Source organism: Rana temporaria, chromosome 8, assembly GCF_905171775.1.
Source record: "Rana temporaria chromosome 8, aRanTem1.1, whole genome shotgun sequence".
Taxonomy (NCBI): domain Eukaryota; kingdom Metazoa; phylum Chordata; class Amphibia; order Anura; family Ranidae; genus Rana; species Rana temporaria.
The window spans coordinates 13,368,330-13,440,418 of record NC_053496.1 but is presented as its reverse complement, the minus strand read 5'-3'; the positions used below and the strand labels follow the sequence as shown (position 1 = coordinate 13,440,418).

Sequence of the window (72,089 nt, the reverse complement as noted above, 5' to 3'; positions counted from 1 at the left end):
CTAGTCTCTAAATACCAACCTATTCATTCTCTTCGTTCTTCTCAAGACCTCCTACTCCCTAGCTCTCTCATCACCTCCTCCCATGCTCGCCTCCAGGACTTCTTCAGAGCCTCTCCAATCCTATGGAATGCCTTACCCCAATCTGTCTGTTTAGACGATCCCTGAAAACACTTTTCTTCACAGAAGCCTATCCTACACACACACACACACACACACACACACACACACACACCTAACAACTGTATTTTCATTTTCTCCATTACCTCATCCCCCACAGTTATTACCTTTTGTTCCACTTGACCCTCCCTTCTAGATTGTAGGCTCTAACGAGAAGGGCCCTCTGAGCCTTCTGTATTGATTTGTATTGTAACTGTACTCTCTGCCCCCATGTTGTAAAGCGCTGCGTAAACTGTTGGCGCTATATCAATCCTGAATAATAATAATTAAGAAGATGCTGCTACTCACTATCTTTTCAGGGATCTCCCAGTTCCCATGCATTGTTAAATTCTATGCACCATGCAGAGGGCGATAAACAAATGTATGTAGGGCTATTCCAAACCTATTCCAAACCTAGACTTCCCCACACCCTACTATATCTGTCGAAATTGTCTGGGGGTTCCACACTTAATATTTCAAGCCATCCAAGCCCATATGACTTTTGAAAACATGGGTTTGATTTACTAAAGGCAAATAAACTGTGCCCAAAGTGTAGCTGCCCTCTGCAAGTGCAGTTGCTCCAGAGCTTAGTAAATGAGGTGAATCTTATTTGAAAATATTATACTATCACATGTAAGGAAGATTTAAAAAAAAATAGCATTTTGCTTGCACATGATTGGATGATGGAAGTCAGCAGAGCTTCTGCTCATTTACTAAACTGGAGCAACTGCACTTGCAGAGGCAAACTATTTGGCCCAGATTCTCAAAGGGCTTACGAGGGCGCAACGCCATGTACGCCATCGTAAGTCCTAATCTGGGCCGTCGTATCTATGCGACTGATTCTTAGAATCAGTTACGCATAGATATCCATTAGATCCGACAGGCGTAAGGCTCTTACGCCGTCGGATCTTAAATGCATTTTTTTTTTCGCCGCTAGGTGTCGCCTCCGTCGTTTTCCCCGTTGAGTATGCAAATTAGCTAAATACGCAAATTCCCGAATGTACAAGCGGTCGACGCAGTAAAGTTACGACGTTTACGTTAGGTTTGCGTGGTGTAAAGTTGCCCCTGCTATATGAGGGGCAACCAATGTTAAGTATGGCCGTCGTTCCTGCGTCAAAATTTAAAGATTTACGTCGTTTGCGTAAGTCGTCCGTGAATGGGGCTGGACGCCATTTACATTCACGTCGAAACCAATGACGTCCTTGCGACGTGATTTGGAGCAATGCACCCTGGGATATTTTCCGGATGGCGCATGCGCTTAATTTAAATGCTCCACGCCTCCTACCCGGCTAATTTGAATTAGGCGGGCTTGCGCTGGGTGATTTACGCTACGCCGCCACAACTTTACAGGCAAGTGCTTTGTGAATAAAGCACTTGCCTGTAAAACTTGCGGCGGCGTAACATAAATGAGATACGTAACGCCCGCCGAGTTTTGCACCAATCTACGAGAATCTGGGCCTTTGTCTTTAGTTAATCAACCGCTAAGTGTCTGCAAGATCCTCCTTCATGTCCTTCATCTATTCCTCCCTTCTCATATCATGACCCTTCACACTTTACAAAAAAACAACTATAGGGGAGCGCTGTTCCAATGGACTGATATGCAGTCAGTGATGATAGAGTTCATATAACTCAAGTAGACTTTCTTTGCAAAGAAACAGTCAGGCCTCATACACACGACCGAGAAAAAGTGCAAATTGTCTCTTACCAAACTTTTACTTAACACGCAGTAACATGAGATTAGCAAAAGCAGCCCCCAGGGTTGTGCCAGTGGAATCGAACTTCCCCTGCCATTGTATGTGTTGTACGTCACCGCGTTTGAGAACAAGGAGATTTTGTCTTGACCGTGTCTACGCAAAGCAAGCTTATCGTGTTCCTCGACAAGCCTAACAAGGAACTCGTCGAAGAAAACGATGTGTCTTTTCCGATGAGTTCCTCGGTCGTGTGTACGAGGCCATAGTGTATATGGCTGCCAAAAAGTATATAAAAAAAACAAAGCAGAATAAAACAGATCAGACAAATGCAGAAAAACTCACGGCAGCCACAGGTACCTCCAGATACCTCCAGATACTGGGTTTGTCTGCCTCATTTCCTAGACAGCACTGGAGGTGGGACAGCCATCCATCCCTTTTGGCTCCTTAGTGTCTACTCTGAGTTTTTCTGCACTTGTCTGATCTACTGCGGGGAGAAGCTGCGTCTCCCCACAGGGATGGTGTCCCAAGGGAAGGGGCGAGCACGCTGACTAACCCCCAGCCAGAATGGCTCAGATGATGGGGGCAAGCTTACTGAGGAGAAACAGGAAGTGAGAAATTTAGACAAAGAACAAAAAAAACATTTAGAAGGGAAATCGAAGGAAAAGGTCAGTGAACCAACAATGCACTAGCTTAAGGGAACCTATTTAAAAAAATAAAAACAAATCTTGACAATCCCTTTAATTTTGTATTATTCCTGTTACAAGGTTTCTCCGGTCATCCAATTTTGCTCCTGGCCTTTTTATGATTTTTTTCACACTTTACAGACTTTGCAATTACTGTAGATATAAGGGGATATGGAGATGTTTCCCTACTTATCCAAGCAGCTTCCTCATTTCTAATTAGTGGACCTGGGGATACAAGTGGCCTGTCCACATGGAACCCTCCCCCCCTCCGGTGTCACATTTGACACCTTTCAGGGGGAGGGGGGTGCAGATACCTGTCTAAAGACAGGTATTTGCACCCACTTCCGGCCACACGCTACAGGCAAAAGACAGGTTTTTCTGACTTCCCGTCTGTCGCCCGTTGTGTGCTGGGAACACTCGGCTCCCAGCACACAGCGTGTGAGCCAATCGGCGGGCGCAGCGCGACTCGCGCATGCGCCGTAGGGAACCGGGCAGTGAAGCCGCAGCGCTTCACTTCCTGGTTTCCTCAGCGTGGATGGCGGGGGGAGCAGCAGAGAGACGAGCGAACGCTCATCCTCTGCTGCGATCGGCGCTGGACTCCAGGACAGGTAAGTGTCCTAATATTAAAAGTCAGCAGCTGCAGTATTTGTAGCTGCTGGCTTTTAATATTTTTTTCCCATGGCACATCCGCTTTAAAGTGGAAGTAAACCCTCCTATCGTTTTCAGCCATGGAAGTGGCCATCTTGACCTCTGTTTAATCTGTAACTGCCATAATGCTGTACATGTGACCTGTTATGAAACCAGCCATTGGATGGTTTGACAGTTTGGTTGAGAGCACAAGCAAATGTGACAGCTAGCATTTCCGGCATGCCGGGAATGTTAACTGTTTTTTGTAACTATCAAATTGAAGGGTTTACTTCCACTGTAAGTAAAAGTTTGGTGAGAGACGATTTGCACTTTTCAGTCTGTTACAGCTTGAAAAATGTGTTATCTCCATTACAAATGCTACTTTTACTCGCGTCTCATACTTTATTCTGAGCATGCGCGGGTTTCTTAGTATACACATGCTCGAGTTTCTCATCGGAAACCCGCCCCGACCAGGAACTCGACGAGCCAATTTGAGACTCCCGTCGAGGAAATAGAGAACATGCTCTCTTTTTGGCTCGTCGAGTTTCTCGACAGTTTCCTCGACGAAAATGTACACACGACAGGTTTCCTCTGCAAAAAAATATCTCCCAGCAAGTTTTTGTGGTCGTGTGTACGAGGCCTAAGAAAAGGGAACTGAAAATTAATGAAAATGTTCTGTTGTCCCTAATACAAGTCTAATGGGGCATAAGGCCTATCTTGGCTACACAATATATTATGGCAACCAACTGGTCCCACTTAAATGTAGAACAAGTTCCTGAACGTTAATTTTGTTCTTTTATAATTTTTAGGTAATGTTGGAACATATTTTGTTTTTGTTTGCAGAGGAAACCGGTCGTGTGTACATTTTTCAGCGAGGAAACTGTAGAGGAACTCGTCGAGACAAAAAGAGAGTATGTTCTCTTTTTCCTCTACGGGAATGGAGAAAATTGGCTCGACGAGTTCCTCGACAAGCCTAACAAGAACTCGACGAGGAAAACAATGTGTTTCGCCCGCTGAGTTCCTCGGTCGTGTGTACGAGGCCTTAGACGCATGTGCGGTAGCTTCCTAGGGATAGGTAGGGTGCAGCAAGATGGCGGCGACGGCATCGAATGTGACGAGCGCATGCTCGTGGTACGCAATGACATCACCGCGTTCTTGCCATTCAAAAGAACCGTTCGTTTGAATAGAGTGTCTTCTCGAGGAATCTGTTGGCATCATGAAAGGCAATAGCACTATCATCACCCACACTTACTGTCACCCTAAATCCAGGTCATCTTACCCAGCATGTACCTAAAGGCAGGCTGGATTAGACTTGCTTCTTGATCTGAATATTTTCTTTTTTTTTATTATTACTTTATTGTTTAATTCTCAAAAGCATTCATTATTTCCAATGATTTTTTATTTTGCATCCTAATCCCATTGAGGTGCCATCTATGTTCTCCCTTAGGCCACATATGCTCTTTATATAAATCATTACCATGTAACCAGATATGTGTGATCTGCTTAGTATGTGGCATGCTGTCAGGTAATGTTTGCTGTCCAGAGGTTTTCAGGGAAGGTTCCTAGATATTATCCTTAAGAAAAACAGCTGCAGTATATACAAGGGAAATTAAATTTAGACATACAAAAAAGTTGTTTAGTTTACTGAAACAAAGCGGGCAGAAACAGGACAATGGGCATATATAAAAACACAGGGGCAGATCCACCAAAGAATTACACCGGCGTATCTATTGATACGCCGCGTAATTTTAAACTTCCCGCGTCGTATCTTTGTTTTGTATCCACAAAACAAGATATGACTGCATCTGGAATCGATCCGACAGGCGTACATCTTAGTACGCCGTCGAATCTTAGGTGCATTTTTCGGCGGCCGCTAGGTGGTGTTTCCGTTGAATTCCGCGTCGAGTATGCAAATTGGCTAGATACGGCAATCCACGAACGTACGTCCGGCCGGTGCATTTTTTTACTTCGTTTGCGTTCGGCTTTTTCCGGCGTATAGTTACCCCTGCTATTATGAGGTGTACTCAATGTTAAGTATGGCCGTCGTTCCCACGTCGAATTTTAAATTTTTTACATCGTTTGCGTAAGTCGTTCGCGAATAGGGATTTGCGTAGAATGACGTCACCGTCGTAAGCATTGGCTTGTTCCGGTTTAATTTTGAGCATGCGCACTGGGATACCCCCACGGACGGCGCATGCGCCGTTAAAAAAAAAGTCATTTACGTCGGGTCACGATGTATTTACATCAAACACGCCCCCATGACATCGATTTGAATTGCGCGCCATTACGCCGCCAAAGATACACTACGCCGCCGTAAGTTACTTATGGCGCGAATTCTTTGAGGATTCGAAAAAAAAGTAAGTTTCGGCGGCATAGTGTATCTTAGATACGCTACGCCCGACGCAAATATGCGCCGATGTACGTGGATCTGCCCCACAGTTTATTTCTGCTGTTCAATAATTGAGCAAAATTGAGTAAAATTAAATGTATTTTAAATATTGCTAGTATAGGTATCGGAAATCATTGTTAAATTTCCTGCACATCTGGACTAAAATTGTCATCCTTGAGCTTGGAGCTTGCTTCCAGGAAGGAAGAGCAGAGGGAAGTTCTAATCAGTAACATTGGGGGAGGGAAGGTGATTATGTTAGCAGAACTCCAGCAATCATTTTATCTTATATTCACCTGTCAGATGGGTAACATGATCATGATTTTGGAGTGAGGGGGTGTTGCATTTCTGATGAGAAGGATACTTGATGCTGTTGGGTCATATTTTCGGAACATAAAATTAATATTCCTAGATTATGGATTTTCTGAAATTCTGCTTTAACATTCCTTTCTAATGCCTTGTACACACGATCGGAATATTCGATGGAAGAAGTCAGACGGACTTTTTCCATCGGATATTCCGATCCTGTGTAGCCCCATCAGAGTTATTTCATTGGATATTCCGATGAATTCCGTCGGAGTTTAGATATAGAACATGTTATATTTTACTCCGATGGAATTCCATTGGAATTCCGTTGTGATTTGGCCGGGCAAAGGCCCGATCGTGTGTACAAGACATAATAGGTGTCTGGCCTTCTCATTTCCTATTTTTATCTTCTTTGAATAAGTGACAAAAAGTATACAGTATAAATTAATTAATAAAAAAAAAAATGAAGCCATGGTACATTTTGTTTTTCTTTAGCACATCTATGCAATCTGCTTTATACAAACACAATGGGGTATATTAAAGTGTAAGTAAACCTACTTACAGGGGTGGATTGACAACCCATGGGGCCCCCGGGCAATAGAAGATTATGGGGTCCCTGGGCTTACAGATGGCCACCACGCCAGGAGGCAGTGCAGCGGCAGGGCAGCTAAAATCTCAGGATTTTCACATCAAAAGCATGTCGGTTTAAGACGTAGCAGGGACAGATGCAAAAAAAACAGATTTTTACATACTGTCCCTGGTTTTATTGAGCCTGGCAACCCTGATGAGGCCCCCTAGGGGCATGGGGCCCTCGGGCAGTGCCCGAAAGTCCCAATGGTCAGTCCGCCCCTGCCTCCCTATCGTTTTCAGCAAAGGAAGCTGCCATCTTTGCCTCGGTTTAATCTACAACTGCCATAATGCTGCACTTGTGATCAGTTATGACACCAGCCATTGGATGGTTTGACAGTTTGGTTGAGAGCACAACCAATGGGAGTGTTACATTTCCGGCACGTGCCGGATATGAAACTGTTTCATGGATGGGTTTGCTTCCACTTTAACTAAAACTGGGGAGAAACAAATCTGACGTAGCTCTGCAAAGAAACCATATCGGCTTTTTTTTTTTTTTTTTTGTCAAAGCTTTATTGCTTTGACAAAGTTGAAGTTAGAAGCTGATTGGCTACCTTGCACAGCTGCACCAGATTTTGCATTCCCCAGTTTTAGTAAATCTACCCCTGCCCTCTAAACTGTATGTTTTGTTCATGTTGCTTATACAAACACAATGTGATCACTTACATTTGCCCCCCAAACTGTTCCTTTTGTCTATGTGAACCTCAGTGCATTTTGTACATATAAAGAGGATTTAGGGACAGATTCTCGTAGATCGGCGTATCTTTGTTCCGGCGTAGCGTATCCTATTTACGCTACGCCTCCGCAACTTAGACAGGCAAGTGCTGTATTCTCAAAGCACTTGCTCCGTAAGTTGCGGCGGCGTAGCGTAAATAGGCCGGTATAAGCCCGCCTAATTCAAATGTGGAACAAGGGGGCGTGTTTTATGTAAATAACTTGTGACCCAACGTGATTGACGTTTTTCACGAACGGCGCAATCGCCGTCCGTGGAATATCCCAGTGTGCATTGCTCCTAATACGACGCAAGGACGTATTGGTTTCGACGTGAACGTAAATGACGTCCAGCCCCATTCACGGACGACTTACGCAAACAACGTAAAATTTTCAAAATTCGACGCGGGAACGACGTCCATAATTAACATTGGTACGCCGCATGTACGCCTCATATAGCAGGGGTAACTTTACGCCGGGAAAAAGCCTAACATAAACGGCGTATCTGTACTGCATCGGCCGGGCGTACGTTTGTGAATTTGCGTATCTAGCTGATTTATATATTTTTAGGCATAAATCAGCGTACACGCCCCTAGCGGCCAGCGTAAATACGCAGTTAAGATCTGACGGCGTAACAGACTTACGCCGGTCGGATCTAATAGAAATCTATGCGTAACTGATTCTAAGAATCAGGCACATAGATACGACCGCCCAGACTCAGAGATACGACGGTGTATCTGGAGATACGCCGTCGTATCTCCTTTGAGAATCTGGGCCATAATGTTTAAAAGTTCAAGGCATGGGGGGGGGGGGCATGTTGGGCAAGAGAAGAAATTGGCAAGGGTCTGTTTTCAAATGCATGTACATCTCCTGATATTTAAAATTTCTAACACAGATTTGAAAGACTGTTAATGATATTTGAACCTATTCCAGATTGTCCCCAGTTTTCAAATTTAGATTACAATTTTATTTAACATATTCATAGCATTGTTGTATCACAGAACAGGATTATAGTAAAATCTTTTTAAATGAGTCTGCCTTTTCTCACCATCAACAGCCTCCAAATTGTTTTGTTAACATTTGTTCTACTTTGATAATATAATCCCTATAGTTTAATTGGCTTCCTATGTTTGTAATAGTTTCTCAATAGTTTTAGTAAAATAAAAAAAAAAATTATTTTTAAAATATTGCTGGAAGACAAAAATAAGACAATAATAAAAATAACCTATAAAAAAATGTGTTACTAAAAACCACGTAGATTAAAATTTGCTTCTAAAGAAATGGTCATAATTACATATATATGTATTCTAACTGAAACTGTTTAAATAATTATTAATATTTACTGTTCTTTGGGGTTGTATAAAAAGATCTCTAGATCAATTGACTTGCTTAATCGTTAAATAGCAACAATGTACAACACAAATAAGATCTCGCTATTGTTTTGTCAATGTTTTGAAAATGACGTTCTGCTTCATAGACAGAACTGGCCCACAATTATGGGACCACAGGCAATATGCTTAAACCTTACAAACATGCAAAGAGGAAATAAAACCCAACAACAAATTCTTTCCAAAAATGTATTAAAAGTATAAAGATCATACATCATATATTATCATCATATATACCGTATTTATCGGCGTATACCGCGCACTTTTTTGCCCTGAAAATCAGGGCAAAATCGTGGGTGCGCGGTATACGCCGATACCCGCTTTCCCGCGCCGAGTTTGAATACTGCGCTGACATATACCGAGCGAAGTACACTTGTGTATTGTCGGGCAGTCTCGGCTCCTCCCGCGCTGACGTCCTGGACGTACAGGACGTCAGCGCGAGAGTAGCCGAGCATTGCCGACAATACACGAGTGTACTGCGCTCTGTATATGTCAGCGCAGTATTCAAACTCGGCGCAGGAAACGAGCGGGGAGGACGCGAGGACGCCGCAGAAGGACGCCGGCGAAGAGGACACCCGACGTGGCCGCCGATGGACGCCGCGCAAGACACCAAAACTGTAAGTACAAAAAAACTTTTTTCCACAGAAATTCGGGGCAACTTTAGGGGTGCGCGCTATACGCGGGAGCGCGCTATACCCCGATAAATACGGTAATTGGAATTTAACTTGGCCACGGCCTGATTCATTGGTTTAATATCTATATATATAAAACTCAACGTGTCTGTGTGTGTATGTATGTATGTATGTATGTATGTTCCAGCATCACGTCCAAACGGCTAAAGATATTAACATGAAACTTGGCACACATGTTACTTATATGTCAGCAACAAACATAGGATAGGTGGTTTAACCCTTACCCACCCCCATTTGCCATGGTCGGGGTTTTTCTTTAAAGTCCCATTCAACTCTATGGGAAATACATGTTACTTCATGTTCCAGCATCACGTCCAAACGGCTAAAGATATTAACATGAAACTTGGCACACATGTTACTTAGATGTCAGCAACAAACATAGGATATGTGGTTTAACCCTTACCCACCCCCATTTGCCATGGTCAGGGTTTTTCTTTAAAGTCCCATTCAACTCTATGGGAAATACATGTTACTTCATAACTTCCAAACGGCTGTAGATATTTCGATAACACTTGGTCACATGTTACTTATATGTCCACTTAAACTATAAGATAGTTAATTTAACTACCCCCATTTGTGAGGGTCTGGGTTTTTGTTTAAAGTCCCATGCAAATCAATGGGAAATGTATGTTCCCACATAAGGTACATATATTACTTATATGCCAAATAAAAATATATGACAGTTAAATTAACCCTTACCTACACCCTTATATAAAAGATGGGTATATTTATATTACTATGATTTTCCTCCCCAAAAGTTTAAGATAGGAAGACCGGGCAACGCCGGGTATTCAGCTAGTATTATAATATAATAACCATTAAATATATCATCATCAGTAACGTATCTCATTCACTTATTAATTTCCATAACCATCACACACAGCCCAGCAACTCTCCCAACAGGCAACATACCTGAAGGCATTACCACATGAATCTGTCCGCGATGGGGGGGGGGGATAGGGTGGGGAGCTCCTATGACTGGGTCTCGGTAGAAAAAACAGTCACCTGTGTAATGGAACCGGGCCTATATATAGGCCCGAAACGATTCTAGCACCTTCTCTTATGTCACCTGACCCTTGCAGCCAATCTCTGACCTAAATTGTCCCTTCTTCTGGAACCTACTGACCCAGCTGAATGGCCTAGCTAATCACCATTAACCCTTAACAACCTGTGCCTCCTGACCTTGCCTGTCCTTACTGACCTGCAAATGACCCCTTTTAACCAGATATCTGCTGCCCATGCCGTGGACCCATAAGGAAAGCAGAGCCTAAACGGCTACTCTCTTTCCTTTCCCAGGATCTTGAAGTACCAGTTCGTTCTCATTGCATGTTCTATTAATCTATAGCTATGATTGAACTGTGTAATAAATTAGATAGATAATATTGGGAATATTTGTCTTTCCATTTTTTCAAAACCATTTAGCAATGGTAAGTTTCCTTAATTATATCCTGGGATAACCCTTCTCTTTGAATTTATATTGCATATACGTATAACCCTCTTTTTTGCTGCAATGTTTCCTTCTGGATGGTGACAGCTTTTAAAATATAAGACTTGCCTACAGTAGGCTTGAAATGATTTTTCATGGTAACACAATTATTTTCATGGTAGCGCTCCAAATCTAGAAATATTAATGTTTGTGGATGTGTCAAATGAGTAAATATTAAAGGGGTTGTAAAGGTTTGTTTTTTATTTTCTTAATAGGTTCCTTTAAGCTAGTGCATTGTTGGTTCACTTACCTTTTCCTTCCATTTCCCTTCTAAATGTTTTTTTTCTTTGTTTGAATTTCTCACTTCCTGTTTCTCCTCAGTAAGCTTTAGACAAACAAATTTTCGTATTTTTTTTGTTCCGTTTCGTCTGCACAACAAAAAATTTCGGATTTTTTTGTTCTGTTCCGTAGATTCGTAATTTCGTAAGACTCAAGTTTTCCTATTCGGACCCGTTCGTATTTTCGCAACAGTTTTATTTTCGTTGATACTGAATGATTCGTAATTCTGTCTAATTTATTTCCGTTGATTCGAAATTCGTAATTTTGTTAGATAATAATTTTCGTTTAATGGATTCGTAATTTTGTACTTTCGTAAATACATCGCAACATGCGGCTAATCCATATTAAGATAGACTTTCTCTTAAGCCCCGTACACACGGTCGGACTTTTTGCCAACAAACGTCAAAATGAGCGTTTTCCAAAAAATCTGAGCGTGTGTACACTCCATCGGACAAACTTTTTTGGTTTCAAAAGTCCGGCCAACTCCCTTCAGACAAAAATCCACGGAAAAGTTTGTTTGAAGTCCGATCGTGTGTACGAGGCTTTACACTGTACAATGTGACTCAGCACAAAAGAGATAAGCTGATTGGCTAAGATATTAAGTAATCACTCACTAACTACACTGCCCAGTGCCCATTCGAAAGAACGATACAAGTACACAAATCTACGAACAGACAAACAAACATACGAATGAAAATACGAACATATGAATGAAAACAGAAACAGACAAAGGATTTAAAATACGGAATGCAAATCGTTCGTTATAGATGTCATTTTCGTTCTTTTGCTTTTTCGGTGTTTCGTATTTTAGTAAGATTGTCCAATCATACGTTCGTATTTTCGCTTGTTCGTTAATTTGCTTATTCGTAATTCCGTAATTTTCGTATTTTGTAATTTCAGCTTTTCGGATGTTCAAATTGATACGAATGTACGAAAACTAACAAATTCGTACGAAAATCCATTCGTTACGAACGGGAACGCACATGTCTAGTAAGCTTTCCACCATCATCTGTGCGCTGGAAAGTCAGTCAGTCAGAACAGCTTACTGAACATCTTACTGAGGAGGAACAGGAAGTGAGAAATTCAGACAAAGAAAACAAAGAATAAAAACATTTAGAAGGGAAATTGAAGGAAAAGGTAAGTGAACCAACAATGCACTAGCTTAAAGGAACCTATTTAGAAAATAAAAAAACTAACCTTTAAAACCCCTTTAAACCCGAGGTGTTTGCTTTGGAATGTTCTAGGAAAGGAGCTATGGTCTTACATGGGCCTTTTCATACAAATTTATAATATATCATGAATATAGCATCTGACTAATGTCAGGCATAGAGGTTATTATTCCAATTACGTGGCTCGGTGTCTCATTTTAAGGTTGGCATAGCTGGGAGCATAATTGCCACCCATAGACATGCTATGGATCTGTAGGTATTAACCATCTAAGAAAAAAATAAAGATCGGTTTTATATTTAACTGAGTTGTCTTCTAGCACTATGCCCAAGATTTTGATATGGTACAAGATTTTAATAGTCTGTGGCCCAGATTCAGGTAGATCCGTGCAATATTTGCGTGGGCAAAGGGCAACGATTTTTGCTCTGCGCCCACGCAAATATTTTGATATGCCCACGATTCACGGAGCAGTAGCTCCGTAAATTGCGCGGGCGATATGCTAAATAGCCGGGCGTAAGGCTGCCTAATGTAAATGATCCCGCCGGGGGCGGGAATCATTTAAATTAGGCGCGCTCCCGCGCCGAGCGAACAGCGCATGCTCCGTCGGGAAACTTTCCCGACGTGCATTGCGGCAAATGACGTCGCAAGGACGTCATTTGCTTCTAAGTGAACATGAATGGCGTCCAGCGCCATTCACGAATCACTTATGTAAACAACGTGAAATTTAAATTTCACGAGCGGGAAGGGCGGCTATACTTTAGCATTGGTTGCCCCTGCTATAGCAGGAGCAACCTTGCGCTAAAGTCTCCGTACGGAAACTCCGTACCTTGCGAGCGCAGGTCCCGCGCAACTTTTGTGAATCGGTGGTAGTATGCAATTTGCATACTATACGCCGATCACAATGGCCGCGCCCCCTAGCGGCCAACGCAAGAATGCAGCCTGAGATATGAAGGCATAAGGAGGCTTATGCCTGTCATATCCTAGGCTGCAGTCCGCGTAGCGATGTTCCTGAATCAGGGGCATTCGCTACGCGGGAGCAAAACAGCTATTGCGCCGCGCAACCTATGGTTGCGCGGGCGCAATAGCTTCCTGAATCTGGGCCTGTGTGTGTGAAAGATCTGCCTTCTCTGAATTAAACACCCTCATGGAGCAGAGAATGTTTTTATCTATTTCTTGTGCTCTCATGATTTAACTTGATGGGGATCCACAGGGCTATGATCCACTTATTTATTTTAAAGGAGGTATTTGCATTCTTTGGTTTTATTATAGTTGGTTGTGTTTTGTTGCTATGTTTTCCCATTGATATTAGCTGCTTTAAATGTTTCCTTGCCATCACTCAGCTGGTTTATGCGATAATTGTGTGCCAAATAACAGTGTTTGGTTTATACACTGTAGTCATATTTATTTAATTTGTAGACAATGCCGAACAATTTGCTAGTTTTCATTTCATTCTCTTTTTTTTTTCATTTTTCAGGTCATTCATTATGATCGCAATTCGTAAATTTGTAGAAAATTTGTAAATTCGAAAATCCAAAAATTAGAAAATGAGAAAGAAAATTATAAATTCATTTTATGAATTTTCGAATTTACAAATTTATGAGTTTTCGAATACTCAAATTGACGAATTGGTTAAATGGGTTTTCGCTAATTTCTGAATTAACAAATTTGTCAAAATTTGTTAAAAAATGAATTCAGAACTAAACGAATTGCACGTGTCTATTAATTTGCTATAGCAAGAAAGAGGGGAAAGACTATAATGGTAGCTGGTGTAGTGCAATTCAGTTGATGTGCTAAAGACAAATAGGCTGTTCCTTTTGCAACGAAAGCTGCACTTCGCAGGGGAATTTTTCCCAAAGCTTAGTATGTGGTGAAGCTCTGCGGACTTCCATCATTCAATCGTGTGCAAGCAAAAATTAAATTTTTTTTTTGTTCATTTCCCTTACATTTGATCTGGTATTCTTTGCAAAGTGAAATATCACCACATTCGCTGAGCTCTGGGGAAAATTCCCTTTCAAAATGAACAGCCTATTTGTCTTTAGTAAGTCAGCCGTCAAGTCTTTTCAACTGGATATCTATTTTATGGAAAGGGAAAAAAAGAGGAGGGGAATTAAATGGGTGGTGGGACTTTATATGAAACAACACATTAGGGTAGATTAAATCAAACAGAAATATTTTAATTTATTAAAAAGTATAATTGAACATAGTGCAGTGATGGTATCAACAAAAACTCAATGTATAATACAGAAAATAACAGTTAACATGATTGGTAATCACATACTTGCAATATCACGTGATTGGTAATCATATAAATAAAATTAATAACAAGATGAAAACACTGTTAAGCCCCATACACACTATCAGTTTTCCTGATGGTTTTCTCTTCAGGTTTACCAAAACCATCTAATATGAGGTCAAACCTCAGGCCCCATACTCACGACCAAACATGTCTGCTGAAACTGGTCCGCGGGCCAGTTTCAGCAGACATGTTCGGTCGTGTGTGGGCGCGAGCGGGCCGAATTCCAGCAAACATTTGCCCGCCGGGCCTTTTCCCAGCAGACAAATATTCCTGGACGTGTTTTAAAACCATCCGCTGGAATCCTGCCCGCTCGGACATGTACGGTCGTCAGTACAGACCTACCGTACATGTCCAGGCGCCCGCCGTCCCTCGCATGCGTCGAATGACTTCGACGCATGCGTGGAAGCATTTTAAAGGCGGGCCGCCCACGTCGCTGCGTCATTGTCGCGGCGACACCGCGGACACGCCCCGCGTATTGTTTACGCGCGGACTTCTGTACGATGGTGTGTACAACCATCGTACAGAAGCCCTCTGGCAGACATGTATGGTGAAAACGGTCCGACGGACCGCTTTCACCATACATGTTTGTTCGTGTGTACCCGGCCTCAAGCGTTTCAATTTGAATGCAATCAGGCAGGCCCTTGTACTACATGGTTTTGGTAAACCTGAAGAGAAAACCAGCAGGAAAACTGATAGTGTGTATGGGGCTTGATACATGAAAATTGATGGTCCAACAATAAGCTCAGACTTAAATAATAGAAACATAGGGCCAGATCCTCAAAAGAGATACTCCGACTTAACTGCTGTTCAGTCTGTGTGTAACTTTGGAAACGATCCTCAAAAGGCTTTTTCCAAAGTTAGACAGAAGATCCGGCATGTGTAATTGAATTACACTGCCTAATTTTAGGATGCAGTACCGCATCCGCCGCTGGGGGCATTTCGAGTCGAAATGCCGTTGCTAGTATGCAAATTAGCACTTAAGGCGATCCACAAAGCTTTCTAGCTTCCTTTTTGCGCCGTAAGTGTTATTTTGCAAGTGTAAAATTAGGGCTCGTTCTACAAAGTGTAAACTAGTTACACCTTGTAAAAGCCCATTCCAGCGACGGCATTTGGTATGCTTTCCCGAGGGAGAACTCCACGGCAATTTGTAAAAAACAAAACCGGCATGGGTTCCCCCCCAGGAGCATACCAGGCCCTTAGGTCTGGTATGGGTTGTAAGGGGACCCCCCCTACGCCGAAAAATTGACGTAGGGGGTCCCCCTACAATCCATACCAGACCCGTATCCAAAGCACGCTACCCGGCCGGCCAGGAAGGGAGTGGGGACGAGCGAGCGCCCCCCCCCCCCTCCTGAGCCGTGCCAGGCCGCGTGCCCTCAACATGGGGGGGTTGGGTGCTCTGGGGCAGGGGGGCGCACTGCGGGCCCCCCCACCCCAGAGCACCCTGTCCCCATGTTGATGAGGACAGGACCTCTTCCCGACAACCCTTGCCATTGGTTGTCGGGGTCTGCGGGCGGAGGCTTATCGGAATCTGGGAGTCCCCTTTAATAAGGGGGCCCCCAGATACCGGCCCCCCACCCTAAGTGAATGGATATGGGGTACATCGTACCCCTATCCATTCACCTGTAGGCAAAAAGTAAAAGTTAATAAACACACAACACAAGGCTTTTTAAAATATTTTATTATTCTGCTCCGGACGCCCCCCCTGTCTTCGTTATTAGCTCAATTACCAGGGGGGGCTTCTTCTTCCGCTCTCCGGGGGTCTTCTCCGCTCTCCGGGGGGGGGTTTCTTCTTCCGCTCTCCGGGGGGGGCTTCTCCGGACTCCGGGGGGCTTCTTCCATCTTCTCCCCTCTTCCGCTCTTGACTCGGCGAACCCCGGTTCTTCTGCAGCTCTCCGGTGCCTTCTTCTTCAGCGCTGGCTGCCTGCTATGTTTGTGTGTTAGCTCGATTTCAAACAGGCAGCCAGCGCGGTCTTCTGTGGCGTCAGGGTCTTCTGGTCTTCTGTTCTTCCGATGTTGCCTCGTCGCCTGTTGTCGCTGTAATGATGGAAGCGCGCCTTGCATCCCATTTATATAGGCATCACTGTCCCATCATGCTCCGGTAGGTACCCACGTGGTGGGTGCACGTGGGTAGGCACCCACCACGTGGGTACCTACCGGAGCATGATGGGGGGGGAACCCATGCCGGTTTTTTCTTTGAAAATTGGCATGGAGTTCTCCCTCAGGAATGCATGCCGCTGTCATTTTTTTTTTCCCCGACGCAACTTTAAGCCGTCGCGATCCTCAAAACTCGGCGTAACGTAACTTCGCGCATGCGCAGTACGGCCGGCGCGGGAGCGCGCCTCATTTAAATGGGACTCGCCCCATTTGAATAGGAACGCCTTGCGCCGGCGGAATTTTAGTTACACAGCCTGAAATTTCTAGATAAGTGCTTTGTGGATCAGGCACTTAGGTAGAAACTTTAAGGCAGTGTAACTTAAATTGGATTTTTTAAGTTACGTCAGGTTTTTGTGGATCTGGCCCATAGTAAATTATGTAATTCATTGATGATTCAAACACATCAAAACCCATATTAGGTACATGACTGCTGTGACATGGTGACAACTAAACTAAACCAAACTTGGGTTTTGATGTGTTTGAATCATAGAGCTAGAACTAGAGCCGACTCGTTCGGCTATTTTCGGAAACTCGTGACCCGCCTTATCCACGGGGGGGGGGGGGGGTTTCTCAAGACGTCAATCATCCGGGCGAAATGTCCCACATGACACTGCGCCTCTGCATAGGAACGCCTACTCCCACGGGAGTGAGCACCCGGAAGCCGGGTGAAAAATAGCAATAATACGGTATGTACAGCAAGAAATGTACAGCAAGAAACAAATAGCACACTGTAAATGGAAGTATGCAGAATGTAATGTTATATACATGTTTTTAGGGTGAACCTCTGCTTTAAGAGCTGTGCACACAGCCTGCTGGTGATACCTGGACACAGGGAAAGGCCCCGTACACACGGCCGAGGAACTCGACGTGCCAAACACATCGAGTTCCTCGGCCAGTTCAGCCCTGAAGCCGCCGAGGAGCTCGGCGGGCCGAGAGCTCCCATAGAACAACGAGGAAATAGAGAACATGGGGCCAGATCCACAAAAGAGATACGCCGACTTAACTCGATTTTTCTAAATTTACACGGCGTGTATCTTTGCGCCCGATCTTCAAAACGAGAAGTGCCTGAAATTCGGGCTTTTCCGTCCTACCTAAAAATATTACGCCGGCGCATTCTCGTGCGCAAATTACGCTAGGCACGCTGCTTTATTTGATAGGCAAAGATGCAAATGAGGGAGATAGGGCGATCCACAGAATTAAGTGTGTGCGCCGTAGATTACGCCCTGTGCGCACCTGTTAGTTTTTTGGTGGGATTTTACACATTATAAAAGCAGCCCTAATTTTACACATGCCGTCTGAATGTCTGCTGAAGCAACACCATTCAGGAAGAGCTCAGCACACACACGTTCAGGACTGAAATCTCTCTGCCAAAATGCCAGGACCAGCAATGATACTAGCTGCATTAGTTGATATAGAGACACAAAGAAGGAGGAGGGCACAGAGGAGGAGGAGGAGGGCACAGGAGAGGGTCTACCGCCCACGGCAAGATTTGTTTGGCATGCCTGCTTGTGAAGTTTACCGCACCTACAGATTTACCCGTGAGGCCATCCTGGAATTAACAACAATACTTTAGGATGATCTTACCAGCCCAACCCAACGCTCCCATGCACTGCAGCCACTCACCAAAGTACTGGCCACTTTGCATTTTCTGGCCACTGGCTCATTCCAACGCACAAGTGGAGGCGTGGCTGGGATGGCACAATCCTCCATCAGCAGGTGTGTGCACCAAGTGGTCCCTGCAATCCTGCGGCGCATGGGAAATCAGTTTCAGAAACCCACCCAGGAGGATCAGCGTTTAAAGTCAATGACCGACTTTTATCACATTGCCAGATTTCCACGCACCATCGGGGCCATTGATTGTACCCATGTGGCACTACAACCACCCCATGATACTGAGCACATGTTCCGGAATCGTAAAGGCTGGCATTCCATTAATGTGCAAGTCATCGTAGATGCCCATGGCCTCATCTGGCACGTCTGTGCTAAATTTCCTGGATCCTGCCATGATAGTTACATTTACCGGCAGACCCAGATCTCAAGAGATTTTGACCAGAACATGTATGGAGACAGCTGGCTGATTGGTGAGTGACATGTGTGTCAGGTATGTCCCCCCCATGATGCTGACATCACAAGGGGCACATGCATGACTAATATCCTCCTGTCTTTTCCCTTACAGGTGACTCAGGATATGCCTTGGGACCTCATCTAATGACCCCATTCAGGAACCCCCAAACCCCAGGAGAGCAACGCTACAACCAGGCGCACATACGAACCCGGGGAGTGGTTGAACGGACCTTTGGGCTTCTGAAGTCCCGCTTCAGATGCCTGGATAAGTCTGGGGGTACCCTGCTGTATTCCCCTGACTTTGTGTGCCAAATAATTGGGGCATGTTGCATACTCCACAACTTTGCCCTCAGAAGGGGACTGCATATTGACTTATGTAATGACCTGACCCCTGACCCAGGCAATACTATCCCAACCAACTCTACCCGGTCTGCTGAGGGCACAACAGCTAGGAGACGCCTTGCAGAAGGCATTTTTTCCCAGTAAATGTACATGATTAATGTCACAATAAGTATGTATTTTTTCACTGTAAATGCACATCAATAAAGTCACAATGATAATGCATGAATGCACACCACTGTGGTTCCTTGCACAGACACATCACATGCACATCGAATTGGATTAGATCCAAGTCCCCCCCCCCCCTTGGGACTTGGGAGCAGTAACGCCACGCCACGGCTCCAATTATGTCACTGTGCATTCATACACCATTCAGGAACCTGGGATTGCACTTCTCCCTGGTCCTGGGGATCCCTTCTCCACCAAAACTGAGGGTGACAACCTTAATTTCTTAGGAATGCCACCCCCCCCACATTCACACATCATTCACACACATAAACCAAATCATAAGTACAGAAGACCAAATTTAAAAAAAAAAAAAATGCATAAACAAAAAATAAAAAGTATCCTAGCAAATTTATTAGCGGCGGCGATTGCTACGCCTTGGCTGGGCAGGGGCACGGGCAGGGGCACGGGCACGGGCAGGGGCACGGCCACGGCCACGGCCACGCCGTCGCGGAGGATGTCCATTGGGGGGGTGTTGAGCTGGGGAAGGAGGAGCCTCCTGGGGGGGTTGAGCTGGGGAAGGAGGAGCCTCCTGGGGGGGTTGAGCTGGGGAAGGAGGAGCCTCCTGGGGGTGTTGAGCTGGGGAAGGAGGAGCCTCCTGGGGGGGTTGAGCTGGGGAAGGAGGAGCCGCCCCTGCTGGCCTGCCCTCCATGGCCCCTGCAATGCGAGTGAGACAGGCAGTGAGGGCAGCCGCATTGGCCTGGCCAGACCTTGTATTGTCCTGCACAGCCTGGGTCAGGGCACTCAGCTCATGGGCCACGCGCGTTGTGGCGGTCTGTATGTCATTCAAACATGTAATGACCGCCGTTGAGTTGGTGGCCACATCACCGAGTGCCTCCATCATTTCACCCTGGCTGTGCTCCATCTGCGTCAGTTTTTCCAGAATTTTTCCAAGAATGCGGGTCTGCCGGGCATTGTCCTTCACCACACTGGCCGACAGACGCTCGCCCACAGCCACGGTCTCCTGGGTTGTCCCCCTGGCTGCCGCTGAGTCTTGCGGGCCTGGAGGAGGGGAGAGAGTGACCCTGGTGACTGGAGGCCTGTTGGGGGAGAAGTGGGAGGGGCTACCCCTGATGGTGGCCTGACTGGTGCCAGCCTCAGGGGTAGTCTCAGGGGAAGACTCAAAGGTCATCATATCAGTGGCCAGGAGGACTTCCCGGCCAATCTGCATATTTTCCTCCTCCTCCCCCTCATCATCCTCCTCCCACTCAACCTCCTCCCCCTCAACCTCCTCCCCCTCAACCTCCTCATGAGTGGAGGTTTGGCCAATCCCCTCCCCTGGGGAATCCTGCCCTTCTTGGGACTCATCATCTGCCTGTCTTGGGGGTGGTGCTGCAGCCTGGCCCGATGGGCCTGCAACCTCCTGGCCTGCAACCTCCTGGCCTCCAACCTCCTGGCGTGGAACCTCCTGGCCTCCAACCTCCTGGCGTGTAACCTCCTGGCCATCTGTGGAGGACACAAAACAATCACATGTTTGAGGAACCACACACTTGGCACATCTTCCCTTCCCCCACCCACACATGCTAATCAACAGAGAATAAACCAAAAAACCTACCTGTCCTCCTAGGAACATCTGACGTATAGCCAGGCAGGCCCACCACCTGCTGTGGGTGGAAACACTGGGCCACTGCCCATTCCTCCTCCGTCAGTCTGACTGGGCAGGGTCCCCCTCCTCCAGTGCCCCTGGTATGGGCGTCGATCCTTGCCATCTTAGTCCGGACGACGCTTCTCAGATCATTTATTTTTTTCTGTATGCCAGCGGGGGTCCTAGTCTCCCCCCCCCCGCCGCATTGATCTGGTCCGTGATCTTTTTAAGAAGCTGCCTCCTCCTGGCCGGGGTGGTGTTCTGGCTCTCAGGGCCATGCAGAAATCGCCCATATTTCACAATGCCCCGAGCAAGAATTTGCTTCTCTCCCAGGGTGAAATTAAGCTTCCTGCGTTTAGGGGGCATCACATACACCACCCAGCAACAACAAACACACCCGACAAACAATCGACAATACACACCCAAAAACCTGACATAAATCTATACCACAAAAAACTAAACAAAATCTAAACACACAAGGACACAGCTAATAGTAATTCAAAAAGAAACACGCACCAACAAACAAACAAAAAACAAACCCCAAAAAACAAACACCAAAAAACAAACACCAAAAAACAAACACCAAAAAACAATCAGCAAAAACAATAACAAACAAATTAAATAAATACACTTCTCAAAAACAAACAACAACTAGACTCTCCAACTCCTCAAACACTTTTCTCACAAACACAACTTACCAACACACAAACAAACAGAGCAGAAGCAAATTGCTCATGGAAGGGGAACAATGGGATATACTTTAGCAAGGGAAGTGTGTGTGTGTGGTGCTTTTTAGACACAGGGCGATCCTCAAACTAAGTACACTTGGCCTTTTACCTATCTCACTGATTGCGCCGAGATCAGTTCTGCACATGCCCAGTGAGGTCCCGATTCGTGCGCGCATGCGCAGTACGGCCGGCGCCTCATTTGCATGGGGTCACGGCTCATTACAATGAAGCACGCCCACTTCCTTCCCACTTGCAAAAACCCCGCCTTACGCCTCTGAATTTAAGTTACGCTGGCGCACATTTAGACGCAAATGCGCTGTGGATACGGCACTTACGACACCAACTTAGGGCAACGTAACTTAAATGACATAAGTTAGGACAAACTAAATTTGCACCGCTGGCTGAGGATCTGGCCCATGTTCTCTATTTCCTCGTCGAGCTCCTCGTCGGCTTCCTCGGCCGAAAGTGTACACACGACCAGTTTCCTCGGCAGAATTCAGCCAGAAACTCGGTCGGAAGCTGAATTCTGCCGAGGAAACTGGTCGTGTGTACGGGGCCTTAGAGGTTTTATCCCTCCCAAATCTCTTTGAAGTCTCTGGTCTCCAGAACCCAGTCTGGGAGTTACAAAACCCACCAAATAAATACACTTCTATGATCATAATAGCTATTCTGGAGTCCCTCAATCTCCATGCCATTTACCTCTTTTTACACAGTGGTTGGGCCCAGCACTATCACAACACATTTAACAGACCACTCATGCCACTAGTCTTCGCTCCCTTCAAGAGCAACAGTGCTCACATTTTTTTTTATATAACATTCTTTCAGAGGTGTTGGATTTCTGCTCCTCCCACTAAATACTCTGGTTCCTTCTGCCAGGCCATTATATCCTTACTGTACTTGACAGGGGGCCAGGCATCTGATACTGCCAGATGGGTGTCGGATAAAAAAGAATTTTGAGTTTGGCTAAGAAAAGTATTCAGATCAGAACAACTCTTGTATAAACATGCACAACTGTCAGTTCAGTAAACTATTTGTTTTTAATTGTTGGAAAGCATATTTTTCATATTAAATAAATTGCAAAGAAGTACTGTCCATGATACTTTTTTTTTGCACTAACATACAATTTTTCAGGACAAGCTTTTCAGGGTGTGTCCACTTCATCAAGGTCCAAGCAGTACTACTAATACACAAAGTTTTAGCAGAATGTTAATAAGACAATCTCTAAGGAAAAAAAAACATACAAACAAATGTACACAGCAATGGTACCATATTTATCGGCGTATAACACGCACAGGCATATGACACGCACCCCAATTTTAGGAGGGAAGTTTAAGGAAAAAAAGTATATTTTAAATAAAGAACTTTGAAGCAAAATTAGGGTCACATCTCATTAATGCACCCTGCTCAGTGCCCATCTGTAGCCTAAAAATTCACCAACAATGCAGCCTGTTCAGTGCCTATCTGAAGCCTACAATTTACCAAAAATGCAGGCTGTTCAGTGGCCATCTAAAAATGCATTCTAATAATGCATTCTATGCATTAAGGTGAAAAAACTTCCAAATATACAGAGGGGCGGGGCCGAGTGATACAGTGAGAGGCTATGGCCGCTCGCTGTATTACGGGAGCGCGCCCGCAAGGACTACACACAATGCGAGCTCTCTCGCATGAATGTGTGTAGTTCTTGCGGGGAGGACCAGAGACAGCCACCGAGGGACCCCAGAAGACGTGGATCGGGGCCACTCTGTGTAAAACAAGCTGCACAGTGGAGGTAAGTATAACATGTTTGTCTATTTAAAAAAATAAATTGTTTACAACCCCTTTCACTATAGACTAAATCCATATAAGCATACAGTACCTGTCACCGAGAATGTGTTTCCAGCACGACGGAATCGCGCTGATTCTCGGCGACATGGTGCCGACATCTCGCACTCGCTGGAATAGGAAAAGCACATTCCAGCGAGCGCGTCCGACTTGGATTCCCGCCATTTCTAGCCGCGGCGTTTGGTATGAATCATGAGGGGGAACTCCACGCCAAATTTTAAATAAAAAACCGTCATGGGTTCCCCCCCAGGGGCATACCAGGCCCTTAGGTCTGGTATGGATTGTAAGGATAACCCCCTACGCCAAGAAAACGGCGTGGGGGTTCCCCCACAATCCATACCGGACCCGTATACAAGCACACCGCCCGGCCGGTTAGGAAAGGAGTGGGGACGAGCGAGCGCCCCCCCTCCTGAGCCGTACCAGGCCGCATGCCCTCAACATGGGCCCCCCCACCCCAAAGCACCCTGTCACCATGTTGATAAGGACAGGGCCTCTTCCCGACAACCCTGGCCGTTGGTTGTCGGGGTCTGCGGGCGGGGGGCTTATACCCCTACCTATTCAACCCGGCGCTCCCGGGTTCTTCTCCCGCTCGCTCTCCGGTGCCTTCTTCGGGGGTTGGACAACCGCTATCTTCTTTTTAGCTCTCTTACTAGCGGCGGCGTTACCCACTCTTCTTTGCTGTCTTCTGCCTTCTTTTCTTCTTATGTTGACGTGACGCTTCCTCCCGCTGTAAAGCGGGGTTCCAACCACAATTAGCATTTTTTAAATGTATGTCCTTTCATCATGCGTTTTTATAATATAAATCCGGTCACTTACTATTTTACAATCCGCTGCCGCTCCGCATAGTTATTCAAAAAAGATAGTTTATAAAACTATGTCCACATCGTTGTCATTTACATTGGCACTTACTTCCTGGAAGTCTTGGATGGGGAGTGATAATTGGGTAGCGCACTGCATCCTGGGAAATGATGACACACATTTCCCAGGAGCAGTAGAGGGAGATGATGTCAGGATCCTAGGTGATTCCAAAGGCAGATTTTGTGGGACTGCATAGCAACAGGCATTTCCAGATGAGTAAAACATTTCTTTTTTTTTCTTTTTTTCTTTTTTAGGTGTAATGAGCACAATAATGAAAACAAAAAAAAAATTGGGATGGAAACTCCACTTTAAGGCTTCACATTATTTTTTTTAAAAATGCCCCCATTGCAGGTACAAAGGGCAGATGTACTTTTTGGGTATGAGCTAATATGAAAGTCGGATTTTGAGGTTTTGAAGTTGGACGGTCCATGGTCAAAGGCAAAGAAAGAACAACAGGTGAAATTTACAGGACACAATTCTTCAAGGAAAAAGCTACAAGAACAAAAGATAAGGACAACATTTTTCCAAGAAAAAGCAACAAAGGATGACAGATAAAGTAAAAAAAACATTATTCATCTCTTGATTTTTTTTTTTTAAAGGGGTTGTAAAGGTAAAAAAAAAATTCCCTAAATAGCTTCCTTTACCTTAGTGCAGTCCTCCTTCACTTACCTCATCCTTCCATTTTGCTTTTATATGTCCTTATTTCTTTTGAGAAATCCTCACTTCCTGTTCTTCTGTCTGTAACTACACACAGTAATGCGAGGCTTTCTCCCTGGTGTGGAGTGTCGTGCTCGTCCCCTCCCTTGGACTACAGGAGAGTCAGGACGCTCTCTACGTTGCAGATAGAGAAAGGAGCTGTGTGTTAGTGGGCATCCTGACTCTCCTGTAGTCCAAGGGAGGGGGGCGAGCACGACACTCCACACCAGGAAGAAAGCCTTGCATTACTGTGTGGAGTTACAGACAGAAGATATATACTTCTAGTGAAGAAGAGGCTACTTATATCTAGATGGCAAAACAAAAGGTATAGTTAGAGTATATACAGGCGTGTGTTGGAAAAAGGGATTTGATTTAATGTATGTAAACAGAGTTATTGTTGAATTAAATAATATGGAATGTTGAAAAAAAAAGAAAATAGAAAACAGTTGCTTGCTGGTCATAGATAAATAGATAGAATATATAAAAATAATATGACCCGCGGACTCGATGATCGCTGGTGTCCCGCAATCGTGTCACAGAGCTGCAGAAGAGTAAACAAGGCATTTCCCTGTTCGGCCTAGTGACAGGACACTGATCTACTGCTCCCTGTCATTGGGAGCAGTGATCAGTGTCGTGTCACTGGTAGCCCACCCCCGCACATTTAGAATCACTCCCTAGGACACACTTAACCCCTTCCTCGCCCTCTAGTGGTTAACCTCTTCCCTGCCAGTGTCATTTACACAGTAATCAGTGCATTTTTATAGCACTGATCGCTGTATAAATGACAATGGTCCCAAAATAGCGTCAAAAGTGTCCGATGTGTCCGCCATAATGTCGCAGCTATGATAAAAATTGCAGATCGCCGCCATTACTAATAAAGAAAATTATAATAAAAATGCCATAAATCTATCTTCTATTTTGCAGACGGGACGCTATAACTTTTGCACAAACCAATCAATATACGCTTATTGTGATTTTTTTAAGCAAAAATATGTAGAAGAATACGTATCGGCCTAAACTGAGAAAAAAACAATTATATATTTTTGGGGGATATTTATTATAGCAAAAAGTAAAAAATATTACTTTTTTTTCAAAATTTGTGCACTTTTTTGTTTATAGCACAAAAAATAAAAACCACAGAGGTGATCAAATACCACCAAAAGTAAGCTCTATTTGTGGGGAAAAAAGGACGTCAATTTTGTTTGGGAGCCACGACGCACGACCGCGCAATTGTCAGTTAAAGCAACGCAGTGCAGCATTGCAAAAAATGGCCCGGTCATTGGGCAGCCAAACACTCCGGGCTGAAGTGGTTAAGGAAAGTTATGTTTTTGTGCATCTACAGATGAGTGGATTACTTATTATTTTTATAATGGTTTAGTGTCAAGGAAAACGTATAAAGGCTTATATTGTAGAAATGATTTAGTTATTGAAATCTCCTGGAATGGAAGATATTTTATTTATTAATTCATTATTTATATTATAGAGAAATATAATTTGAGATATCAAAGATCTTAATTATTTCTTCCTTATATTAAAATAGTTACGGTATATGATACGGTTAAAGTTATAAGAGTTTGCAAGATGTTAAATACATTTATGAAGTTGAAGGAAGAAAATCTTCGATGATATTACATCATTTGGATGGAGAATTCATTAAAGTTAATAATATAATAATTTATATTTTTTTGATGGAATGAAATAGTTTCATTTTTTTCACAGGAATATCTCAGAGTTTTTGAAAAAAAATGTACAATATCTGACAGACTAAATTCTATTATTGTTTATTGTATTGTTTGTAAAAGAGGATCAGAAACATTTATTATTTAAGATGAATGCACTTACTTTGTTTGTTGATTATAGTGCATTGAGGGGCAATTGTTAGAGATTTTTAGCTGGATTCACGTAGGGCGGCGTATTTTTGAGCCGGTGTAGCGTATCATATTTACGCTACGCCACCATAAGTCAGAGAGGCAAGTGCTGAATTCACAAAGCACTTGCCTCCTAAGTTACGGCGGCGTAGCGTAAATGGGCCGGCGTAAGTGCGCCTAATTCAAATTGTGAAGAAGTGGGCGTGTTTTAAGTAAATAAACCATGATCCCACGTGATTGACGTTTTTAACGAACGGTGCATGCGCCGTCCGTGGACATATCCCAGTGTGCATTGCTCCAAAGTACGCCGCAAGGACTTATTGGTTTCGACGTGAACGTAAATTACGTCCAGCCCCATTCACGGGCGACTTACGCAAACGACGTAAAATTTTCAAAATTCGACGCGGGAACGACGTCCATACTTAACATTGGCTAGGCCAACTATTTGTTGGACTAACTTTACGCCTGAAAACGCCTTACGTAAATGGCGTATCTTTACTGCGACGGGCAAGCGTACGTTCGTGAATAGGCGTATCTCGCTGATTTACGCATTCTAGGCGTAAATCAGCGTTCACGTCCCTAGCGGCCAGCGGAACTAGACAGCTAAGATACGACGGCGCAGGCAGTCGTATCTTAGCTACATTTAAGTGTATCTCAATTTGAGAATACACTTAAATGTACGATGGCGCAGATTCAGAGTTACGACGGCGTATCTACTGATACGCCGGCTTAACTCTTTGTGAATCTAGCTATTTGAGTTTATTAGTACTTTAAGTGATAAAAGTTTCTGAAATATATATGTTATAATGTAATAATAATGTTAGTTTCTGAAGGTTATTGACAGAGGACAGAAGAGTCATTTGCTGTGTATGAACTTCTTTTCTGAGTTCTAGTAACTTAGGAGGAGTTATGTAACTTAACTATAGACTAAATCCATTTAAGCATACCGTAAATACTCGGAAAATTTATTGACTCAAGTATAAGCCTAGGGTGTCCATCTGCATGCCTCACTGTGCCTCACTTTGCCTCACTGTGTCCATGTGCATGCCTCACGGTGTCCATGCCTCACTGTGTCCATGCCTCACTGTGTCCATGCCTCACTGTGTTCATGCCTCACTGTGTTCATGCCTCACTGTGCCCATGCCTGACTGTGTCCATGACTAGACTGACATTTAACATAGGAGTCTATGGAAGGGGTGCCCGGGTTTGAAAAATCGGTGCTCCCCAGCCCTAGATCCCCCAGACAAAAAACTTTGCACACTTGTGAAAGAGAAAGGGGCTTATATGTGTGCCAAGTTCCGGGTAGAGGAGATGTAGGACTGGCTGGTACAAGGTCCCCAAAGTCACAGAAGAAATGACCGATTAACATAGGAGTCTAATGAAGGGGTGCCCATCTTTGAAAAATCAGTGCTCCCTGGCCATAGGTCCCCCGGACAAAAAACTGCGTACACTTGTAGAGGAAGAGTGGGGCTACATGTGTGCCAAGTTTAGAGCTGGCCGGTACCGGGTCCCCAAACTCCGGGAGATAAGGCCCAAAAAGGTGACTTGAGTATAAGCCGAGGGGGGCATTTTCAGCACAAAAAAAATGTGCTGAAAAACTCGGCTTATAATCGAGTATATACGGTATATGCAAGAATGGGTGTTACTCCCATGAAGTGCTGACATAACTTTATGAAACAGTATAAGAATCCAAGAGGTTGAATGGTTAGTTAGGAAGAGAGGGAAGGTAACATCTGATTATCTCTTCCTCTTTCTAAAGCCATCACCATCCCATATGTTAACAGATGTCACTATGTAAGGTCTCGTACACACGACCGAGGAACTCGTCGTAAATGAAACATCGTTTTCCTCGACGAGTTCCTTGTTAGGCTTGTCGAGAAACTTGACAAGCTTGCTTTGCTTACACACTGTCAAGACCAAATCTCCTTGTTCTCAAACGCAGTGACGTACAACACGTACAACGGCAGGGGAAGTTCGAATCCACTGGCACAACCCTTGGGGCTGCTTTTGCTAATCTTATGTTACTGCGTGTTAAGTAAAAGTTTGGTAAGAGTCGATTTGCACTTTTCAGACTGTTACAGCGTGACAAATGTGCAATCTCCATTACGAATGCTACTTTTACCGAAGGTGCGCTCCCATCTCATACTTTATTCTGAGCATACGCGGGTTTCTTAGCATACACACGAATGTGTTTCTGGTCGAAAACCAGCCCGACGAGGAACACGACGAGGAGACTCCCGTTGAGGAAAAAGAGAACTTGTTCTCTTTTTTTCTCGTTGAGTTCCTCGACAGTTTCCTCAATGAAAAATATACACACGACCATTTTCCAAGGCAAAAAAGCTCTGCCACCAAGTTTCTCGATTAATTCTGTCCAGGAAAACGGTCGTGTGTACGAGGCCCAAGTCTTGTCTTTTCTATGTAAAAATAAACAACTTTTCTTGAAGTATTGTACGAGCTATGGATTCTTCAATTTCTACTATGAAACAAATTCCTAACAGAGTCCATTCCCCAGCTCACCTGTTTCCATCACTCACCTGGAACGGCATTTCTCTTCCCTACAGAATGCCCAACTTACCAAGAAACTATTTGACAAGGGTTATCCTAGTACCCTTGTACAAGAAGCACAAACATGCACGTAAAGAAAAAGAAACCTTTGACAACTCGACCAGATTCGTGACTAAATTCCATAAAAAATATCGGAATATGGAACATCTTCTTACAAAATATTGGAACATTTTACTGGAGGACCCATATCTTAAAACCATCCCACCCAGTCAGAAAACCTTGTGTAAATTACCCAAGAGCCCACAAGCTTAAAAACAAAATTGTTCCTAGTAAACTACACACCAATTCCACTCAACTATTTTTTGTCCCCCTTATTGGCATGTTTCAGTGCAAAAAGGCACTATGCAAAATGTGCGCCTTCAGAATTTTTACCTAAAGACAAAACATATAAATTCGAGGAGTTCCACAATTTCTCCTCTTACTCATATACTGCATCACATTTCATTGCAAATACATAGGGCGAACCATCTGCCCCCCCTCAGGAAGCGGTTTGGTGAACACTGCCGCCTAGTGGAGGAGGGAAAAAAACAACACAGCATCCCCTGCCACTTCGTGCAGTGTCATTAAACATCTACCGAAGGCCTGGAAGTTTAGGTAGTCGAACAAATACCCAAGAGTCACCCCGAAGAAGAGAGATTCCATTGAATCTGTAAAAGGGAGACTTTTTGGATTTATTCTCTCAATACACTTTTCCTAGGAGGGTTTAATGACGTACAAGAGGTCTCCACTATCTTGTGATACATATCTTTGTAGTTGTATGTGCCTTGTGATTCTTTATCCCCTTTCATGCACATATATATATATATATATATCTTTTTTTATTTTAATTTTTTTTACAGATTGGCCCTGGTCCTATTTTTGGTGGTTGGGTGGAACTCGAAAACTAGAGTGAAGAGTGTTTGAGGTAAGTATGTATATGTCTTGGCAACATGCACACACCAACATAATCCTTACATATATCTTCTTTTTGGTGGGCTCAGTGGCTCCCCTCCAGGTTGCTGAGCCAGGCTTGCGGCTGGCACCATGGACAGGTAGACTTCCCACTAAAATAGGTATGACCCATTACCATTTTAATTACAGTTATTCCAGATCACTTTAGTCTGTTTTACAGGTTTTCCAGCTTTTTCGACCCTTACACATGTTTTTTATGGCACCTATCCTCCAGGCTTGTGCATACGCTTCATAACATCTCTTTTTATCAGTCAACACAGATGCTATAGTCATAGGTAGGGATGAGCCGAACACCCCCCAATAGGTTCGCACCAGAACCTTAGAACGGACCGACCATTCGCGCGAACATTTAGAACCCCATTGACGTCAATTTTAAAGCCTAATATGCAAGTTATTGTCGTAAAACGTCTTTGAGAACTCGGGTCTTGCCCCAGGGAACATTTATCAATGGAAAAAAAGTTTTAAAAACGTTCTTTTTTCTGGAGCAGTGATTTTAATGATGCTTAACCACTTAAGGACCGCCTCCTGCACATATACGTCGGCAGAATGGCACGGCTGGGCACAAGCACGTACAGGTAAGTCCTCTTTAAGTGCCCAGCCGTGGGTCACGGGCATGCTCCGAAGCTCCGTGACCGCGGGACCCGATCGCCGCTGGAGTCCCGCGATCGGTCCCCGGAGCTGAAGAACGGGGAGAGCTGTGTGTAAACACAGCTTCCCCGTTCTTCACTGTGGCGCCGTCATTGATCGCGTGTTCCCCTTTATAGGGAAACACAATCAATGACGTCACACCTACAGCCACACCCCCCTACAGTTAGAAACACAAATGAGGTCACACTTAACCCCTTCAGCGCCCCCTTGTGGTTAACTTCCAAACTGCAATTGTCATTTTCACATTAAACAATGCATTTTTAATGCATTTTTTGCTGTGAAAATGACAATGGTCCCAAAAATGTGTCAAAATTGTCCGAAGTCTCCGCCATAATGTCGCAGTCATGAAAAAAATCACTGATCGCTGCCATTAGTAGTAAAAAAAAAAGAAAATTAATACAAATGCAATAAAACTATCCCCTATTTTTTAAACGCTATAAATTTTGCGCAAACCAATCGATAAATGCTTATTGCGATATTTTTTAACAAAAATAGGTAGAAGAATACGTATCGGCCTAAACTGAGGAAAAATTATTTTTTTTTAAATATTTTTGGGGGATATTTAATATAGCAAATGTAAAAAAAATTGAATTTTTTTCAAAATTGTCGCTCTATTTTTGTTTATAGCACAAAAAATAAAAACCGCAGAGGTGATCAAATACCACCAAAAGAAAGCTCTATTTGTGGGAAAAAAAGGACGGCAATTTTGTTTGGAAGCCACGTCGCACAACCGTGCAATTAAAGCGACGCAGTGCCGAATCGCAAAAACTGGCCAGGTCCTTTACCTGCCTAAAGGTCCGGGTCTTAAGTGGTTAAGACTACTCAGGGAAGGAAGCTTTTGAACTAAGAATAATCATTATATTTGACATAAAAGATAATGGTCTAAATGTAGACCTCACATTCCTAAATCACTATTCAACATTTTTATAACTACTCTAACCTATGTGACTTTCCCCCTCCAATTCCATAGCCCTCTCCTTGCCTTATCACACCAGCTATCCAAGCTTATTACTATTGCTGTGTACGTTTGTTATTCGTATGTTTTTATTAACACTTTGCTAAAACTTTGTGACCATTTTGTGAACAAAATTGAAAGGATCCGCGTAAGCATTCTGCAAAACAGTATCCCCCTCAATCCCCCAGCAGTCCCCAGCCCAATCACCACAGGAATCAGGCCCAAGTAACAATGTTTACTCTAAAACCCGTCTCCCTGGATGCCACTAAAAATATCATCGGCACTCTGCGAAATAGCACAGCGCCTAACGATATTATCCCCACCAAACTGCTGAAGGAATGTGCCGATATTTTGGCTCCACCCATCAAGCAGCTGATTAACCAGTCATTCAGGGAAGGCATAGTGCCCTCCCTGTTGAAACAAGGGATAATCAAACCCATCTTAAAGAAACCCACCCTTGACCCCAAAGACCCTGAACATCATCGTCCCATAACAGGCCTGAACGTTTTCTCCAAGGTAATGGAGAAAGTGGTGGTACAACAGCTGCAACAGCATTTAGACACCCATAATTTGCTCGATCCTTATCAATCGGGTTTCCGTCCAGGGTACGGGACAAAAACAGCATTGCTCAAAATATGGGATGATGCTCTTGAGGCCGCAGACGAAGGAGAACCTTGTCTTCTAGTAATGTTGGACCTTAGCGCAGCTTTTAAAACGGTTGACCACAAACTATTGCTAATTCGGCTAGCTGAAGTAGCCAAGATCGCGGAATGTCACTTACCCTGGTTCTCCTCCTTTTTGGAAAACCGATCACAAGTAGTGAAACTGGGACCATTCACTTCTGAAAAACTCACGGTGTCATGCGGAGTCCCTCAAGGATCCCCTCTGTCGCCGGTGCTGTTTAATATCTATCTTTGCCCTCTTTTTGAAATTATCAGCAGCCAAAAGCTGCTCTACCATTCCTATGCGGATGACACACAATTGTATTTTCGTATTTGCAACAAAAAGGATCACCATCTCAATCTAGAGAAATGTCTCTCTTTGATAGAGAACTGGATGACAAAGAGTTATCTTAAACTCAATGGCTCAAAAACAGAACTTCTCCTGTTTTACGCCAATCGGAAAAATCAACTGGCAACAACCTGGACACCTCCGCCCATTCTAGGAAAAATCATCACCCCTAGCACCAAAGTCAAAAGTCTCGGGTCTTCTTTGACACTTACATGACAATGAATGCACAAATAGGGTCAGTAGTCAGCGGATCACACCATCTGCTACGCTTATTACGTAGACTAATCCCATGTATTCCTAAAGAAGACATAGCTGTCGTGGTGGGAACAATTGTTAACTCCAGGCTGGACTATGCAAATGCCCTCTATCTCGGACTCCCAAAGTTCCAAATCACGCGCCTGCAGGTCGTTCAGAACAAGGCCGCGCGTCTGGTGACTGGAAAGAAAAACTGGGAATCAATCTCCCCATCACTGAGAAGCCTTCACTGGCTACCAGTGAAAGACAGAATCACTTTCAAAGCACTCTGTCTAACGCATAAATGTATTTGGGGTAATGCCCCCCAATACCTATGCGACAAAATAAAAGCCTACAACCCCAATCGCGCTCTGCGATCCTCCAACCAAAATTTACTCCAAATCCCCAAAACCAGATACAAGTCCAAAGGAGAAAGAAGATTTGCTGTCCAGGGCCCTCGACTTTGGAACACTTTGCCAACCTCCATTCGGTTGGAGGAGAACCACTTGGCCTTTAGGAGAAAGATCAAAACCCACCTCTTCTGAGCTCAAGGGAGAAGTGGTCAAACAAGCGCCCAGAGGCGATTCAGTTCGCATGTGTAGCGCTATATAAATTTTTCACTCACTCATTAGTACTACTTGGACCTTGAAGAAGGGGGCACACCATGAAAGGTTGTCCTGAAAAGTCCTATGTTAGTACAAATTAAAAAAAAAATATATATATATATATATATATATATATATATATATATATATATATATATATATATAGACAGTACTATCTATATACGGCTGCAATCATCTCAAATAAATTCAAAAAATTATTAAATATATTTTCTTTCTTTCTCATGTAGGGAAGATGGAGGAATGCTTGAACAGTACCAAAAACGTGTTCTACATTTCAGCATTTTCTATCTCTGAAACTGGACAATGTCTCCTTTTGATTGCAGTTCTATTGATGTATCTGACGACTGTCCTTGGAAACACGACCATTGCTGTATTGGTGTGTCGGGTTCCCCAGCTCCATACTCCAATGTATTTCTTCTTGAGTAATCTTGCTATTAGTGATGTTATATATGTTTCAGTTACTCTTCCAAAACTTCTCTCCATACTCCTAACACATGACCATTGGATTTCGTTCCCTGCCTGTATGGCTCAGGTGTACTTCTTCTCATTGTCAGCTGCTTCTGATATATTGTTACTGACCTCCATGTCCTATGACCGATACGTAGCGATCTGTAAACCATTACAATATCCCTTACTCATGAATAAAGATGTATGCATCTCATTGGCTCTGTCCATTTGGCTTATATCTGTGACTGTTGCAGCAATCAATACGTTATCTGCATCTCTGTTGTCCTTCTGTCTCACACAGATTGATAATTTCTTTTGTGATCTGAAAGCCTTGTATGCAACAACCTCTAGTGATGCTACAAGCAGATTCATACTTCTGTTATGTCAGGATGTACTGTTGGCAGCTTTTCCTTTTTTGACTATTATGACCTCCTACGTTTTCATCATCTCCACTATACTGAAAATCCATTCCTCAGAGGGACGTGTGAAAGCTTATTCCAGTTGCACCTCCCACCTCACCACAGTAATATTATTCTATGTTCCAATCATTATAATTTATGGCAAACCAGAATCTGAAAGTTCTAAGGAACTGGACAAGTTGCTGACTTTGCTTTATATGGCTGTGGTTCCAATGCTCAACCCGTTTGTCTACACTTTGAGAAACAAAGATATTTTGAATGCTATAAAAAATATAAAAAGAAAGAGGAACTAGGGCATCGGCCCTCATCTTTGAACCTGTATCTCATCCTTGTGCTCTACCCAACAGGCATATGTGAAATATTTGGGTTTGGGGAACCTGATTTTCATTAAATATTTTTTCAGCAGATACTATAACATTATTTTGTATTAGATTATTTTATTTTTATTTTATTATATTATATTATTATTGTAGCACTACCCCCGAAGGAGCTGCTGGTTTGATTTGGGTGGCACGTTACCTCTGTATCTCCGCCGTCTAGGGTACTGGATGAGAGCTGCAATAAAGTCAATGTCCACATATTTTCTGTGCTTTTATTACCCAACGGGGTAAAATGGTAAAATCAGTAGAAGGTAAAGGGATAGAAGAAATGGAAGACGACAGGTTCAGGTGTAACGGGTTATGGAAACAGTCCTGCTTCTACGACAACTTTCGTAGCCAGAGTGAGTATAGCGCACCTGGATAGGCCTCTCGCACCAGCATAGCAGCCTGTCACTCGAACAGCTTTAGGATAAAGTCCCTGCCACAGACCCTCCTAAAGGTGAAGATAGCATCGGTCTCAAATCCCTCTTAACTGGATTCAACATCTGGATCTCCTTCCGACAGCTTTAAGTGTATCAGGAACTGATAGACGACCGACGTCCAGCCTTCTCAGAATGGAAATGTCCTTTGATGAGCGGGTAGGCCTCTCCTGGAACACCAGCCTCATGCTCGGTATCCTTCAGACAGGTTCCTCATCAGTCTGCTTCCTCCAATTGGACGGACAGCACAGGACCAATTATCAAATTGGGGACCCAGTCGACCTACTGGGTCCACAAGGCAGATAAACTTTTGCTCCGGACAAACATAACCCGAAGCCAGGAACACTGCAACACACACCCCGGCGAGGAGGGCCACACACGGGGGTGGTGGGACGACTGCCCAGCTCAAGGGCGGGAACACAGCGACCTCAAAACCAATGGCCTCTGCCCTTTAAATACCCCTCCCCAGCATGCTCAGCAAGGTGACCAACCCTCCTGATTGACTGCTGAGAAGAAGCATCCAACTACACTTGACCCCACTGCTGCCACCTGTCGGCCTGGGGTGGGAGCAACCCCCCAGACGGCGACAGTATGCACAGACAGTACAGTCAAAGCTAAAGCAGAAGCCTCAATTTATACTAAATAAACATGGTCAGAGCCACTTAACTCTCTGACCCCCTCTAAATGTACAATAACACTGGCTCTGAAAGTAGCCAGGTGCTACATTATTATATTATTCAAATATGATCAACTAAAAACTCCCGTTTGTGCTGGCAATTTATCCAAAAAAATAATAAAATGAACAAAAAACATTTCCACCTCATGCATATATAATATGCACCTTGTACATAATTGGAAAACAGTCCAACATACATGAATAAAGTCCTCCTCACTATCTTCAATGCTTTATTGCATGGATAGATACAAATTTCATATGTGAGTCACACGTGCTTTACCACCTTCCACCATATGCTCTTTCCTTCTCATTTTGACCTATGTACAAACTAGGTCAAAACAGGCCTTACCCTTTAAGGGGCTATGCATCACTAGGTCTCAGCCCCCCTTTTATACCCTATACTCCCCTTTTATACCCTGGTACTGTTGGGTCCTCTTTTGCTCTAAAATTTCCTCCAGGGATATGGTGGAGAAGGAGCTTGGGGTCCTGGTAGATCATAAGCTTAATAATAGCATGCAATGTCAAGCTATGCGATCAAAATCCTTTCTTGTATTAAAAAAAGTTATGGACACCAGCGAGAGAGAGATATAATTTTTCCCCTGTATAAATCATTAGTAAGACCTCATCTGGAATTTGCAGTTCGGTTTTAGGCACCAGTTCTCAAAAAGGATATCGGGGGAACTGGAGAAAGTGCAGAGAAGGGCAACCAAACTGATAAGAGGCACATGTTGATCATATCCCCCCTTATTCTCCTCTTCTCAAGAGAGAGAGATCTAATTTTTCCCCTGAGATATGAGGAAAGATTAGATGAACTGAATTCTCTCTTGAGAAGATGAGAATAAGGGGGGATATGATCAACATGTGCAAATATATAAGGGGTCCATATAGTGACTGCAAGGTCATCACAGGGGACACGGGAGCACTCTTCATGGCTGGAGGAAAAGAGATTCAACCTCCAAATATGGAAATACTTCTTCTTAGTAAAAGCTGTGAAAATGTGGAATAGACTCCATTGAGAGCTGGTTCTGGCCAGCTCAGTAGATTGTTATAAAGGGACCTGGATTCTTTCCTGAATGTACATAATATAACTGGATACTAATATTTGTAGGTAAGGTTAATCCAGGGGATATCTGATTGCCTCTTGGGGGATTAAAACAGTGTGTTTGTGTATGTGTGTGTGTTTTTCTTCTGTGGGTTGAATTGGATAGCCTTGTGTCTTTTTTAACCAGACTAAGGCCTCGTACACACGGCCGAGGAACTCGACGTGCCAAACACATCGAGTTCCTCGGCCAGTTCAGCACTGAAGCCGCCGAGGAGCTCGACGGGGCGAGAGCTCCCATAGAACAACGAGGAAATAGAGAACATGTTCTCTATTTCCTCGCCGAGCTCCTCGTCGGCTTCCTCGGCCAAAAGTGTACACACGGCCGGGTTTCTCAGCAGAATTCAGCCAGAAACTCGGTCGGAAGCTGAATTCTGCCGAGGAAACTGGTCGTGTGTACGGGGCCTGACTCTGTAACTATGTAACTATGATATGACTTGTACATAGTGCTTTTCACTGCACTCAAAAAAGCAATCATAGTGCTTTTGGCTATTAAAAACGTTCCCTATATTAACTACTTATTATTAACTACTTGTCGACAAGCCACTGCAGTTAAACGGGGGCAGGTTAGCACAACTGCTCGGATCACCGTCACTGTATGGCAGCTCTTTAAATCCATATAGCAGATGCGCGCCACGATTCCCCGAAGCTTGTGAAACGAGTCTACCATTGTCTGCATCTGTCTGACCCTTTTGACAATAAAGATGACATCAAGATAAGTTGGCGTTCCAGTATGCGACCAATCTCTTGTTTTATTAGACATTTTCAAGGCTAATAGGCAACGGGTTGTCAAAAAAGGCCATGAGGATCTTGGCACTGCCATGGGAGTAATGTACCAATCCAAAAAACTATTTGAAGATATACCATTTAGGGGGAGAGGGCCTTCCATTTAATGGTATTTAGAGAGCGACAGGGTAAAAACACTAGTTCTTCAAATTACATACTTGGGAGATGCCTTTAAAGTGATCTTAAACCCTCAATTCTCTCACCTTTTTCAACAGCTAATTCAATCACTTGGGTGCTCAACCTGTGGCCCTCCATTTGTTGTGGAACTACAAGTCCCACCATGCCTCTGCCTTTGGGAGTCATGATTGTAATTGTCAGCCTTGCAATGCCTCATGGGACTTGTAGGGGCAGTAGTTCTGCAACAGCTGGAGGGCCACAGGTTGAGCACACATTACTTACAGAGTATGCAGTTTCTTTATCTTGTAATCCTTCCCTATGCCCTGTTTAAGCTGGTGCCATGACCACCGCTAGATGTTCCCTTTTTTTAGGACTGCTGAGGTCTGTGTCGCAGACTCCGGGATATCAGTGGCTTGCCCCTTAATGGAGCAGTTTCATCCAGTGAAATATATGGCTGCTACTTCCCCTCCTCTGCAAGCTGCCCCTGAATGACATACTGCCTCACTGATGTTGTGCCTCTCCCTCACGTTCTTCCTCTGTTATGTCTGGCTCCCAAATACAGTTGGCCATCTCATCATCCCCACCCTACGCATCGCTCAAGCTTGCTCAGCAGTAAGCTGAAGCTGTAGGAACAACAATGGCAATTGCACCTCCCTGCCTGTCATCCCTTCCTTCTATGCTCCAAGTTCCTCCATCTTTAACATCTGATAAAATAATTTCTTGTGCATTCTCCTTTAAGCAAGTTGCTGATGCTGTGCTCAAATAATTCAGCTGACTCATTGGTCTTCAAGGCAACAGCAGGATTAGTTGTAGAAGAGAAGAAAGAAGAGGGTGCACTTGCAAATGATGATAACATTGAGCTACTCTTTGCCTGGGAGAAAAAGAAGAAAGATGATAATGACAAAGGCTCGGTTTTCCACTCCACCACCTCCTCTTCAAGCTCTGGCCTGACCACTGCTTTGGGCTGAAGATGTGGAACCTGCCTATCCCCCATTAGCTGCATGCAGGGATGGACTGGCCATTGGGACTACAGGGAGTTTCCCGGTGGGCCCATGGCTCAGTGGGCCGGCTTCAGTGACAGCGGCCTGGGAGTTTCTCACTTCTGCCTAATCTTGTCCCATAAGGGGGGGGCACCAAACTGATTCTTTGCCCCGGGAGAAATAATGTCTAGCTTCCCCACTGGTACTGCCTATAAGAGTACCAGTACCAGCCGTTCTACTCTAATAAAGTAAAACGGCTAGTGGCTAGTGAAGGGGGAGAGGGGGCTTGGGTGGCCGGGGTGGTGCGGGAGTTGTCCGGCCGCTGTGGGAGATACCTGTCAAAGTGGGCCAGTCTGGATGAAGCCAAATTTTTGTCCCAGTCCAGTCCTGGCTGCATGTGAAGAACCTCTGCCTCTCCCTTTGGGCCTACACGCCTTTTCTTCCCTTTTTTTCTTAGCACAAACTAAAAAAAAGAAAGATGGGGAAAAAAAAGACAAAAGAATATCCCCACCAATTTTTTTATTTTTTTTTAAAGATAAGGGGGCAACAACAGCTCAACAGCAACAGAAGTCATTGCTGTCACACACAAACGGGTAGTTCAGCCATGAATAAGCACTAAGTCAGTGCGAAACGTCGGTTATCCTCCTGTTTCTGTTGCTGTGATCTGGTATGTTTTGCTGTTCGTTTAAATAAAGACAACCTGTTTGGTTTGGAGTGCGGCCATCCATCCTTCATTTTACGCCCATACAAACGGGTAGTCCTTGAAGAGGGTTGAGTCTGTTTACTGTGAAGACAATAGGTAAATTGTCCAACACACACTGACTTTTAGGAGGCTGATGGGAGCGTTGATTGTAATAAGGAGGGAGCTTGCACATGTACAAACCTCCCATTATTGGCCATTCTATGCAGGCTGACCACATTTAACAGTTTTCGAAATGTGTTAAATTGGGTGCAGGGGTGAATTTGCCAGTTTCCTGAGTATAGGACATGCAAAGTTCAGGTCGAATTCTACCTTGACCTGAACTTGAATATTATTCCTTGTCTTGGACAATCAACATTTACCTTGACAGTTGACACATTCCACAGTGTTTAGTAAGGTGAATGAGGTACCTGTGAGGTATTAATTCCGGGCTATGATCCTGGCAAGAAGCCGCTTGGATAAGTAGCAAAATGGCTTCAACATTACAAAACAACTCCAGTTGAATGTGACTAACTACTATGAAATAATGGATAATACCTGTACATGCCCAAGTAGACTGTCATCATCTTCATTATGTGCATAAGAAGAAATAAAAAAAAAATTCAAATCTTCGCTTATCCTCAAAGTGAATATAAAGGTAAAAAATAACAAACATGTCTATACATACCTGTTCTGTGCAATGGAGTTGCACAGAGCATCCCTGAACCTCTTCTTCTTGGGTCCCCCCGCCAGCGCTCCTGGGCCCTCCTCTCTGTCCAGTGCCTCCATGGGGGGAACTTGTGCATGCTCGCTCCCAAGCCCTGCTGCTGTGTCCATTGGCACACACAGCGGGACTCCGTCCCAGGGCCGGACTGGGAATAAAAACCAGCCCTGGAAATAATTTCATACCAGCCCCATAACATTATTATACCAGCCCAACATCATAACATCATGCGCTTTGCCGGCGGTATAGCTGCGGTGCCCATTCATTTCAATGGGCAGGAGCGGTGGAGGAGTGTGAGGAGCTGCTCTTTCAGAGCGCTTTGCAGGTGATATCTTTAGCGTTATAGCACCTGCAAAGCGCCTTGGTGTGAAAGGGGTTAAACTCTGATATAAAGGGGGGCACTGGTGACCAGAGACCCCACTTATATCAGAGTCCACTGCATTCCCCTTTACATCAGAGTGCCCCCTTGCACTGTATGATGTAAAGGGGAACTCTGGGAATGCGGGGAGGACTCTGGTGACCAGAGACCACCTTCCGCAGAAAGTGAACACTAAGGTAAGGGGGTTTACTGATATAAGGGGAAAACCCAGACTGACCTGGCGGTGCCGTCACTGACCTCCTCTCAGGTACACCGTGTGGGGCTCAGTCAGTCGGCTCCAGCTTGGTGGCTCTGGTTTTATCCCATAGTTTCCTCTCCACAGTCCATACACGTCTGACTTCTCTCTTTACCCTCATCCTGGCGGCACTCCCACTCTCAACTGCTCTCCAGACCTGATATAAGACAAGAGATGGTCAGAGGCTGCGGATGGTACAGGGGAGGTCAGAGGCTGTGGAGGGGGGGGGACATGGGGTCAGGGGCTGCGGAGGGGGGGGACAGGAGGTCACAGGCTGCAGAGGGGGGACAGGAGGTCACAGGCTGCAGAGGGGGGGACAGGAGGTCACAGGCTGCAGAGGGGGGGACAGGAGGTCACAGGCTGCAGAGGGGGGGGGGCAGGAGGTCACAGGCTGCAGAGGGGGGGGGGCAGGAGGTCACAGGCTGCAGAGGGGGGGGCAGGAGGTCACAGGCTGCAGGTGGTACAGGGGAGGTCAGAGGCTGCAGGTGGTACAGGGGAGGTCAGAGGCTGCGGTCGGATGGCACAGGGGAGGTCAGAGGCTGCGGTCGGATGGCACAGGGGAGGTCAGAGGCTGCGGATGGCACAGGGGAGGTCAGAGGCTGTGGGGAGGGGACAGGTCAGAGGCTGCAGAGGGGGGGACAGGAGGTCAGAGAGGCTGCAGAGGGGGGGGGCAGGAGGTCAGAGGCTGTGGAGGTCAAAGGCTGCAGAGGGGGTCAGGAGGTCAGAGGCTGCGGGGAGGGGACTGGTCAGAGGCTGCAGAGGGGGGGGGCAGGAGGTCAGAGGCTGCGGAGGTCAAAGGCTGTGGAGGGGGGCAGGAGGTCAGAGGCTGCAGGGAGGGGACAAGTCAGAGGCTGCGGGGAGGGGACAAGTCAGAGACTGCAGGGGGGACGGGAAGTCAGAAGCTGCGGAGGGGGGGACGGGAGGTCAGAGGCTGCGGAGGGGGGAACGGGAGGTCAGAGGCTGCGGAGGGGGGAACGGGAGGTCAGAGGCTGCAGAGGGGGGAACGGGAGGTCAGAAGCTGCGGAGGGGGGGACGGGAGGTCAGAGGCTGCGGAGGGGGGAACGGGAGGTCAGAGGCTGCGGAGGGGGGAACGGGAGGTCAGAGGCTGCAGAGGGGGGAACGGGAGGTCAGAAGCTGCGGAGGGGGGGACGGGAGGTCAGAGGCTGCGGAGGGGGGAACGGGAGGTCAGAGGCTGCGGAGGGGGGAACGGGAGGTCAGAGGCTGCAGAGGGGGGAACGGGAGGTCAGAGGCTGCGGAGGGGGGAACGGGAGGTCAGAGGCTGCGGAGGGGGGAACGGGAGGTCAGAGGCTGCAGAGGGGGGGCAGGAGGTCAGAGGCTGCAGAGGGGGGGGGGCAGGAGGTCAGAGGCTGTGGGGAGGGGACAGGTCAGAGGCTATTGGAATCGATATGTTGGGAATGGCTAAAGCTGTCCCCTCCCTGCAGCGTCTGTGTGGCAGTGACAGTAGATAGAGCTGCTGCTGCTGCTGTTGTTGCAGCAATGATTTGGCTATTGGAATCGATATGTTGGGAATGGCTAAAGCTGCCTAGAGATATTGATTATACAGCCACTGAATGATGGAAAGTCCACCTCCTCTGCAGCCTCTGACCTCCTGCCCCCCAATCATTCAGTGGCTGTATAATCAATATCTCTAGGCAGCTTAGCCATTCCCGACATATCGATTCCCAATAGCCAAATCATTGCTGCAACAACAGCAGCAGCAGCAGCTCTATCTACTGCCACTGCCACACAGACGCTGCAGGGAGGGGAGGTAGGAAGAGGCACACGCCAGACGAGACCTACCTCACCTCACTGAGCGGTGCCGGCGGTGCTGCTGCTTAAATTTTAAAAATGGCGCCGCTCGGCGACTTTGTGTCACTGCGCATGCGCCCGCCTTTCCGAAACTTGCCGAGCGTGTACGGGCTTTCCCGAGCGCGGCTAGACTGTGCTGGCACATGCGCAGTGACACGACATCGCCGAGCGCCGCCATCTTTTTTTCAGGAGCCGCTGCCCTTACAGCGGCCTCCAGGAGCAGCCAGGCGGCCAGCCCACCGGGATTTTTCCCGCTATCCCGGTGGGCCAGTCCGGCCCTGCTCCGTCCCACCCCCTGATCCCTTGTCAATGGCTTTAATTGACAGCTGCGGGAGCCAATGGCTCCGGGTGCCCAAGCAAAGCCAGTAAGGCACAAGTGAGGGGAGCTGCAGATGTGCATACAGTGCCTTGCAAAAATATTCACCCCCTTTGATTGCTTGAGGATTTGCATCATTTAATTTACAGAACATGTCCACAACTTTGAAGATGTTTTTTTTTTTATTGTGAAGCAAACAATAAATAGGACAAAATAACAGAAAAAGTCAATGTGCATAACTATTCACCCCCCTAAAGTCAATACTTTGTAGAGCCACCTTTTGCGCCTATAACAGCTCCAAGTCGCTTTGGATAAGTCTCTATGAGCTTACCACATCTTACCACTGGGATTTTTTCCCATTCCTCCTCGCAAAACTGCTTCAGCTCCTTCAAGTTGGATGGTTTGCACTTGTGAACAGCAATCTTTAAGTCTGACCACAGAATTTCAATTGGATTGAGGTCTGGGCTTTGGCTAGCTAGGCCATTCCAACACATTTACATGTTTCCCCTTAAACGACTCAAGTATTGCTTTAGCAGTGTGTTTGGGGTCATTGTCCTGCTGGAAGGTGAACCTCCGTCCTAGCCTCAAATCACACACATAGTGGTGCAGGTTTTGCTCAAGAATATCCCTGTATTTAGCACCAGCCATCTTTTCCTTAACTCTGACCAGTTTCTCAGTCCTGACTGCAGGAAAACATCCCCACATCATGATGCTGCCACCACCATATTTCATGGTGGGGATGGTGTTCTTTGGGTGATGTGATGTGTTTGGTTTGCGCCAGACATAGCGTTCACTTTAATGACCAAAAAGTTCAATTTTAGTCCCATCAGACCAGAGCACCTTCCTCCATACATTTTGGGAGTCTCCCACATGCCTTTTCGCAAATTCAAAATGTACCATTTTGTTTTTTTGCTGAAAGTAATGGCTTTCTTCTGGCCACTCTGCCATAAAGCCTAACTCTATGGAGCCTACGGCTTATTGTCATCCTATGTACAGATACTCCAGTCTCTGCTGTGGAACTCTGCAGCTCCTCCTTAATACAGATGCCTAAACATTTTTACCCTAGTGCAAGAAATGTTTAGGCTTTAGAACAAAGTCTAGTAGGGCATAAGACTTATCTTGGCTACACAATGGGGTTGATTTTCTTAAACTAGAGAGTGCAACATCTGGTGCGGCTGTACTTGGTATCCAATCAGCTTCTAACTTCAGCTTGTTCAATCAAGCTTTGACAAAAAAAAAAGGAAATTGATTGGTTTCTATGCAGAGCTGCACCAGATTTTGCACTCTCTAGTTTTAGTAAAACAAACCTAACGCATTATGGTGACTAGGGTTGATCGAACCCGAACTCTAAAGTTCGGGTTCGGTACAGACTTTGGGTTTTTCCCGAACCCGGACCCGAACCCGAATAATTGAAAAAGTTCGGGTTCGGGATCGGAGTTCGGGAAAAAAAATGCGCGGAGGTCCCCGCAAATTCAATAACCAGACCCTTTAGGTCTGGTATGGATATTAAGGGAAACCCCGCCGTCAATTAAAAAAAAAATGACGTGCGGTTTCCCCTGAATATCCATAACCAGACCCGTTATCCGAGCACGTTGACCTGGCCGGCCGCAGAAAAGAGGGGGGACAGAGTGTGGCCTCCCCCTCTCCTGAACCGCACCAGGCCACATGCCCTCAACATGGGGAGGATGTCCCCATGTTGATGGGGACAAGGGTCTCATCCCCACAACCCTTGCCCGGTGGTTGTGGGGGTATGCGGGCGGGAGGCTTATTAGAATCTGGAAGACCCCTTTAACAAAGGGGACCCCCAGATCCTGACTCCCCCCTGTGTGAAATGGTAATGGGGTACACTGTACCCCTACCATTTCACGAAGGAAGTGTAAAGTCTTGTAAAAAAAACACACACACACCGTAGAATAAAGTCCTTTATTAATAAAAAAAAAAGAAAAAAACTCCAGCGGTGATAATCCACTCGTTCCCGGCTTCCTGCTTCAACGTTGTCCTGATCCTGCGACGGCTGCGGGTGATCTCCAGCGATGAGAAGATCCTGCGTCGGCCGGGTGATCTCCGCTCCAGCGATGAGAAGATCCATCCGGAGCGCAGCATCCCCGACCTCCTCCCACCGCTGGACACAGCCCAGCGAATGATGCGCTGGAGCTGTGACATTACTTATATAGAGGAGGCAGGGCCACCCGTCACGTGACCCTCTGACGTACCCTCTGCTATGTCACTGGGGAAGCCCAGGAAGAGGGAAGACTATGGGCTTCCCCAGTGACGTAGCAGAGGGTACGTCAGAGGGTGCGGGGTCACGTGACGGGTGGCCCTGCCTCCTCTATATAAGTAATGTCACAGCTCCAGCGCGTCATTCGCTGGGCTGTGTCCAGCGGTGACAGGAGGTCCGGGATGCTGCGCTCCGGATGGATCTTCTCATCGATGGAGCGGAGATCACCCGGCCGTCGCAGGATCTTCTCATCGCTGGAGATCACCCGCAGCCGTCGCAGGATCAGGACAACGTTGAAGCAGGAAGCCGGGAACGAGTGGATTATCACCGCTGGAGTTTTTTTCTTTTTTTTTATTAATAAAGGACTTTATTCTACGGTGTGTGTGTTGGTTTTTTTTTTTTACAAGACTTTACACTTCACCCCATTACCATTTCACACAGGGGGGGGTCAGGATCTGGGGGTCCCCTTTGTTAAAGGGGTCTTCCATATTCTGCTAAGCCTCCCGCCCGCATACCCCCACAACCACCAGGCAAGGGTTGTGGGGATGAGACCCTTGTCCCCATCAACATGGGGACATCCTCCCCATGTTGAGGGCATGTGGCCTGGTGCGGTTCAGGAGAGGGGGGGGCCGCACTCTGTCCCCCCCTCTTTTCTGCGGCCGGCCAGGTCAACGTGCTCGGATAACGGGTCTGGTTATGGATATTTAGGGGGAACCGCACTTTATTTTTGTTTTAAATTGACAGCGGGGTTCCCCTTAATATCCATACCAGACCTAAAGGGTCTGGTTATTGAATTTGCGGGCACCTCCGCGCATTTTTTTCCCCCCGAACTCCGATCCCGGACCCAAACTTTTTCCAATTATTCGGGTTCGGGTCCGGGTTTGGGAAAAACCCAAAGTCCGTACCGAACCCGAACTTTACAGTTCGGGTTCGCTCAACCCTAAAGACGGATGATGGCATCCCAGAATGCATTGTGCTGGCTTCTTGACCCCAAGACAGAATACATTTCTGTAATTAAGGATCCAACCTTCTCATGGAATCTGTTGGCATCTTGAAAGGCAAGCACTATTAACTGGAATGTAACCAAAGACTGTTTTCTGAATCTGATTTGCTTTTTTTTTTTTTTTTTTTTTTACTTCATTGTTTAATTCTCAAATGCATTCATTATTTCCAATCATTTTTATTTTGTATACAAATCCCATTGAGGTGTCATCTATGTCCTCCCTTAGGTCACAGATTCTTTTTATATAAATCATCACCATATAGCCAGATATTTGTGATCTGTTTAGTATGTAGCATGCTGTCAGGTAATGTTTGCTGTCCATAGGATTGCAGGAAAGGTTCAAATAAATGCCAACCACCCCAACCTATAACTGGCCTTTACAACAAGAAGCACATGGAAGGAAAAGGAAAAGGAAAAATTCCCAGCATCCCACTCAGGGAGCCCACCCTCCTTAAAGTGGAGGTTCACCCGGAAATGTTAATTTTTAACATTAGATTCATGCTCATTTTGTCAAGGGGAATCGGGTAGTTTTTTTAAAATCGAAGCCGTACTTACCGTTTTAGAGATAGATCTTCTCCGCCGCTTCCGGGTATGGGCTGCGGGACTGGGCGTTCCCATTTGATTGACAGTCTTCCGACAGGCTTCTGACGGTCGCATCTATCGCGTCACAATTTTCCGAAAGTAGCAGAACATCGGTGCGCAGGCGCCGTATAGAGCCGCACTGACGTTCGGCTTCTTTCGGCTACTCGTGACGCGATGTATGCGACCGTCGGAAGCCTGTCGGAAGACTGTCAATCAAATAGGAACGCCCAGTCCCGAAGTCCATACCCGGAAGCAGCGGAGAAGATCGCTCTCTAAAACGGTAAGTACTGCTTCGTTTTTAAAAAAAACTACCCGATTCCCCTTGACAAAATGAGCATGAATCTAATGTTAAAAAAAATGTTTTGGGTGAACTCCCGCTTTAAAGTAATGGGAGTGCACTGGACACCCAGCAATAGCACAATGGCAGCAAAGGTATCCCGGTGTGTCCCCGTTGGTAAAATGTTGAGTGGACAAACTGTATACCTTCGCTGCCATTGTGCTATTGCTGGGCGTCCATTGCATTTCTATACCTTCAAGGAGGGGTGGGCTACCTCCAGGCATACATGCCCTTAATTTTCCATTATTATATAAAAAAAAAACTTGTTTTAATGTGAGCTGATAGACAGGACAATTGGGTTTGTTGCAGGCTGGTGGGTATTTTTCTTTGTTGTTTTTTGACTTGCAGAAAAAGGTCCTAACTATTACCTTAAGGTAAACTGTAAGCTATCTAAAAAAGAAAATTCATTTAGATTTATCAAAAAGTATGACTGAGATATAGGTGTAGCAATGAACATTTGAAAGTTGTTTAATTTATTAAAACAAATTAGTCAGATGTTGAAGAATACATATAACAAAACTCAATTTGTTTCTGCTGTGTAATAATTGAGTAAAAGTAAATATATTTTGAATATTTCTAGTATGGGTATTGGGAATCATTGTTTAATCCCCTGCACACCTGGACTAATATTGTCAGTCTGGAGTTCGGAGCTTGCTTCCAGGAGTGGAGAGCAGAGGGATGTTCTTATACGCAATGCTAAGGGAGGGGAGGTGATTAAGTTAGCAGAATTTCCCCAGTCATTTTGTCCTACAATCACCTGTCAGATGGGTAACAATGATCATGATTTTCGGGGGAGTGGTTGTTGAACCTTCAATGTGCAGGATGCTTGATGTTGTTCTGACATACACTGTATTACCAAAAGTATTAGAACGCCTGCCTTTACGCACATAGGAACTTTAATGGCACCCCAGTCTTAGTCCGTAGGGTTCAATATTTAGTTGGGCCACCCTTTGCAGCTATAACAGCTTCAACTCTTCTGGGAAGGCCGTCCACAAGGCTAGGAGTATGTCTATGGTAATGTTTGACCATTGTTCCAGAAGCGGCACTCGGAAACAGTCGGCAGCGATCGGTAAATATCGGATTCTCACAGGCCGGCAGGAGTGGGCGGTGATCGGGGGTACATCTGAGGGCCTGAGGAAACTTTGGTGAGGCCCAGGGAGAGATGCTGGTGATTCCCCTCGGTTTCTGAAGTCAGTAGAAATCAATGAAACTCGGCAGAGTTCGTGAAGACTTGATTAAAGGAACAGGTAATCAGGAATAAACTTTAATAAAATAAAAATTCTGGGGAAAGATAAGCTGCAAAGCAGCAGAATATATGTAAAATAAACTAAATAACAAAGGAAAAGGGAAATAGGTAGAGAGAGGAGAAATGGAGAGAAGGGGTGGAAATAAAATTGCTAAACTAAGGTAATGGCAAACAGGGGGTTTTAAATGCTGTAGCCCCTACGCTAGATGATAGTGGATCTTTTCATCAAACACAAAGTGGTAAATCTTCAAAAGAGAAGGCTAAAAAAGAAGCAGCTGCTAAACTTGTAAAATTTGCACTGATATCAAAAGACGGTGAAAATAGAGCCCCTCGGGTTGATGCATATCAAAGAATTGTACGTTTCTTGCACTGATATAGTTACATTGCATGAACACCGGGACCAAATGATATGCGAAATGCAGTGGCGGCTGGTGCTCAAAATTTTTGGGGGGGCGCAAACGAAGAAAAAAAAAATTCGCACCACTGTGCCATGCCATCAAACGCACTCATTGTGCCATCAATTCGCACCACTGTGCCATGCCATCAAACGCAGCCACTGTGCCATCAATTGTCACCACTGTACCATGCCATCAAACGCAGCCACTGTGCCATGCCATCAAATGCAGCCACTGTGCCATGCCATCAATTGTGGTCACTGTGCCATGCCATCAATTGTGGTCACTGTGCCATCAATTGTCACCACTGTGCCATGCCATGAAATGCAGCCACTGTGCCATGCCATCAAATGCAGCCACTGTTCCATGCCATCAATTGTGGTCACTGTGCCATCAATTGTCACCACTGTGCCATGCCAAACGCAGCCACTGTGCCAATTGTCACCACTGTGCCCATTCATGCCGCTGTGCCAATTGTCCCCACTGTGTCACTGTCCAGTCATCCATCCACCTCGGAGCTTTATATTATAACCTGCTGGGACTTGTAGTTCTCCATCGTCTCCTGGGGCTCAGGTGCATGCAATCCACCATCTTTGTCCAGTTTTTCTCACTGCTGGGACTTGTAGTCCCATAGATGGTGGATTGCATGCACCTGAGCCCCAGGAGAAGATGAACTACAAGTCCCAGCAGGTTATACATACAATAAGGCTCTGAGGTGGATGGGTGTGGATGGCATGCACCTGAGCCCAGGAGAAGATGGGGAACTACAAGTCCCAGCAGGTTATAATATAAGACACCCATCCACCTAGGAGCCTTATATTATAATCTGCTGGGACTTGTAGTTCCCCATCTTCTCCTGGGCTCAGGTGCATGCCATCCACCTCAGAGCCTTATTGTATGTATAACCTGCTGGGACTTGTAGTTCTCCAATCTCCATCTTCTCCATTAGCCCCAGGAGAAGATGGAGAACTAAAAGTCCCAGCAGTCTAACTACAATAAAAGGCTCCGAGGTGGATGGGTGGGGTTTTAAAAAAACAATAATAGGGGGTGCTTCCTGACGGCAGACATTTAAAAAAAGTTTTCAACCAGCGGGAGGGGGGGGGGGGGTGCTTCCTGACGGCATGTTGAAGTCTCAATAAGCGGGTGGGGAGGTGTGCCGGCCGCCGATGCTGTTGCTGCTGCCGCCGAAGCACAGAACAGTACAAACTGGGGTGAGAGGAAGACATGGAATGCAGCTTACCTGATAAAATATTCCGAATATTCGATTTCCGAATATTCGAGAATACTTTCTCCGCCCTTTTTTTGCATCAGAGCCAATCAGAAAAAAAAAAAATTCGCAAAATGTTCGCAATAAATTCGCATTAGCGAAATTTCGCATTTTTTTTTAAAAAATATCACAAATATTCGATTTTAGCGAATATTTCACGAATATTCGGCTATATATTCGTGCGTGATATATCGCGAAATCGAATATGGCGTATTCCGCTCAACACTATGTAACGTGACTGAGGTTTTGTCTGACATATTTATAGCACTGTTGTTTCACAAAAAATTACTTGGTGGAATAATCAGTCGAAGCCAACAGAGAACATTAGAGAATAAACTGATATCTGTAATTGAGTCGGCATTGTATTGACTGTATTCTTAGTGTATTCATGTTTTAAAAGAATGATATGGGCTATAATGCATGAAAACCGACAGACCCTTTTTCTTTATATTGAACATTACTCAATAATTAATCATAGACTCTGCTGCTGCTAGACTAATACACCCTGCAAACTAATCCATGACTGCTGCCCCTCTCTGCCAACCCGTTCAATGGCTTCCACTACTCCACTGTATAAATCTCAAAATACTAACCACAACATACAAAGCCATCCACAACATCACCCCTAGCTACATCACCATCCTCATCTTCAGATATTGCCCAAATCATCCTCTCCCCTCCTCCCAAGACCTCCTGCTCTCTAGCTCACTTGTTACCTCCTCCCATACTCGTCTCTAGGACTTCTGCAGAGCCTCTCCCATCCTCTGGACCTCCCTGCCCGGTATGTCCGGTCAGCCCCTACCCTGTCCACCTTTAGGCGATCCCTAAAAAAATATACTTATTCAGGGAAGCCTATCCCACCTCCACCTAAGAACCAGACCCGAGCCACCTTCATCAGATCATCCCCCCGGAGCTATTACTTTTTATACAACACCTCCCCTCTCAATTTAAATTGTAAGCTCCATAAGCAGGGCCTTCCTGTCCCCTCTGTATTGAACTGTATTGTAATTGTCCTGTCCCCCCTGTAATCACAACAGATGTACTGACCTTGTCCTTGGCTCTGGTCTCGACAGGGGCAACGCTCTCCCTGGAGTCCTTTTCATGTCACCTGTCGGCCTGGGGTGTAATCAGCACCCCAGAAACGACAGCATGAACCCACAGCACAGCCAAAGCTGAGATAGATGCTTCTAATTCGAACAGATTAACATGGTCAGAGTTACTTAACTCTCTGACCCCCTCTAAATTTACACTAGTACCGGATCTGAAAAGTAACCAGGCACTACATATATATATATATTTTAATGTATTTTAATGTTGCTTTCCGCAACTATGCAATTTACATATAGATTCAAAATGACTTCTAACCAAATAGTCATATGAAAATGTATTTTAATTGGTGCTGTTTGTATAATTATTATTTCTATTTTTGTTGTGTTTTTTGGAATTTGTATAACAATTATTGTTAAGTACACTTATTTAGTTTGTATATTTTATTTGTGCTATACACCAGCAATTTTGGATGCACAGATGGCTAAAAGATGCAAAAAGGAATGATTTGTATGTCTTCATCCACTTACTCAAAAGTAGAGACTAAGGGCCAGATTCACATACAAATGCGTTACGCTGCGGCGGCGTAACGTATCCCATTTACGTTACACCGCCGCAAGTTTACAGCGTAAGTGCTTGATTCACAAAGCACTTACCTGTAAACTTGCGGCGGCGTAGCGTAAATCCGCCCGGGGCAAGCCCCCGTAATTCAAATGGAGCGGGGACCATTTAAATTAGGCGCGTTCCCGCGCCGAACGTACTGCGCATGCTCCGTCTCTAAAATTTCCCGACGTGCATTGTGCTAAATGACGTCACAAGGACGTCATTGGTTTCAACGTTAAAGTAAATGGCGTCCAGCGCCATTAACAGACGACTTACTCAAACGACGTGAAATTAAAAAAATTGACGCTGGAACGGCGGCCATACTTAGAGGGCCACTTAGACCATCTAGAGGGCATGCTTAGTTTTACGCCGCGTATCTCTACGGAAACGACGTAAAATTACAACGACGGGCAAAGCGGACGTTCGTGAATCGGCGCAACTAGTCATTTGCATACCGAGTCATTTTACGCCGAACGCAATGGACTCGCCACCTAGCGGCCGGCCTAGAATTGCAGACTAAGATCAGACGGTGTAAGTCACTTACACCCGTCGGATCTTATGGGCCGTACACACGACCGAACATGTATGCTGAAACTGGTCCGCGGACCAGTTTCAGCAGACATGTTCGGTCGTGTGTAGGCCCGAGCGGACAGGATTCCAGCATACATTTGCCCGCCGGGCCTTTTTCCAGCGGGCAAATATTTCTGGACTTGTTTTAAAACATGCCTGCTGAAATCCTGCCCGCTCGGACATGTTCGGTCGTCTGTACAGACCTACCGTACATGTCCGAGCGCCCGCCATCCCTCGCATGCGTCGAATGACTTTGATGCATGCGTGGAAGCATTGAACTGGCAGGGCCGCCCACGTCGCCGCGTCATCGTCGCGGCGACGGCGCGGACACGCCCCGCGTATTGTTTACGCGCGGATTTCTGTATGATGGTTAGTACAGCCACCATACAGAAATCCCCGGGCAGACATGTACGGTGAAAACGGTTCGGCGGACCGGTTTCATCGTACATGTATGCTCGTCTGTACGCGGCCTTAGGGTTATCTATGCGTAACCTGATTCTATGGATCAGGCGCATAGATACGACAATCGTATCTCAAAAAATACGACGGCGTATCAGGAGATACGCCGTCGTATCTCTTTTGTGAATCTGGTCCTAAGCTCCTTTTTTGGGTTTTGTGGTGGAAGTAAGGGCATGTAAATATCTTCTATTAGGCTACATGTACACTGGCCACCCCTAAACGTAACTCTCCTGGCAGCAGAAAAACAAGGTAAAAGCGGTACTGGGTTTTTGGCGCAATTTTGCTGCAATCGCTTTTTTTGCCAAAACATTTTCCTCCTAAACACGATTCTTCTGCATTGCATAATTGTAGGCCCACTCATGCTTTTAGTTTTTTCTCTGTTCAAGAGCTACAGTGCCCCAAAAGTCCTCTTAATCTGACACACTGTTGGATTTCCGGTCATCTACCTTCTGTCACACCCCTACCACGCTCAGCAGAGGACTAGGCTCCTGTCACCTCCACGAGTGTGTAGATGAAGAGGATGTTGCTGCAGCAGTAGCTTTTGAAGGGAATTTCAAATTTAGAGTCAAGGTCTTGATTAATTTGACTAAGGAAGGTATTAATATATACTGCTAGGTTTACAACATCCTGTTTAACCACTTAAGCCCCGGACCATTATGCAGGTAAAGGACCTGGCCAGTTTTTGCCATTCGGCACTGCGTCGCTTTAACTGACAATTGCGCGGTCATGCGACGTGGCTCCCAAACAAAATTGGTGTCCTTTTTTTCCCACAAATAGAGCTTTCTTTTGTGGTATTTGATCACCTTTGCGGTTTTTATTTTTTGCGCTATAAATAAAAATAGAGTGACAATTTTGAAAACAATGCAATATTTTTTGCTATAATAAATATCCCCCAAAAATATATAAAAAAATGTTTTTCCTCAGTTTAGGCTGATACGTATTCTTCTACATATTTTTGGTAAAAAAAATCGCAATAAGCGTTTATTGATTGGTTTGCGCAAAAGTTATAGCATTTACAAAATAGGGGATAGTTTTATGGCATTTTTATTAATATATTTTTTTTTACTAGTAATGGCGGCGATCAGCGTTTTTTTGTGACTGCAACATTATGGCGGACACATCGGACACTTTTGACACATTTTTGGAACCATTGTAATTTTCACAGCGAAAAGTGCTATAAAAATGCACTGATTACTGTGAAAATTACAATGGCAGTGAAGTGGTTAACCACTAGGTGGCGCTAAGGGGTTATGTGTGCTCTAAGGGAGTGATTCTTACTGTAGGGGGGTGTGGCTGTAGGCGTGTCATCACTGATCGTCCTTCCCTATATCAGGGAACAGACGATCAGTGTCATTGCCACAATGAAGAACTGGGAAGGTGTGTTTACACACACCTCTCCCCGTTCTTCAGCTACTGTGACCGATCGCGGGTCACTGGCGGCGATCGGGTCCGTGGGTCCTCACAAAGCTTTGGACCTGGTCACATGCACGGGCCCACCGACTATATACATTGGCAGAATGGCACGGCTGGGCACAGGCATGTACAGGTATGTCGCCTTTAAGAGCCCAGCTGTGCCATTCTGCCAATGTATATAGTCGTAGGGGGTCCTTAAGTGTTTAAACTTCCCTATAAATACTATTTTAAGGATCAAGTACAGGATTTATTTCTAATTGTTAGTGTGTTAATGAAAGCATATTTTTTGGAAAGAATATTTTTCATATTAAATAAATTCATGAAGTGAAAATTATATTTTCTTTTTTCCATGCAAGGAAGATGGAGGAATGCTTGAACAGTACAGGAAACATGTTCTACATTTCAGCATTTTCCATCTCGAAAACTGGACAATGTCTCCTTTTCATTGCAGTTCTATTGATGTATTTGATGTCCATTGTTGGAAACATGACCATTGTTCTGTTGGTATGTCTGGATCCCCATCTTCATACTCCAATGTATTTCTTCTTGAGTAATCTTGCTATTAGTGATGTTATATATGTTTCAGTTACTCTTCCAAAGCTGCTCTTCATACTCCTAACACAAGACCATTGGATTTCTTTCTCTGCCTGTATGACTCAGTTGTACTTCTTCTCATTGTCAGCTGCTTCTGATGTATTTGTACTGACCTCCATGTCCTATGACCGATACGTAGCGATCTGTAAACCATTACAATATCCCTTACTTATGAGTAAAGATGTATGCATCTCATTGGCTCTGTTTACTTGGCTTATATCTGCGATTAATGCAATAATCAATTTGTTATCCACTTCTCTGTTGTCCTTCTGTCACACTCAAAAGGTTGACCATTTGTTTTGTGATCATAAAGCACTGTATGCAATAACCTCTAGTGATGCTACAAGCAGAAATATACTTCTGTTATGTCAGGATGTAGTGTTGGCATCTTTTCCTTTTCTGCTTATTATGACCTCCTACGTGTTCATCATCTCCACCATACTGAAAATTCGTTCCTCGGAGGGAAGACTGAAAGCTTATTCCAGTTGCACCTCCCACCTCACCACAGTAATATTATTCTATGTTCCAATCATTATAATTTATGGCAAACCAGAATCTGAAGGTTCCAAGGAACTGGACAAGTTGCTGACCTTGCTTTATATGGCGGTGGTTCCAATGCTCAACCCGTTTGTCTACACTTTGAGGAACAAAGAAATCTTAAATGCTATAATAAGTATAAAAAGAAAGAGGAGCATGATTTTCACAAAATAATTTTTCAGCAGATACTTTAGCTTATCTATTTTATCAGAGCCAGCATATTATACCATGGATTCCGCAAGGTGTTGAAAACCCAATTCAGGGATTTTGTTCCATGCCTTCTTGATTAGACATGTGCGTTCCCGTTCGTAACGAATGGATTTTCGTACGAATTTGTTCGTTTTCGTACATTCGTATCAATTCGAACATCCAAAAAGCTGAAAGAACCAAAATACGAAAATTACGGAATTACGAATAAGCAAAATAACGAACAAGCGAAAATACGAACGTATGATTGGACAATCTTACTAAAATACGAAACACCGAAAAAGTAAAAGAACGAAAATGACATCTATAACGAACGATGTGCATTCCGTATTTTAAATCCTTTGTCTGTTCGTATTTTCATTCGCATGTTCGTATTTTCATTTGTGTGTTTTGTAAATCTGTTTATTTGTCTGTTCGTAAATTTGTGTACTTGTATCGTTCTTTGGAATGGGCACTGGGCAGTGTAGTTAGAGAGTGATTACTTAATATCTTAGCCAATCAGCTTATCTCTTTTGTGCTGAGTCACATCGTACAGTGTAAAGCCTCGTACACACGATCGGACTTCAAACAAACTTTTCTGTGGATTTTTGTCTTAAGGGAGTTGGCCGGACTTTTGAAACCGAAAAAGTTTGTCCGATGGAGCGTACACAGGGTCGGATTTTTTGACGTTGATTGGCAAAAAGTCAGACCGTGTGTACGGGGCTTAAGAGAAAGTCTATCTTAATATGTATTAGCCGCGTGTTGCTATGTATTTACGAAAGTACAAAATTATGAATCCATTAAACGAACATTATTATCTAACAAAATTACGAATTTCGACTCAATGAAAATAAATTAGACAGAATTATGAATCATTCAGTATCAACGATAATACTGTTACGAAAATACGAACGGGTCCGAATAGGAAAACTTGAGTCTTATGAAATTACGAATCTTTACGAATCTACGGAACTAAACGAAATGGAACAAAACATTTTTTGTTGTGCACATGTCTATTCTTGATATCATTATATGGCTTATGCAGCTCTGTTGGCCATACGTACATTTTTGCCATGGACTGCATATTCCAAAGATTGTTATTCTGACACAGCCATCTGTATGTGATATTAGGAATTTAAATTAGTTAGAGCCTTTCTGAATTTAAATGATGACATATTAAATGATGTTTTTTAATCACCTCCAGACCACCCGCTTACAATGTAATGTGGACGGGGGGCCTGTCCGTAACTGTATGCCGCTAAACTCTTTGAGTATAGGGGGCTCGCATGTGACTCCCGCTGTATATAGACATAGCAGGATTTTATAAGCAGGTCCCAGCCAATGATTCATGGCCGGGACCTACTGATCAGCTGTGTTGCATTGTGTTGGCTTCTTAGCCAAGAGGAAAAATTGTTTTCTGAATCTCATGCCGCGTACACATGACCGTTTTTCTTGTTCTAGAAAAAAAACACAGTTTTTATCGACGTGATTCTTGTCGAGCCTGCCTTGCACTCACACGATCGAGAAAAAAATGCTGTAGCAAAGCGCGGTGACGTACAACACGTACGACGGCACTGTAAAGGGGAAGTTCCATTCAGATAGCGCCACCCTTTGTGCTGCTTTTGCTGATTTCGTGTTAGTAAAAGTTTGGTGAGAGACGATTCTCGCTTTTCAGTCTTCGTGCTTTTCAGTCTGTTACAGCGTGACGAATGTGCTATCTCCATTACGAATGCTAGTTTTACCAGAACGAGTGCTCCCGTCTCATAAATTGCTTCTGAGCATGCATGTTTTTTTCCGTCGTTAAAGCCTACACACGATCACTTTTCACGATGTGAAAAACAAAAAGCATGTTCTAAATTTTTAATGGCCATTTTTACGTCGCGAAAAATGCTCTGGAGCCCACACACAATCGTTTTTAATGACATAAAAATAAATAAAAAATTCACGTCATGAAAAACGTCGTGTGTACGCGGCATAAGGATCTGACCCTTTTTGTCCCCAAGGCATCTGTTTGCATCATGAAAGACAACATCACTATCAGCACTGCAAATCCAAATCTACATGGTCTTACCCAGAATGCACCAAAAGGCAGGCTGAATTAGAATTGCTTCTAAATCACATTTTATTTTATTTTTTTACTTTATTTTTTAATTCTCAAATGCATTTATTATTTCCAATAATTTATTTTTTGTATCTTAACCTCCTTGGCAGTATTCCCGAGTCTGGCTTGGGGTGGAATTTCACTACCATTAGCGGTATCCCCGAGCCTGACTCGGGATCGCATCTCAGTATCCAGGCGGAGATTACTTACCTTGTCCCCTGGATCCTCCGATTTCTCCCCACTGTGTGAGCAAACTGTCATCTCGCTTGATTCACACAGCGCCCGAGTGCTGCCGAGCTCAGTTCCCTGCGACCTTGCGACGCACGAGGGTGGAGATCGGCGCAAAATTAAAAAAAGTAAAAACACAGTACATAGCAACCAAAAAGTGTCCCTTTATGTCAAAAGTGGTTTTAGACCAGCTAGAAAACAGCAATAATAAATTAGAATCACTTGCAGAATTGAGCGATAGCGATTTGTGGGGAAATTCGTCATCAAACACTGAAAGTGACGACAGCGACAATTCTGCAACTGAGAAAATTGCAGTGTTTTTGATTTGATTACATTATTGAATAATATTTATTATTATTATTATATTATTATTTGTTGTAATTATTTATAGTTATTTATTATATTATAATTTATGATTTTGTGTTTCAAACTTTATCATACCCGAGATGTCTACTAGACTCTTGTTTGGACAGATTTAGGTATGTTATTTCTAAGAATTACGGGCCTGCAAAATAAAACGCCAAATTTTCATGCAAAACAATTGTACCACTTTCAGCACTAAAAACCAGAAAGAATCATACCGCCAGGGAGGTTAATCCCGCTTAGTAGGGATGAGCCGAACACCCCCCCGTTCAGTTCGCACCAGAACCTTCGAACGGACCAAACGTTCGCGCGAACATTTAGAAACCCATTGACGTCTATGGGACTCGAACGTTCGAATTCAAAAGTGCTCATTTTAAAGCCTAATATGCAAGTTATTGTCATAAAACGTCTTTGAGAACCCGGGTCTTGCCCCAGGGAACATGTATCAATGGAAAAAAAGGTTTAAAAACGGTCGTTTTCTTCAGGAATCCTGAAAAAAATACTGTTTTTAAAACTTTTTTTTCCATTGATACATGTTCCACACGGCCAGTACACACCAAGTAGCTTTAGGTGCAAACTACAGAAGACACAGGCAATAAACCATGTGAGAATACTGCAGCTAGCACAATCACCTGCCTGCCAGAAAATTAGGAAGAACTGATCTAGCTAAACTATGCAGTGTATAAATATACAGTATGTACAACACCTGGGATGTATATATATCCTCTACACACTGTAACATTAACTGACTAGCCTGCCTGCTCTATCTACCTGAAAAAAATGACACACTCTCTGTCCTCTCAACCACCGCAACACACTACACAAGGCCGACCTGCAGGCGGCCTTTTATAGTGTGGGGCGTGTACTAAACCCCCTGAGCCATAATTGGCCAAATATGGCTCCCCGTTTTTTGCAAGCTGTGATTGGCCAAGCATGCGGGTCATAGTGCATGCTTGGCCAATCATCAGCCAGCGATGCCGCAGTGAATTATGGTCTGTGAAACGTAACTCGAATTTTGCGCGAACGACCCGTTTTGTTCGTATTTCGACGAACGATTGAACATATGATGTTCGAGTCGAACATGAGTTTGATTCGAATACAAAGCTCATCCCTACCGCTTAGGTGCCATCTATGTTCTCCCTTAAGCCGCAGATGCTCTTTATATATATCTCATCACCACATACCCAGATATTTGTGATCTGCTGAGTATGTGACATGCTGTTAGGTAACATTCACTGTCTATACCAAAATAAAAGGTTTGCGAGAAAGGTTTCTAGCTATAACCCTTATAGAAAATAGATACTATGGGCCAGATTCACAGAAGAGATACGACGGCGTATCTCCTGATACGCCGTCGTATCTCTGTGATCCGCCCGTCCTAACTATGCAGCTGATTCATAGAATCAGGTTACGCATAGCTAGCCCTAAGATCCGACAGGTGTAATTGACTTACACCGTCGGATCTTAGGATGCAATTCTAGGCCGGCCGCTAGGTGGTGATTCCATTGCGATCCACGAAGATACGCGCGTTTGTCGCAATCTCGGTTTATTTTATGTTTGATTTTGTTTATGATGTTTGGATGCTTGCACTTGTTTCCAGCAAGATGGAAGAATAAACCAAAATCTTTGTTTTCAACCATCTTCGACTGCCTGTCTGTATAAATTCAGTGTGTAGTGAACCCATCCAAGGGGTCACACACCCAGCTACCGAGCTAACCCCTTACAATAGACACAGATCGCTATTGTCACCATCATGTCGAATCTTCTATCTATATCGAACTGTTGTCACAACGAAATGAAAATAAAGCATTTTTATGTCGGATCTTTTGGATTTTGGATTCTGCACATTCGTTATCGTTTGTTAAAACGAACTCGAAAATCCCCGAAATTCCGACGAAAATGCATTTGGACGAAAACGAATGCACATGTCTAGTATTTTTGGTTTATCATCTTTTTTTTACAATAAAGGCATTTATTTTGGGTGAGGCTGTCCAGAACTTTCCCTCATCTATACGCTTAGCCTGCACCTGCCATTTCCATTCCGCGGGTGAAAGCTCTTGTTCCAGACACCCACCTGGAGCAGTGATTTATTTTCCCCTGTTCCTGGATTTTACATAAAATGTTTGATATAAAATAATATTGGAACATAATTTGCAGGCCAGGAGGAACATAAGACTCTTTATGGCATCCCATAATGCATTGTCAGGAAACTCCCCTTTGGGTTGGACCATGCCACCGCCTCCATTTTCCCTGACCATACCACTGCTTTGACCTGAGAATGAAGAGCTTGCTAGCCCTTCACAAGTTGTACATGAAGAACCTCTGCCTCTCCCTTTGGGCCTCCCAGACATGATGAAGACAAAGGATTGTCAACTTGCATTACTAGCTATGGCAATAGGTTTTATTGAGGATGTGGTACTTTGGTGCACTTCCCAATGTGTTGATTTTGGGTAATAAACAGACGTGGGGCAAGTCACAGTCAGGATTTTTTTTTGCATAAAGCCGCGTACACATGACCGTTTTTCATGTCATGGGAAAAAACAACGTTTTTCTCGACGTGATTCCTCTTAAGCCTGCCTTGCATACACACGATCAAGAAAAAAAAAAGCGCGGTGACGTACAACACGTACAACGGCACTCTAAAGGGGAAGTTTCATACGATTGGCGCCACCCTTTGGGCTGATTATGCAAATTTCCCTTCTCATAACTTGCTTCTGAGCATGCACTTTTTTTCCCCCGTCGTTAAAGCCTATACACGACCGTTTTTCACGACGTGAAAAACAACGAGAAAAAAATAGAGCATGCTCTAAATTTTTTATGGCCATTTTTCACGTCGAGAAAAATGCTCTGGAGGCCCCACACGACCGTTTTTAATGACCAATTTAAAAAATTGCATTTTTGTCATCATGAAAAACGGTCGTGTGTACGCGGCATAAGTGTTAAGAAGCTGAACACAACTTCTGTCACATTCCCATCATGTCTTCTCTGCTTTTCCACAGGCAATTGCTGCTTCAAAATCCATGGTTAACCAACTCCAAGCTATGTACTGATGCTTTGCAAAATAATTATGGTAAACTATTCAAGATGCTTTTAACCACTTCAGCCCCGGAGGATTTGGCTGCCCAATGACCGAGCCATTTTTTTTGATTCGACACTGCATCGCTTTAACTGACAATTGCGCGGTCGTGCGACGTTGCAACCAAACAAAATTGTTGGCCCTTTTTTTTACACAAATAGAACTTTCTTTTGGTGGTATTTGATCACTTCTGTGGTTTTTATTTTTTGCGCTATAAACAAAAAAAATGTCCTCAGTTTAGGCTGATATGTATTCTTCCACAAATTTGGCTCTGTAATTTGGCTGTGCTGCTACAGCAAAACACTGTCTTTAGCTTACATAGAAAAAGGTACATAAAAGGTACATAATAGGGAACTTAGTGCAGGCCATACTGAAGTTGTCCATAGCAACAAAAAGTCCACAAAACTTGGATTCAGTGATAAGGTGGCCAATGGAAGGGGTGGCAAAGAAAAAGGGAAATCACATCCCCACTTTTGGCTCTCCCCTGGGGTCAGTCCTCTACAGATATTTTTACCCCAGGACACAGGATATGGCACACCTGCAGAGGAAGAAGTCCACACAACCCAACTCCTGACGGAATCAGGCTGAGTATTTTAACCACTCCCCGTCCGGCTTAGGTTTAGTTATCCTAACTGGACTTCATATAGTGTCCAGCAGGATAACAGCTGTGTCAGTCTGACACACCGCTACACCGATCTCTGACGGACGCTCTTTACCACGTGATCAGCCGTGTCCAATCACGGCTGATCAAGATATAAACAGTAGGCGCTGTTGATCGGCTTTTTCTCACTCACGCCTGACAGGGGGGTCTGTGTTGATTGTTTATCAGCGCAGCCCCCCCCTCGGATGCCCACCCAGGACCACCAGGGATGGCCACCCACACTGGACCACCAGGTATGCCACCCTAGACCACCAGGGATATGCCAATCAATGTCCAGACAGCTTCCAGTCAGTGCCCATTCACAATGCCTGCCCAGTGCCAGTTTTACCAGGGATGCCTATCAGTGCCATCTATTGGTGCTGCATATCAGTGCCCAGCAGTGCCGCCTATTGGTGCCACCCATGAGTACTCACCAGTGCAGCCTTTCAGTGCCCATCAGTGTCATTTATCAGTGCCCATCAATGTCTACCAATGCCACCCATGAGTGCCCATCAGTGCCCCCTATTAATACCCATCAGTGCCACCCATTAGTGGGTGGCACTAATATCATTAGTGCCCATTGTCAGTGCCCATCATTGCCACCTCATTGGTGCCATCTTATTAGTGCCCGTCAGTGAAGGAGAAAACATACTTATTTAAAACATTTTATAACAGAAACAAAAGAAAAACTTTTTGTTCAAACATTTTTTTTTTTTTGTTTAGCAAAACAAAAATTTAACCGCAGAAGTGATCAAATACCACCAAAAGAAAGCTCTATTTGTGGGGAAAAAATGATAAAAATCCTGTTTGGGTACAGTGTAGTATGACCGCGCAATTGTCATTTATACAGCGACAGCACTAAAAGCTGAAAATGGACTTGGGTAGAAAGGGGGTGTAAGTGCCCGGTATTGAAGTGGTTAAAGTCACACTACATCAAAATCACAATAACAAGCCCATCACAATAAAATAACAGCATGTAATTGGGACCTGCCTACATGTATGATAAAGAATTGTTCAATAATCCCTTTCATACTGTAGCTTCATTTTCTTCAAGTGGATAAGCCCATCTTCGTTATACAAAGCATTATGGTGACCACCTGGCCACAGTTCAAAGAGTACGTTTAGTTTAGTTACATTTTTTTTTTTTTCGTAATATTGGAATATATTTTGTAGAATATTTTTCTGAATCTAAGGATCCGACCCTCTCTCCCTTGAGGCATTTGTTGGTGTTATGAAAGATGAAAGCACATAAATTGCTTCTAATTCCGATTTTTATTTTTAGTTAATGGTTTAATTCTCAAATGCATTTATTATTTCCAATCATTTTTTGTATCTTAATTCCATTGAGGTGCCATCGATGTCCTCCCTTAGGCCGCAGATGCTTTTTATATATACACAGTGTATATCTCATCTTTACGGCATAACCATATATTTGTAATCTGCTGAGTATGTGGTATGCTATCAGGTAAGGTTTGCTGCCCATACCAAAATAAAAGGTTTGCAGGAAAGATTTCTAGGTGTAACCCTTTTAGAAAAAAATAAAAATACTGTATATATATATATATATACACTGCTCAAAAAAAAAAAAAAAAAAAAAGAACACTTTTGAATCAGAACTCCTGAGATATTGATCTGGTCAGTTAAGTAGCAGAGGGGGAGGGGTGTACACAGAGGAGGTCGTTAATCAGTTTCAGCTGCTTTGCTGTTATTTGAAATTAACAACAGGTGCACTAGATGGGCAACAATGAGACGACCTCCAAAACATTAATGGTCTTTCAGGTGGAGGTGTTTGGATTTTTTTTCCCCTACTCATCTTTTCTGACTGTTTTTCACTAGTTTTGCATTTGGCTAGGGTCAGTGTCACTACTGGTAGCACGAGGCGATACTTAGACCCCATAAAGGTCGTACAGGCAGTCCAACTCCTCCAGGATGGCACATCAATACGTGTCATTGCCAGAAGGTTTGCCGTGTCTCCCAGCACAGTCTCAAGAGCAGGGAGGAGATTCCAGGAGACAGGCAGTTACTCTAGGAGAGCTGGACAGAGCCATAGAAGGTATCTGTCCCATCCTGCTGATGGGACAGATACCGGTCCCATCAGCAGGAGCGTTTTCTGCTCCGTTGTGCAAGGAGGAACAGGATGAGCACTGCCAGAGCCCTACAAAATGACCTCCAGCAGGCCACTGGTGTGAATGTCTCTGACCAAACAATCAGAAACAGACTTCATGGGGGTGGCCTGAGGGCCCGACGTCCTCTAGTGTGCTCTGTGCTCACTGCCGGGCACTGTGGAGCTCGATTGGGATTTTCCATTGAACACCAGAATTGGCAGGTCCGCCACTGGTGCCCCATGCTTTTCACAGATGAGAGCAGGTTCACCCTGAGCATATGTGACAGATGTGAAAGGGTCTGGAGAAGATGCAGGGAACTTTATGCTGCCTGTAGCATCGTTCAGCATGACCGGTTTGTTGGTGGGTCAGTGATGGTCTGGGGAGGCATATCCATGGAGGGAAGCACAGACCTCTACAGGCTACACAATGGCACCCTGACCATCATTAGGTATTGGGATGAAATCCTTGGACCCATTGTCAGACCCTACGTTGGTGCAGTGGGTCCTGGGTTCCTCCTGGTGCACGACAATGCCTGGCCTCATGTGGCGAGAGCATGCAGCCAGTTCCTGGAGGAAGAAGACATTGATACCATTGAATGGCCCCCACGCTCACCTGACCTAAATCCAAAAGAACACCTCTGGGACATTATGTTTCGGTCCATCCGGTGCCGCCAAGTTGCACCTCAGTCTGTTCAGGAGCTCAGTGATGCTCTGGTCCAGATCTGGGGGGAAATACCCCAGGACACATCCGTCGTCTCTTTAGGGGCATGCCCTGATGTTGTCAGGCATGCATACAAGCACGTGGGGGCCATACAAACTACTGAGGACCATTTTGAGTTGTTGCCATGAAATTTCAGCAAAATGGACGGGGTAGAAGTTTTGACTGATTTGGTTATGGAAATTATTCAAATGAGGACCAACCTGTTCAAACCGCCCTATAAACATGCACTATTGGCCGATCGTGTACAGGACTCATTCTTAACCGCTTCAACCACATTGGATACTTTTCCCCCATTTCCTGCCCAGGCCATTTTTTTGAGTTTTTAACGCTGTTAAACTTTGAATGACAATTACGCATTCATGCAACACTGTACCCAAATTAAATTTTTATCATTTTTTTTCAAAGATTTATTTTGGTGGTATTTAATCACCACTGGGGTTTTTATTTATTGCTAATTAAATGGGAAAAAGCTGAACATTTAGGGGACAAAAAACATGTTTTTTCCTCCATTGTGTTATGAAATTTTGCAAATAATTTTTCTTCTCAAATGTAGGCCAAAACATATTCTGCTACATTTCTTTGTTGAAAATAAGCCAAATCAGTGTATATTATTTATCCTGTAGCAAAGTTATAGAGCCCACAAACTATGGTATATAGAGCTGAAAATGTATCAAATATCCTGACAAACATCTCTCCTAAGGCTGCATTCACACCTAGGCGTTTTGTCGCCTGAAGCGCGACGCTCAAAGACGAGGGGAAAAATTACATTATTCTCTATGGAGACTGTTCACATCTCCATGCCGAACGCCGAAACGCCAAACCCCCTGAAGCTCAAACAAGTTCCGGACCCTTTTTTGACGCGCGTATCGGGCGGTTTGGGCGTATTTGAGCGTTTCCATTTACCATAGAAAGTAATGGAAACGCTCGATTTAAGCGACTAGCACGACAACGAGCGTTTGCTACGGGCGTTTTGTCGCTTTAATCAATAGAACTTTTTACCCAGGCAGAAGATTAAAAATATCTACCAACATAGCAACAAGTGATGAAAAGATAAAAATAGTACAAAAACGTCGGACAACGCTGTATGCAAACGCACAAATAAGCATGAATACGCACGACAAAACGCTGGAAAAAAACGCCCGAAAAAAACGACCGATGCTCAGGTGTGAATGCAGAGGCTTTAGTATTAAACGGTCATATAAACACATCTCTTTTTTTTTTCTTATTTTCAAACCTTTATCTACCCATGACTCGCCAGGTCACTCGTGAGGCGCGTTCTGGGGAGGCCATCACATGACATCAACCCAGAACAATAGGGTTCCGGCTTGAGCACCATTTTACAATTTTCCTAGTGGGAAGCAGTTAATTGTTAGTATGTTAATGGCAAACATTTTTTTGGCCACAATTTTTTGGAAATTCTTTTTTCATAAAGTTGTAATTTTATAAGATATTTATCATACCCAGCATAGGCAAACCTAGAATTACACCCCAAAACACATTCTTCTACTCCTCCAAAGTATAGGGATGCCACATGTGAGAAAGTTTTTTTACTGCCTTGAAGCATAGGTAAACTTAAAATTCAAGGGCCACATTAAATGATGTTTAACCACTTAAGACCCGGATCTTTAGGCAGGTAAAGGACCCGGACAGTTTTTGCGATTCGACACTGCGTCGCTTTAACTGACAATTGCAATGTGGCTCCCAAACAAAATTGGCGTCCTTTTTTCCCACAAATAGAGCTTTCTTTTGGTGGTATTTGATCACCTCTGTGGTTTTTATTTTTTGCGCTATAAACAAAAATAGAGCGACAATTTAGAAAAAAAATCAATATTTTTTACTTTTTTCTATAATAAATATCCCCCAAAAATGTATAAAACATAATTTTTTTAACATTTTGAAAAGCAGGCCCTCCAATGTATTTTTTTAGGAGGCATGTTAAGTCTTTTGAATTCCAACTTTTTTTGCCACAAATTTTTGGAAAATTAAGAAAGAAAATGAAAAATGTAAGTTGTGTTAATAAGTTATTTTGTAACACACAACATGGGCATACTTAGGATTATACCCCAAAACACATTCTGAGGCCTCGTACACATGACTGTTTTCCTCGACAGAATCCATCAAGAAACTTGGTGGCAGAGCTTTTTTTGCAGGGGAAAACGGTCGTGTGTATGCTTTTCATCGAGAAAACTGTCGAGGAACTCGACGAGAAAAAAAGAGAACAAGTTCTCTTTTTCCTCGACGGGAGTCTCAATTTCCTCGTCGGGCTGGTTTTCGACGGGAAACACGTTCGTGTGTATGCTAAAAAACCTGCGCATGCTCAGAATAAAGTATGAGACAGGAGCGCACGTTCGGTAAAAGTAGCGTTTGTAATGGAGATAGCACATTTGTCACTCTGTAACAGTCTGAAAAGTGCAAATCGTCTCTTACCAAACTTTTACTTAACACGCAGTAACATGAGATTAGCAAAAGCAGCCCCAAGGGTTGTGCCAGTGGAATCGAACTTCCCCTGCCATTGTCTGTCCTGTACGTCACCGCGTTTGAGAACGAGGAGATTTGGTCTTGACAGTGTGTATGCAAAGCAAGCTTGTCAAGTTTCTCGACAAGCCAAACAAGGAAATCGTCGAGGAAAACGATGTTTCATTTACGACGAGTTCCTCGGTCTTGTGTACGAGGCCTGACACTCATCCTGACACGGGGATGTGAGACTTTTTTGCAGCCTAACCCAAAAATCTAAGGATCACTTTAAGGCTTTCAAAGTACATAAATTATATATCTTATTTCCTGAATATCTATCACATTTTTGGAGGGCCTAGAACACCAGAGCAGTTGAAACACCCACAAGATGACCACATTTTGGAAAGAACACATCTAAAAGTGTTTTTTAGCAGGCAGGGTGAGTCTTTTGAAGATTTAATTTTTTGCTACAAAGTTTTGTTAAATGAGAAAAGAAAATGAAAATGTGTCAATTGATATTGAATATTGAATATTTCTAACACACAGTATGGGCATATTCAAAATTACACCCCAAAACGCATTTGGCTACTCCTCCTGTTAATGGCAATACCACATGGGTGAGGCTTTTTTGGAGTCTAGCCACATAGGGGAGCACAAAATCCAAGGAGTACTTTAAGGCCATTAACAGACACAAATTATGCATTCAATTTCCTGATTACCTAAATATTTTTCCCCATGATGTACTACACTGCAGGTTCTTGCCTGTTGCATTCACTAAGGTGTTCAGTTCTTGGTAACATAGCCTGCCTGAATATTTTTAGCAGGGACTCCTGCATCCTCAGAATCATAGGTGGCTGATATTGAACCATTGCTTTCATTGAGTTCATAACTCTAAATAAATCTGACTGTAAGGAACTGGTACTAATGTGGTGGTGATCAGAATACTGCGGCTGACTTCCACTGGCACTGATGACATGACACTTGTGTGGCTAGTGATCAGATAATTGTTGCTGGCTTACATTTGCACTGTAGAATTTTTGAGTATGGCCTCACATAAAGAAACTGAGTAATTAAACCTAATAACGTACCATCATCCAAATTAGTATAGAGAAACAGAGCAAGATGGGATTGAAAGGGCAGTTGCTGAGGCTGACCATAGACATATACCCATGAAATGGTATATTTGCACCTACAGCTAAGCCTACATTAAGGCTTACCTATAGGTGCTTGCAATATCTCCTTAACCTACATGGTTAAGGAGATATTTGCAGAAAAGTGGGCCCTGATGTCTATGGCACATGTGCGCCGTAGACAACGGCGCAGGAGCACTGAGCGCGGCAGCTCATGAATAGGAGCCTGCCGGAAAGTGCCGGAAATGTGCGCATGCACGGGGATCGTGCCGATCCGCGCCCATGCGTGGGAGTGACGTCATCGCCGCTCTGGCCAGTCACATCGCTGGAGCGGCGATACCCGGAAGTCACTCCGGGTATCATGGCGGCGGCGGAGGACGTGTCCGAGGACCGCTGCGGGGGCTTCGATCTAAGGTAAGTAATTGATAATGAGCTAGTATGCTAGTCATACTATCTCAATATGCCTTTGCCTTGCAGATTGTTTTAGTTTTTTTATTATTTTTAAGGGTATACAACCGCTTTAATATAAAAAGTAATATTTAATACATAAAAAAATAAAATAAAAAAAATCAATAAATAAAATTCAATCACAGACAAATACGGGTTCCCCCGAAAAAAATCTGTTAATATGTGGTATAGACAGATTATTCCTCTACTAGTTTCGCGGAATGGAACCGCTTCTTCAGGAGGAACTGTCTAAAAAACAGAAAATACAATAAGGTATTCAACAAATATACAGTCAGTTTAAACATAATTATACAGCAAACATAATAAAGAGATCTGCTCACCCAAACAATCAAACCCAGATACACAACCAGGCTGCAACATGGGGGTATCCTCGATATAGTCAATCCCTTTTTCTCCCATCTGGTTGCGCTCCACTGCAAACAGACGGGACCAATCTAGTGGTGTACGAGGAACCCTACAGAGCACAACCAGACGGGAGAAGAAGGGATCGACTCCACTGAGGACACCCCCATGTTGGGACATTATTTATGCCATCTTTTGACTCCCTAAATGTGAGTTGCTAGTGATAATTTTTATTACATATTAAAACTTGTACAAAATCTGCACCCAGAGGCGCCTCTTCTTCCCTTTTGTCATTTCAGCTTACTGGGAACATGGTCTCTGTTCCTCTTTGATGGTAGGCCTTGAGTGTGGACTATTTCTCTTCCTCCCCTCCCTCCTTCCTCCCTTTCCTTCTAAATATTATGGTGGACTACCTTCTCAACAATCATAGGGATTGTGGACTTGGTGCCTATTTGTGCATTTATTATTATTATTATTATTCAGCACATCAACTAATGCTTATGGGATATATACTGTTTTTGTACCTTGCGCCTTACTTGTATAACTTGCTGTGTACTAGTACACTTGTGAGTTAGAGTAACATTAGGGAGTGTGCCCAGCTGGGTAAAGCTATAAATTGGGACTTTAGAGTATGAGACTAGTATGCTATAGAACGCCCCTTGTTAAAGGAGTTGTAATGGTAAAAAATGTTTTTCCTAAATAGCTTCCTTTACCTTAGTGCAGTCCTCCTTCACTTACCTCATCCTTCCATTTTGCTTTTAAATGTCCTTTTTTTCTTCTGAGAAATCCTCACTTCCTGTTCTTCTGTCTGTAACTCCACACCGTAATGCGAGGCTTTCTCCCTGGTGTGGAGAAAGCCTCTTGAGGGGGGAGGGGGAGAGCAGGAGTGTCAGGACGCCCACGAACACACAGCTCCTTTCTCTATCTGCAAAGTAGATAGCGTCCTGACACTCCTGCTCACCCCTCCCCCCTCAAGAGGCTTTCTCCACACCAGGGAGAAAGCCTTGCATTACTGTGTGTAGTTACAGACAGAAGAACAGGAAGTGAGGATTTCTCAGAAGAAATAAGGACATTTAAAAGCAAAATGCAAGGATGAGGTAAGTGAAGGAGGACTGCACTAAGGTAAAGGAAGATATTTAGGGATTTTTTTTTTTTTTACCTTTACAACCCCTTTAATCTTGGTTTGAAGTAAGCGAAATGCTGTGGACACAAGTATATAAGAAGATTGGGTTCCAACACTGCAGTAAGGAAATAATCGGCTGTAAAATGCAGTCACAGCAATCACATGGTACAGGGCCAAGCACCACAAGTGGGAATGCAGTCTAGTCATTTATGTATGGTAATTAGCAGTGGTAAATAAATTAAAAAAGTAAAAACAATATTTTCTAATTTTTTTTTCAGGCAAGGTAGATGCTCGAACAATACAGAAAATGTATTCTACATTTCAGCCTTCGCCATCTCGAAAACTGGACAATGTCTCCTTTTTACTGCAGTTCTATTGATTTATCTGATGACTGTCTTTGGAAACGTGACCATTGCTGTATTGGTGTGTTGGGTTTCCCACCTTCATACTCCAATGTATTTCTTCTTGAGTAATCTTGCTATTAGCGATGTTATGTATGTTTCAGCTACCCTTCCAAAATTGCTCTCCATACTTCTAACACAGGATCATTGGATTTCTTTCTCCGCTTGTATGACTCAAGTGTACTTCTTCTCATTGTCAGTTGGTTGTGATATATTTATACTGACCTCCATGGCCTACGATCGATATGTAGCGATCTGTAAGCCATTACAATATTCCTTACTCATGAGTAAAGATGTATGCATCTCATTGGTTCTGTCCACTTGGCTTATATCTGTCACTAATTCAATAATTAATGTGTTATCCACATCTCTATTATCGTACTGTCTCACACAAAATGTTGACCATTTCTTTTGTAATATGAAAGACCTGTATGCAATAACCTCTAGTGATGCTACAAGCAGAAACATATTTCTGTTATGTCAGGATGCAGTGTTGGCAGTTTTTCCTTTTTTGCTTATTATGACCTCCTACGTATTTATCATCTCCACCATACTGAAAATTCGCTCCTCAGAGGGACGACTGAAAGCTTATTCCAGTTGCACCTCCCACCTCACTACAGTAATATTATTCTATGGTCCAATCATTATAATTTATGGCAAACCAGAATCTGAAAGTTCCAAGGAACTGGACAAGTTGCTGACCTTGCTTTATACGGCTGTGGTTCCAATGCTCAACCCGTTTGTCTACTCTTTAAGGAACCAAGATGTTTTGAATGCTATAAAAAATATAAAAAGGAAGAGGAACCTGATTTTCTTGAAATAATATATTTAAAAAAATAACTTGCCTGGGGGAGAGATTGGAGGCGTGTGTGAACCAGCACTTGGGACATTTTTAAATTGTCTGTTATTGACAGCACTGTTTACTATTGTCAGTAATTAAGAGTTGTGTCTATTGTTTGACAGAAGATTATAAGATGTGGACTGTTGTACTTTATTATCAGAAAAAAGGAAGTGTAAAGCTGCGCCTTTAACCCGGACTAAGTGTGAACAATAGTCCATATAATTATATATTGTTGTTATTCCTCAATAGGAACTCTGTTAGTGGGGAGAGAGTCTATATCCTTCACACTTTTGCATGGAGCTGCTACACATGAGAAACTTCTATCACCACTGTGAAACACTTCAGTCTTCAG

General features: G+C 44.2%; 3 protein-coding genes across 3 annotated transcripts; all 3 read left to right on the top strand.

Annotated features, from left to right (window-relative positions):
• The first annotated feature begins 24,556 nt into the window (after nt 1–24,556).
• Nucleotides 24,557–35,092, top strand: LOC120910329 (olfactory receptor 50-like). Its single transcript, XM_040322104.1, has 3 exons — nt 24,557–24,825; nt 30,238–30,302; nt 34,051–35,092. Exon 3 carries the CDS (start codon nt 34,056–34,058, stop codon nt 34,980–34,982), a length of 927 nt encoding a protein of 308 aa, XP_040178038.1. The 5' UTR covers nt 24,557–24,825; nt 30,238–30,302; nt 34,051–34,055; the 3' UTR covers nt 34,983–35,092.
• A 19,696-nt stretch (nt 35,093–54,788) lies between these two features.
• Nucleotides 54,789–55,830, top strand: LOC120910366 (olfactory receptor 50-like). The gene has a single exon (XM_040322126.1). The coding sequence runs from the start codon at nt 54,789–54,791 to the stop codon at nt 55,731–55,733; it is 945 nt and encodes a 314-aa protein (XP_040178060.1). The 3' UTR covers nt 55,734–55,830.
• Nucleotides 55,831–60,786: 4,956 nt separating this feature from the next.
• Nucleotides 60,787–71,741, top strand: LOC120910365 (olfactory receptor 1-like). The gene is made up of 3 exons (XM_040322124.1): nt 60,787–60,852; nt 63,192–63,268; nt 70,774–71,741. Exons 1-3 carry the CDS (start codon nt 60,787–60,789, stop codon nt 71,717–71,719), a joined length of 1,089 nt encoding a protein of 362 aa, XP_040178058.1. The 3' UTR covers nt 71,720–71,741.
• Nucleotides 71,742–72,089: the final 348 nt, after the last annotated feature.

What these genes read in the sequence shown, in the direction of transcription:
- LOC120910366 (XM_040322126.1), top strand. Translation starts at nt 54,789, where the DNA reads ATGGAGGAATGCTTGAACAGTACAGGAAACATGTTCTACATTTCAGCA.
- LOC120910365 (XM_040322124.1), top strand. Translation starts at nt 60,787, where the DNA reads ATGATGAAGACAAAGGATTGTCAACTTGCATTACTAGCTATGGCAATA. An exon ending in TAGGTTTTATTGAGGATGTG is followed by an intron (nt 60,853 to 63,191) that starts GTACTTTGGTGC and finishes TTCATACTGTAG; the next exon opens with CTTCATTTTCTTCAAGTGGA. An exon ending in ACCTGGCCACAGTTCAAAGA is followed by an intron (nt 63,269 to 70,773) that starts GTACGTTTAGTT and finishes TTTTTTTTTCAG; the next exon opens with GCAAGGTAGATGCTCGAACA.
- LOC120910329 (XM_040322104.1), top strand. Translation starts at nt 34,056, where the DNA reads ATGGAGGAATGCTTGAACAGTACCAAAAACGTGTTCTACATTTCAGCA.